Here is a 72089-nt window from a genome sequence, read left to right on the forward strand (position 1 = left end):
CAATGAAGAGGATAGAAGTGCTCTTTTGAGCTTTAAATCCTCTTTGAAAGACCCTTCAAATCGTTTATCATCATGGCAACAAGGAAGTCAACAGGAAAACTGTTGCAACTGGCATGGCATTGGATGTTCAAATGATTCGTTTCGGGTCGTCTCTATCGACCTTCGGAACAGAGTTCTTGAAAATTATTACGTCAAAGAAATTGATCAGTATATTTCTGATGGCTCTAATCCACCAAACACTTCGTTGGCTGGTAAATTCTCTGCTTCCCTTTTAAAACTTACTCAGCTAAGGTACCTTGATCTTGCCTTTAATAATTTCCAGGAATCACAAATCCCGTGTCAGTTTTATGATCTAACAACACTAGCTCATCTCGATCTGTCCTTATCCAACTTTTCATCATCAATTTCGACACAATTCACCAACATATCCTCACTACAATTCCTCGATTTATCTTGCACTTATTATGATTCAATCACCAGTACTTCTTGCTTGCAAATATCATCTATAAAATGGCTGAGAGGTTTAGTGAATCTCCAGGTATTAAGATTGAGTGGTATTGATCTACATGAGGCCACATCTTTGCAAAATAATTTTGGTGAACATCTATCCCATATTTCAAATCTCAGGGATCTTGATCTCTCTCACTGCAATTTATATACCCCAATCCATGAGTTTCACAATCTTTCCCATTTAACATCTCTAAAAATGAACGACAACCATGATATCCTTTCTTCTTCATTTCCAGTTCAGCTGGCTAATTTGACCTCGCTCTCTATTCTTGAGTTATCTGACTGTTATCTACATGGTTCGGTTCCTTATCTTCCTCAACTTAGAGAGTTTGTTGTGAGTTACAATTCTCATCTTCATATTGATTCTACGGTAGTTTTCAAACATCCATGGCCTAAACTACAAAAGCTTGGGATATCAGGAAATGAAGTAAATGGATCAATACTGCAATTGATTTCAAACGCGCCGTTATTGGTCAGTCTTTCAGCTTCATCTTGTTCCATTCAAGGATATTTACCTTCTTCATTCTACAATCTTTCTCAGTTGCAGTATCTTGACCTCTCTTCCAATTCCATAACAGATGATATCCATTCCATAATCTCCAAACTAAAACACCTACACTTTGTCGACTTGTCTTTTAACAAATTCCATGGATCTTTACCTTCTTCATTCTATAATCTTTCTCAGTTGCAGTTTCTCGACCTCTCTTCCAATTCCATAACAGGTGATATCCCGTCTTCAATCTCCAATCTAGAATATCTACGTTATCTCGACTTGTCCAACAATAATTTTCATGGATCTTTACCATCTTCATTATACAATCTTTCTCGATTGTTGTATCTCGACCTCTCTTACAATTCCATAACAGGTGATATTCTTTCTTCAATCTCCAATCTAAAATACCTAAACATTCTTAACTTGTCAAGGAATAAATTCCATGGATCTTTACCTTCGTCATTCTATAATCTTCCTCTATTGCAGCTTCTCCTTCTCTCTTACAATTCCATAACAGGTGAGATCCTTTCTTCAATCTCCAATCTAAAATATCTAGACATTCTCGAGTTGAATAACAATGATATACAAGGAGTCATACCAAAATCAATCTGCAAGATTTTTTCTCTGAATATTGTTGATTTGAGTAATAATAATATAACAGGAACAATACCAAGTTGCATTGCAATGCTCCCAAATCTTGATATGTTTATTGCTTCTAACAACTCTATTGCAGGCAACGTTTCATTGAATAAAGAATCAAACCTAACAATGATAGATCTGAGCTCCAACATGCTGGCAGGATCCCCTGTTTTCATTTGTAATTTGACTCATCTTACAGACTTCAAATTGTCTCATAATAACTTGACAGGAGGTTTCCCTTCCTGTATATTCGAACTCAAGTATCTTGTTACCATTTATTTGTCAAACAACAAACTTGAAGGTGCTCTGCCTCCGCCACCTTTAGGTCTAAATACCCTTGTGTACATCAATCTATCTGGTAATAAACTTTCTGGTTCAATTCCATATTCTATATTTCCCACATACCCACAGATCTCAACTATTGTTTCCATTGATTTATCCAACAATTCACTATCCGGAATGATACCTACAAATATAGGGTATTGTGGTTCACTTCAAAATCTAAACCTTGGCACTAACAATCTCACTGGAAATTTTCCCAGAGGTCCTGAACTAGAAAAAAGTCTAATGTATTTACAATTGAGTAACAACCATCTCGATGGTACTATTCATTTCATCAATACACTTCACAGGTTGGAATTTCTAAACTTAGGGTATAACAACTTCGGCGGCAGCATACCAACTAGTCTTGGTTCACTCCAAGACATTAAGTACCTTTCTTTAAGGTCAAACAAGCTCATTGGCTCAATTCCTGAAGAGATTATTCATTTGCAGAAACTTCAAATATTAGACTTATCCCTAAACAATCTTTCAGGCTGCATTCCCCAGAAATTAGGGAACTGGAGTGCATTGATAAATAACCCTTACGCCTACAGTCGTTATCTTGATATTCAAATAGAAATGGTAACCAAAGGGATCACAATACAAGTCAAGGAATTATTCAACTACAGCACATTGATTGATCTATCATGCAACTCTCTTAAAGGAAGCGTTCCAAAAGAGATAGGCTTACTAAAGGTACTCTCTTCCCTCAATCTTTCCCACAATCAGTTGTCTGATGGTATCCCAGAAGGTTTAGGAAATTTGTCAGCACTAGAGTCTTTAGATTTAAGTGCCAATAGATTGATTGGACAAATTCCTCAATCCTTGACAACAGTTCACTCTCTTGGGGTTCTAAACTTATCTTACAATATGTTGAGTGGAAAAATTCCAAGAGAAAATCACTTTGATACACTGAGTTTAGATGGTTTTGCTTTTGTCGGAAACGAGTTATTGTGTGGATTCCCCATAGAGAAAGTTTGCAAGGGTGATGGCAATACTAGTACCAGCAATCCTACAGACGAAGATGATGAAGTCGATCGAGAAGACATAAAAGACAAGTTGTTGTTATATGCTATTGTTGCGTTGGGGTTTGCAGTTGGATTTTGGGGTCTGTTCTCTGTGTTGCTTATGAAGAAACAGAAATGGTGGTTTCCTTATTGGAGATTTGTTGATTCTAGTGCAGTGAGAATAGTAGAATATATTAAAAATAACTAATTGTAAATGATGTACTATTGTACTCTAGTTGTTTGTTGAAACTACAAGTCAGCTATCCATCCCCTAATAAATTGGTGGCCATGTTTAGATAGAATCTAGAGTTATCCATTGCATTCCCCGAACCACATTGTGATGACACAAAAGAACAAAGTTAGAAATTTTAATCTATCTGGTGCGTTTACTAAGTTCCATATTACCATATTAGTAAACATAATTTTTTATCAAATAAAAAGTGAACAAAAAGCAGCATAATTGATTAAAAGTATCTATTATGGAAAGACACAAACAACTGAATGATATCTCTTGGGATCACTACAATCAGAGTTACTAGAATTGTAACTGAAATACATACCTCAACTGCATCTGCAACAAAAGTAACCAAAAAGCGTAAAAGAAAATACAACGGTGATGAAAATGTACAAAAGCACTAGTTAAATGTTTAAGGCAGAATACATTATATCGAAAACCGAAAGTTAGTAAACAGTAATATTTCTCTGAGGCAATTATACAAACAGCCAATGTTCACAACCTCTGGTATTTCAATCGCGCCGTGGGTTTGAACGTACCCATCAATGTTCTAAGGAAAGGTGGTGTCTATGACGGATAAAAGACGGCTGAGATCAATTGTAGGATGCACAGCCAAGACTATGAAGCGGCCCAGTTAACTATTAAGTTAATCATAAGCTAACCGGATTTTGCCCCGTCAATACAGTAGGCCGTATATGTCTGGCTCGGCCCTACAAAACAGCAAAGCTATGCAAATTTTACTCTTCACAATAGTAGGGTTTGACGCGATTATTGGAGTCGGAGTTCTGACTCCATCCATCCATGGTGTGCTTAGTTACTGTGGATGTGGTCAGATATTTGTATCGGGATTTATTTATGCATAATGTTCATGTAACTGAAGAAAATTGAAATTATATATATCACAGTGCCTTCCGCAGCAGTCGGAAAAATCTCTAGATTTGCATTGGAAATCAAGTCTGTATCTTATATAATGAAATTGCATTGGGAATTCCGTAATATGCTAATGGAATGGCAAGACAGCATGGATATCTCTTGGCCGGGTTGTGATGTGCATTACAGGTACGTAAGGTTAATAATTTTTTATTTCTTTCATAAGATGCTTAATTACCTTTAACAACTTATTCGCCAAGTACGAATAAGCAGGGACTGAAGATTTGTTTTCTGATCTCGGTCACTTCTCCGTCCGAGCTATTCAAGTATGTTTTGGAAAATTTCCATGGTCTTTAAAGAATCTCCAAAAAAAAAAACTTAAAAAGGTCAGACAATGAGTTAAAAATTACTTTTTTTTTCCATGGAATTGTTATTGTTTTTAGGCAAGCTGCATGCCTCTCCATATTCCCGTTAGATGTTCATGATAATTTTTGCAAGTCAATTCCAAGTAAGCCAATCTAAACTGCAGTTATGATATTAATCCTTGCACACAGTCTTAGAAACAATAGGCTAAGCTGGAATCTCAATGTGAATTCACTTATCACAAAAGATTCAATTTTTAATGAACTCCAGAAATCTAATTACATACTTCTTTCTTAATCAAGATCTTTAATTCCTAAATTTGGACTAATGATATGCTTATATAAAAGTCCTAATTCTGCAGGAGCAACTTTTAATGCCGACGATGACAATGGCTACAGCTACGGCTGTAAGAGCAGCAATGCTTTATCAAAATAAGAACACATGATGATTGGTTGAGAATGAAAATGATATTATGACCGTGAGACATACCGGGAGAATTCCCATGGCACTAATAGGGGTGGACCGCCGTTAACTCCTAAGGTGGGGTGGGGCCCACCTTCCATTCGTGTCACTAGGATTCTTCCGGTATTTTTCAATCCATTGAGAATCGGTTGAGAAAGCAATGAATGTAGCCAGGAGTGTACAAAAAGGCTGATAGACCTACACCTATATGATCCTGTTTCCAATTTAGGTCCGGAAGAAATGGAAAAAAGATAGCATTCCTGAATGACTTTATAAAGGAAAATATTTTGATCCTCACATAGAAACTAGAAAAGAAAACAAAACAAGAGTGAAATATAATGATCAATTCAATACCTAAAGAATGAGTAGGTAAAGTCTTAGTTAACTTCAGTTTGATTCATTTAGAAAAATGTAATCACATTTTCCTTTTTATAAAGCTTAGTCCTGATAACTCAAAAACCGACTATCCAAAGGTTGAGCCCGGCCGCAGGCAGGGGTGATACCTAGTATCCCGGCTAAGAGAACCTGCAACTAGGCACTAAGTAACTAGTGAATTATTGGATCTAGTACCTTGTTCTCTCGCAGAAACAGAAATGGTGGTTTCCTTATTGCAGAATAGTTGATTTTATTGCAGTGAGAATAATAGAATATGTTAAACAATACTAATTGTAAATAATGAACACTGGTTGTTTCTTGAAACTATAAGTTCAGCTATCCAAAACAGCCATGCATTATCATCCATCCCCTAACAAATTGGTGGCCATGTTTGGATAGCATGTAGTGTTATCCAGTGCATTCCCCGTACCACATTGCGACGACTCATATGAACAAAGCTAGAAATTTTAATCTATCCAATGCGATCATCTAAATGAATATGCTATATGAGATCTTTAAACACGATGAGTTTGCTGCGTTCGATATTACAATATTAGTAAACATAAATTTTTATCAAATAAAAAGTGAACAAAAAGCAGAATAATTGATTAAAAATATCTATTATCGCAACACACAAACAACTGAGTGATACATCATGGGATCACTACAATCAGCATTACTGGAATTGTAAGTGAAACACATACCTCAACTGCAGTCAAACCAAGAGTCCTGGTATAGCCAAAAAGGCGAGATGACCAACGTCTAGGTACTGTTAGAATTTGAAATATTTTGAAGCTCTGATAACATGTTAGAAATTGTTATAATTTTAACTTTGAATTATATTTGCGGAGGTATACGAGCATAGCATAGTGATGTAGCTCGTATAGAGCTCATAGAATTTTAATGGCGAAGGTTGTGAAGCAAGACTTGATTTCTTGTAATTTCTCTTATATTGAATTGATTTTCCTTGCTTGAATACAAATGGTATACAACATGCCTATTTATAGGCTTCATATAAACGACTGTACTTCACTAGAGTTTTCTAAACGTAAACTAATTTGACCTACTTGACTTTCTCTAAAATAATCTAGTGGACGTTTAGACTAGGACAACTTTTGATTGACATTCTTAACTTAGTAAAGTCTTGAACGACTTTGGCACCTCTAGTACAATCTAGAGTGCATGTTTCCACATTTTTATATACTCGCCTGGAGCATTCTAGGCTATTACAAATTACGTGTTCCAACAGCTACTTTACCAAACCTCCCTTGCTAGGTTTTTTTATCATTTCACCTGCCAGCATCTGCAACAAAAGGAACCAAAAGCGTGAAGGGAAATACAACGGTGATGAAAATGTACATAAGGCATTGTTAAATGTTTAAGGAAAAATACATTATATCGAAAACCCAAAGTTAGTAAACAGTAATATTTCTCTTAGGCAATCACACAAACAGCCAATGTGCACAACCTCAGGTATTTCAATTTGGCGTGGAATATTGGAGAATGTGCAATTAGGCAGCAAGTAACTAGTGAATTATTGGAGCTAGTATACCTTGTCCTCTTCGCCATCAGCTTTGTGACAACTCGAAAATAAAGCTTCTAACCCAATCGTAGATTTTGCAGGTTAACTCATGCCATAAATAACATTACCCTGGAGAAAACTGTAGTACTTACACCCAGTTATATAATTTTATCTCTTTATTCGGATTTTCGCGACCAGAAGGATCTGGAGGGGTTCCATTTCTATTGCAGCTGCAACCCATTCTCTACTTGATTTAGTAGCTGTTGCCTGGTGGGGAAAGTATGTGAATTTTTAACAATCCCTTTAGAATGATTGCACCTTCCCGTGTGGTTTGGTTAAGTCAGTCCATCCGAAGATTCCGAACAGATAATAATGAACATGTATTCCCCGAAATCTCCTTACATTACATCTCTGATATAAAAGAGGTGTAAGTAACAGCTGCATATACATATAGTTAAGTCTTAAACCTGGTTAACCATCATGGGTTAATCCAGTTGATGGGGAGCCTGACTGTCAAATAGGAAGTTAATGGATCGAGTCTTCACTCACGAGTTTAGATATAGGTGTAAATTTTGCCCGGCAGCCAGAGGCGCAGTACCGTCCGCCCTGTCCCATGACAGTCCATGGGTGACCGTGGCCCTTTACGGGCTGGCCCGACCTAGCCCATTTAAATAAGAGGGCGGGCACAGGCCACAATTCAAATTTTCTTGTTCGGCCCAATACCCTCCCTATTATCCCGTCAATACTACCCGCCATGTTAGCCCGCCATTGTTATCCATTTACCTAGCCTAAGTGACTGTTCTCATTTGTTTTATCCTAAAATATACTTGGTACATATACTTAATACAGTCAACCCTCATAGTTTTCATATGTATATCTTAACTTTTATTCCATTGGAGTCTAATTTTGTTAACTATATAGAGAAAATACTGAGCAAAATCTAAGGAAGTTTCCTTTTCTGATGATTCAATTCAGGAAAAATTATAGGAAGTTTGGTTTATCTTATTCCCATCTCAATTCTCGTATTTGATTATTAATTTTAAGTAAAACTTGTGTATTATTACTACTTTCTTTTTATTTTTAACAATATATATGTATAATATATATATATTTGTTTGTAATATTCAAGGCCCTCCCGCCCCTACCCGCTCGAGCCCAAATTACAAAACAGGCTTGGGTAGGCCATGGGTACTAACTGTAAATAAATAACCTTGTCCGCCCGGCCCTTTTAATTTCATGAATAAGAAATGTTTCGGCCCGTCCTATACCGTCCCATTTAATAAATAGGTCGGACTGCCGGCCCGGCCCAATTTACACCCCTGGATGGGGAGAAAATAGAGTTGAATAGCCCGTTAACAGTTGATTTACTGCCAGCTGGCCTTCTTTGTAACAAATTTGTTTACTTGGGTTTTTTTGTGGATAGTGACCTCGACAGTTTAAACTCATTTTTAACAGTTCAGTTAACAATTATTTTGAGTTACGATTTGTAACAGTTGACGTGTAACGGGTTAAATAGCGTCTTTCAAATGTAAACAATCTCTTAAACTTTGACCTCACAATACCATTTATTTTCAAACCTGTACTGCAATTCATTTTTGAATACGGACATATCACCCAAGGTCCATGTTTTCTACGCGGTTATGACAAACAGCGAGACCTATTCAGGTGTGTCCACGCATCCAAGCTATTTACCAGGTCAACATTAATTCATGTGATATTCATAACGTGTTGAGCCTGGTTACAACGATCCGAACCAATAGAATAATTGCTAATCATCGTCATTAATCGGCAACAGTAATGTATAAGGTGATTAGTTTAGACTTCTGACCAAGTTACCCAGCATATAGCTTCCTAGAAGTCGCGATGATCAGGAATGGTTGACATTAATTTGTATAAACATATAATTGTTGAGCTATATATCTATGCTGTTTTCGACTCTAAATGTACATCGATCATAGTATTTGATCTCTTGCTAACAAGGAAATTACCTCCTCCTATCACTCTTTTATTCGAGACAAAACTTGATTTTTCTTGTTCAGTTAAGGTCTTTCTCAATTAGTAACTATGTCGTGGTACACAGATCCTGAGTTGTTTGTAAGTTATTATGCTCCGAATTATGAGTATTACATAGACAGGATAGTGAAAAATTATAACATCCCTCTTATCTATGGAGATATCAGTGGTGTAGAAGAATTGAATTTCTCCAAACATCTTTCTTTGGGACATAACAAAGAGAGCGATTATGATGATCTCAAATCTAGCTTAGCCACCAACTATGTTGATAAGAGAATTAAGTTCGTAAATTGTCAAGGATTGGTGGTCGATTGGGATGAAACCAGAAGAGTAGGTACCTGGTCACGAGTAGAGGAGCATGACTGGATTGACTGCATTTTCTATAGTTTACCTGGTTTTGAAGAGCAGATGAACCTGGAGGAGGACGATAGGCAAGCTCTCCAAACACAAGTTTCGGATTTAACAGCAATACTTGAAGAGTCTCGTGGTGCTGGAAGTGGGTCCAACAATGTGCAACCATGGACGAGTGGTGATGCAGTTCCTAGTCATTGGGTTCCTTTCGAGGACCTTGATGTGCTAAGTTTCCCACGGAATACTCCTCCTCTGGAGATCACCAAAGGACCAAGTATGCCAACCTTTGTTGAAGATGTGACAACCAACGTTCAAATTAGCCATATTCACCGAGGAGCTTTTATAGTGGTTATCAATGTTTCAGAGTTGACTCCAGACAATTATGAACAAGCGAGATTCGATCCAGAGTTTTGGGGTTTATATATTAATGCAGAAATTTCTTATGCAGCTCGAAAGCTATTTGAGTCGGAGATGTCTGTATAGCCATACAAGACCTGTTAATACGATTAATCAGTGGATCGAAGTTATTGTTTGAGGGAATTCAGGCTCATCATTTCACTTATATCAGTCTTTGTTATGTTTCTTTGATTTTGCATTTAATTTGCATTTGTCTATTGCATTTGGTGTGGCTAGAGCCTTAGATGTCATAAAGCCTTTTCCGATATGCATCATCTGTTGTTATTTCAATTATGTTTGTCTGCTTGACTTTTAAATTTCATCCCATTTCTATCAAATATTAAGCCAATAGACCATTTTTCTTCAAAATATATATGAAAGGACTGACAGTCCTAATTGTTGTTAAATCGAAAAATGGGTCATTTGTCCAAATATTTTTAAATCAACGGTTTAAATGGATGAATAAAAATTAATATGGGTGAAATGGACAAAAAAATAGTAAAGATGAAACTGGATTCACCCTGACTTAAACTTAAAAAATAGCAGGATGAAACTGGATACATCCTGGTGTATTTTTAAATTTTTGGCCATTTAAACAGTTTCAAAATCTAATTGTCCTTTTCACCAGAAATTGTTGATTTTGGTCTTTTTAACCAATTTTGTGTTGTTAACTAACATCAATTTTAACTAAACAGGTCGAATTTCTTTTAAATTTTCAATTAAAAACGAATATAAAAATGAGCTGTGGTGTAAAACAAAACTGTTAGGAAGGGTTATATCAGACTCGGAATGATAAATGTCGAAAAAAAAAAACGATTATATTTGTTCAGAAAGAATATTTTTCTTGCACCATTTACCTGAATACCCTCACCACCGGAGATGCATTGCTGGGTGTTCTACAGTTTCTGTGGTAGTCATGAGAACAGGCACAAGAGACTATTGTTCAGGTCAAGTTTTAATTGATTTTCATTCATAACGTGTTGAATTTGGTTGCCAGAAGATCTATCACAATAAAAGAATTACTTAGAACCGCGTCATTAATCAAGAACTGATCATGTCTAAGGTGTTTAGTGGATTTCTGACCAAGCTACCCAGCATATACGTTTACCTTCCTAGAAGGCGTGTTATCAGAATCTAGAGAAGCCAAATCAACCAACTTAGCATGCCATAACATATATCAAGTTGTCTATGTGCATATGTAAGTATAGTTGACATTTGTTTAAACATTTCATTTATTTAGTTTGTTGAGCTGTATATCATTGTTCATTGACTCTAAATATACATCGATCATAGTATTTGGTTTCTTGCATATATCAAGTTGTGTATGTGCATATACAAGGCCATTCTCATATCTATCTTCATCATCGGTCTTTTATTTCACAAAGCTTGGTTTTTCTTGTTCAAGTTAGTTGTCTTCTTGTTTAAACTATGTCGTGGTATACAAATCCTAAGTTGTTTTTATATTGCCATGGTTCCAGACGTAGGTATCACATCTACAGGATAGTACAAAAGTATAACGTCCCCCTTTTAGCAGCAGATTTCGTAAATGGAGAGAAACTAGATTTCTCGGGGTTTCTCTCTAAAAATTTGATAATCCCATTTCCATAGATTTTAGAAAAGTAGTGAATTTGTTTATATAATTGACAAATACAACTTAAGTATAAAAACTCTCCGATTTGGGACTAAAAGGTTTATATAGTCTCTTACAACTACTAAAAATTGGAAACTCCACAATGTGGGACTAATAAGTTTCATTCACAAACAAAACAATATATTAATTTTATTTAGTTAAAAAACCTTAAAATAATAAGTTATAAATATTGTTTCCAACAATCCCCCGTATGAATGAAAACTCAATAAAACACGAAAACACAGATAGATCTTGGTAAATCAACAACCCAGTCTCATGACCCGAACAGACTGAAAAGACAGACAGATTGTGCATGTTAAAATCATACTAGTCATTCCAACGTCATCTCCCTCACACAACAATGTGTTGACCCCAGGTTCATACTATGGATTGCAGAAATCATATGGTATGGAGAGCTTTAATCATTAGTTCCTCACAAGTGAGACTAAAAGTTCCTTTCACTAAACTGAAAAAGCATGAACTTGTGAACCCTTAGTGACCCTTAGGTCCTAAGTTTCAGTAATACCAAAACCATCAAAACGAAAATCACATAAAAAGCGAAGGAAATACAATTTTAGGCAGAGGTGTCCATGAGGTCTTGAACCTTTGCTTAGTGAGATATTACCTGAATTACTTGTTAGAGACAGTGAACTATGTCTTGAACTGCTAGGGTTTGATGCAATTCGCGATAACGACCACAGATGATACCTCCAAGGTTGTTGCCAAGCTCGTGCCCTTTTGTCCAATTTGGCCCTGGACATATCATGTTTCTTAGAATGCTCTAGAGAATCAAAGCTCATATTCTCATAGGAAGCGGCCCCACTTCCTCATTCATATAGGTGAGTTTCCATAAAGAGTGTTACGGCTACACCCCACTTCAATCATAAATTGAAATTATATAACTCATTAAGACTTCTTTAAAAGTCATCCTTCACATGCAGTCACACTATCACGTCTACACCACAGGGAAGGGACAGAGAATGAAATTATCTGATAGTGTTTACCTTTAGCCACCACAAATTAGTTATATCATTCGAAACCTTGATCTTTGGATCTCCAGTCAGCAAGTTTGAGTATCCTTCATGGCAAGTTTAATTTATGAGCTTAAGCACCACTCCCCTCGATGCAATTTTAACAATCTCTTTGTAAAATCCTTTCTTCAAAGGTTGTGCACTATTCTCCTTGGACTTTATCCAATCAATGAAAGTAACGCTGGTTGAGATTAGTTGTTTTTAGCTTTATCTATTATACCTTGGCTAACACAATGTATAGATATTGCGGGCACAGGCCAATGCCAGAAAGGAATGTCTTCTAAAATGCATCTTAGTCACTTGGCCCCCTCTCGTGCTTTATCTAGCACAATACCCTTAGATTCCATAATGAATTGACAAATACATGTCTGTTTGGAAATATTCCAAAAACAAACCCTCTTGCTATAGTGAAAACATATCCACTCGTAGACTTAGACTCATGTGAGTCAGATATCCAGTTTTCATCACAAAGTTCCTTAAGGACAAGAAGATGCCCTTCATAAATCAAACAAAAGGTAATAGAATATTTTAGGTACCATAATACTCTACTAGGTGCATCCCAATGCTCTTGCTCTGGATTACAAGTATATCAACTTAACTTACTCACAATATAGGCAATGTTTGGACTCTTATAGTCCATTAAATTCGTCAGACATCCTATAAATCTTGAGTATTCAAGTTAAGATACTCCATTACCCTTATTTTTCTCGAGTCTACAAGAAGAATCGTATGGAGTACACGCAGGCTTACAATCAGACTGATTGTATCTCATAAGAACAAATTCAATATAATGAGAACGACTAAGACTATAAATGTTATATTATCTTCTAATCATCATCCCTAAGATTACATCAAAAGAGCCTAAGTATTTCTAGTCAACGTTCCCATTCAGTGTATGTTTTTTAGTGGAATTAATCAGATCTCTGTTTGTATCAAGTATAAGCGTATCATCAACATACAAGCATACAATCACACAAGCATCCTTAACAAGTTACTTTATATACACTTGCAAGATTCATTAACTTAAATCAACTACACATTATAACATGATCAAATTTTCCATGTAATTGTTTGTGTGCTTATTTGAAAACCATACAAATATTCGTTCAATTTACAAACTTTGTCTTCATAAACTTTCACTACAAAGTCCTCAGGTTGGTCTATGTAAATTTCTTTATCTAATTCACGGTTTTAGAAAAGCTTTCTTAACATCCATCTGATGTATCTCCAAGTTGTTTATGGCAGCAATATCAATTAGCATCTCAACAGAAGTAATTTTCGTCACAAGTGAATAAGAATCAAGGAAATATACACCTTCTTTTAGTTTATAGCCTTTAGATACCAAGTTAGCTTAATATTTTTCCACAGTTCCATCTACCTATCGGTTCCTCTTAAAGACTCATTTACATCCCATGGTCTTACTCCCTGGAAGTAAACTAGCAAGCTCCCAAGTCTGGTTCCTATGGACTGAGTCCATCTCATTAAATGAAGCTTCTTACCAGAATGGGGTTTCAGTAGATATCAAGTCTTCTTTATAAGTCTGGGTCTCAGACTAAGCTAGGCATGTTATGAAGCCGGTTTCATAAGAAGTTTCAAGTCTAATTGTTTTACTTCTCTTAGGCTCAACATCAACTTCATCTTACTTTAAAATAAGTTCTAAATATTTGAAAATAAATCTAAAGGATCAACAATACATCTCTAATGAGGTACATGTTTAGAATAAACATGTTCAAAGAACTCAGTATCCCTAGATTCCGTAATAATATTCACACAAAAGTCAGAAAAAATCAGAACACACAACCAAAAATCTATATGTAGAAGTATACTAAGCATACCCTATATGAAGAGACAATCAACATTTTTTGTTTCATTCTAGTTCTTTTAAGAAAAGGAATTACAATCTCAGTCAAACACCCCCACACTTTGACGCATTCATAAGAATGTCAACTACCTTTCCATTAACCATATGGAGTTTTATATGATCCTTAAAAAGGTACTCTATTCAGGATATACTAGTTAAGAAGACTGTCTCTCCCCACAAGGCCGCAGGTAATCCTGAACTAATCAACCTGGCAATTATCATCTCCTTAAGGATACGGTTGTTATGTTCAAGGCTTCTAATTGGTTTCCAAATTCAAGTTTGTACATACTAAGTCTTCTAAGGCATCATCCTTATCCCTAAGCAAGTACACAAGATAGTACCTTATACAATCATCTACGGAAAAATGTTTTATAGCATATCTTGATTCTTCACATATATTACTTTTGTGTTCAAAATCTAAACTAAATTTGGGTATGCAACCTATGCTAGCCAGTTAAGCATAGACTTATAAGTTTACGGTTCCAAATCTACCACGTAAAACAATCAATCACACAAATAAGGCACAAGAATCAACTATGTTCACATCATCAATTTTTCCATTAAGTTTATATAGACCCAAATTCCTATAACTCTTGCTTAAAAAATCATTGCCTAGTTACAACAAGTTTTCCAGATTCAATTAAGATCTTAAATCTTTTTCCATCTACATCAGAACAAGATACAAGATTCACGCATATGCTCAGAACATGAAAACTTCATTCAATGTGAGAATATTACATATATGAGCTTCTGCTCGACCTTTTCCTTTTATGTAACCTCTATTGTGGATGAGTAACTCAAAAAGAGTTTCTTGACATCCCTTATCCTCTGATAAGAGGTGAACAGGTCTCTTTTTCAAAAAACATGCTTAGTGGCTCCAGAATCCACCCACAAATATCTCACATCGGTTACAAAAATAAATTCCAACATCATCCCACCGAACTCGTTCTATTTGTTTCAACTAAACTAGCATTAACTTTCTACTTATTAAGGTTTTTACGTTGTATACAATTTACTGCCATATGGCCAAGAATTTACAAACATAAAAAATCACCCTTAATTATAGTAATGCTAAATTCAGGTTTACGAAACATACTTTTCTTATGAAGACCATGCTTAGAGTTGCGCTCGATGTTTTCACCTTTGCCATCTTTGGAAGATTTTGTTTCCAACCACATGCGCCTATTAGCCATGTCCCTTGGAGATGACACCTTTATTCACAAACCACAATTCCGAATCGGAAAGTAAAATATGATTTTTGAAGATAACATTTATACATACAAACTTCGTCTGAATCACCATTTCAAAAAAACTCATGGTTACCCCACAAGAAACTACTTTAGTTAACAACAAATTTCAGCACGTCAGAATTTTTCAGGAACGTTTCTGTGTATTGTAAAATATCAAAAAAATACTTTTACAACTCGAAAAATTCTGAAATTATGCATGGATAACTATCAAGGTGTCTAATACATTATTTCCAAAAGGTTCGTCGAAATTCCTTATAAATTAAAAGATAACTTCGAAACTATACAGATGACCAAAAATTCGTTTTTTGTTTTTCACTCCACAATTAACATCCATGATTATTACAAACTATAATGTCTTAAGATTGTTCGGTGCAATAATCAAAAACAAGAAAAAATCAAATAAACAAAAGTTATTGATACTTAGGTCCTTTATAATGGAAGTGATCGATTTGATGAAGCAGACGAGCTCCCCAGATCTCAGTAACAGCAACAATGCAAAACTTTGGAAAAACAGAGTGAGTCACGTGTTCAACACGTTGCCTTAAGACATTAGCGTCCGGCTACACTCAAGAGTGATGCCATAGACCTCACAGGACGGATATCTCCAGGATAAAACACCCTACTGCACCTACTACTAGCATACGTAGTAGATGCTCAACTTGAGCTTGGCAATTCCGAAAAAACCATTAAGGAAAATCGCGAACGTTAAATAAATCACTATATAAATTATTTTTCCTCGGGGGTTTCTCTCTAAAAAATGGAGAATCCCCTTTCCCATAGATTTTATAAAAGTAGTGAATTTGTTTATATAATTGACAAATACAACTTAAGAAGAAAAACTCCCCGATGTGGGACTAAAAGGTTTATATAGTCTCTTAAAACTACTAAAAATTGGAAACTCCGCGATGTGGGACTAATAAGTTTCATTCACAAACAGAACAATAAATTATTTTTTTTAGTTAAAAAAACTTAAAATAATAATTTATAAATATTGTTTCCAACAAATAAGTCTTCTCTTTCTTGTATGTGAAATTGCATTGTTTTTGTGCTTGTTTATTACACCGAGCTCTAGTAACCAAGTATTTTGAAAATAAGAATAATTATTATGTTATATAGATAGTTGTAGAATCTCATTTTAATGGTGTGTGTAATAGCCTGCGACCCTGCAAAAATTTCTGAGTTAGTAGCACAAATTTCCAGTCTTAAAAATGTACAGCCGAACCTGTAGAAGAATGATAGGAAAGCTCATGTTTTGGATTTGGCGACAAAACTCCAAATGTGCCGTTGTGCTGGAGGTGAATCCGCTGATGTGGAACCATGGATGCCTGGTGATACAGTTCCTAACTTCCTAGTAACTGGGTCTCTTTTGAAGAACTTGATGTGCTAACTTTTCCAAAGAATGGAATTAAGGACCATAATAGAACATTCATACCTCTTCCAATGTACCCTAAATGTATCAACAAACTTCTTTGTTTCTGCTAACTTTTTCTTGAAAAGATTTGTGTGAATCTGATGGTAAGATGGCGCAAACATAGCTAACATCAAAAAAAAAAACACACAAAGTTGATACAATAAGAATTTAGCTCATAAAAAACTATAAGACAACAAAAAGGATCACAGTATGGTCAAGAAGTATGGTTAGCTAAAATGCTATCTATCCAGAAACTACATACCTATCTCATATTCACCAATTACATAGATCATTTATTGGAAACTTGGACAGCGCACAGTATTAAAAGATATTGAGTTATCAGTCATCCAAGCTGAAATGCTTTTCCATGCATCCTTTTTTAACTTCTCTTTCACTGAGCAGTTTCTGTCAAGAGTGGCTTGCTGAGTTTTCTGATGGTCTGTCTGCATGAGTAAATCCATTGGACCCCTAGAATTACTTTGGCTCTGGAATTTTCTCTTTTTTTGACTCTAAACATCTACTTGACTACCACTACCACTTCCCACATTAGAAGGCTTTTCAACTTCTTGTACCTCATGGTCCTCGTCATCAGTATCAGCATCAGACTTGTCATCAGATTGTGTGCGAAGATACATAGCATCAACATTATACCTGTGAGCTTCATTTAACTTATTTATACTATCATTTTGTATAATTTCATTTATTATTTCAACTTTTGCTTTCATACATGATGAAGCATTCCCTTTGACTTGTGTGATATGCTGCTTAAGCCTAGTAATTCCACCACCACGCACTTCTTTGTCACGAAGCGTACAACTTAGTTTCCTCGGAAATGCAGGATCTTTGCATATAGCCAATTTCCATGCTGGATCTCTAGTTTGAGCCTGATTAGAAGAATCCATAATCACAACCTGAATTAATGTCAAATTTAAATTATGAGAACAGTTCTTCCATCAATGAAAGATTAGAGAAAACTCAAAGACAACAATAAGCAAACTCTATTACCCAACTGAGTTTGGTTACAATTGGGAGCAAACTGAACCTGGTTACAATTGAACTTAAGAGCAACTGAACTTGGCTAAAATAAAACTGAACTTAAGAGCAACTGAACTTGGTTACAAACTTACAATTGGGAGCCTTTTTATTTATACACCACTAGTTAATAAAGACAATTATTAGCACGAAATTACCACTGGCTAATAAAACTCTACTTAAAAACATGGTCTATAAATTGATATCAGATAATGACACAAACATCACCTCAACAACATTCTTACTTGAGAGCAGCATAGAATGGATGCCTACCTCGAATTTGAATCAAGCTGAAAGAAGACTATTACTTGAGCCACCCAAAGAAAAATTGAACACTTCTTGAGCTTAAACAACATTTAATACTGCCACCTGAGGAAATCGAACACCCAATTCTTCATTACTAAAGAGATCAATAATAGTTAAACCTTCAATTACTATAACCCTAACATGCATCAGACACTTGGACTCAATATTTAATGACCTCACCAGCAAATCAACAAGAACCCACGACAAATCAACAAGAACCCATGAAAAACAAATTCAGTAATTAAACAAGGAAGACTTCAGTTGAAATTCAAAAACCTAATCTCAGATTAACATCACAAAAGCATAGAAAAGTTCTCAAAATATACAAATCTAGCTTCTATTAACACCACAAACCGTAATCCTGCTTCGATTTACATACCTTGCTTCGATTATGTGATACAGTGAGAGAGAGTCTGGGACTGAAGAAGCAAACGAAGTGAAGAAGAAGAGTGATTGCGATAGGGGTTATAGAATTTTTAGGTTAAATTTACTTAAATACCCTATCTCGGTAGGGAAAAATCGGTCGATATGCCCGAAATTTCCGGTCACTTTCCGTCTCTCCGAAATTTCGTGTTTCGCTAAACTATGAGCCGAAAAGGGAAAAATCGACGGAATTTCGGCCGAGATGCCCGAAATTGATCACATAGACCAAGAATAACAAAGAACAACGTTCATAATCTCATCTATATCTCAATTTCACATTTTATAATCATTTAGAGCATCCACAGTGGGCGAGTATAACCAAAAATTTGGGATGAGATCGTAACACAGTGGGACGGAGTAAAGATCAAATCCCAACCAAAGATCAAATTTCAGACCAAATATGGTCGCGACCAAATCCCAAATTCTAGTATAGTCGGGCGTAAATTTAAAGTACGCTTGTTGCTGGGCGTAAATTTAAAGTACGCTTGTTAACGGGCGGAGATTTAAATTACGCCCGATGAAAATTGAAATTAAATAAAAAAGAAAAAGAATGAGCGGACTTTTAAAGTCCGCCTGATGGAATTTTACAAAAAATGGGCGGACTTTTAAAGTCCGCCTGATGGAATATAAATGGGGCGGACTTTTAAGGTCCGCCTGATGAAAAAAAAAATGGGGCGGACTTTTAAAGTCCGCCTGACGAAATTTTAATCATGTACCGTTGCGTCACAACACGGACTAAACCCAAAATTTGATCTTTTTTTTGATCTTTGATCTTTGGTTTTGATCGCACCACTGCAGTTGCTCTCATAGTTAAGTTATTATCATCACCATTAAAAACAACTATACACAACAACGTCATTACCACAACAACTATCCACACAAGCTGGCGTACTTTTCTGAGTTCCGAGACAGTACGGATTCTTTATCTCATGGAGATGACAGATAATTGCAGAGATGCAGAGTATTATATTTAGGAATGGAAATCAAATATTCGTATACGAACAAGTCAAATACTCAGTGATTAACCAGAGTTAACTCGATGGTAGATGATGTCACATCTTGTAGATCCAGCGGACAAAAAGCTGCTAATTAAAATAGGCTTTTTCCTATATCAAGTTGTCCATGTAAACAGAAATCGTTGTGGAAATGTAAGTATATAGTTGAAATTTGTTTGTATGACCATATAGTTCAGTTTTCGATCTTCCCAAAGAGATAAGGAAATTTTCATAACCTCAATATCCTCATCACTCATTTCTTTCACGAAGCTAGAATTCTTGTTGAGTAAGTACGTAATTATGTCATTGTATAGAGATCCACAATTCTTTATAGCAGACAGAATAGTGAAAAAGTATATGCAACGCTCCTCCCATCTCCTCTTCTATGCAAGATGTCTTATATGTCCAAATTTTTGATTTCTCAAGACATCTTCCTTTGTGGAATAACATATTATGACGCTCTCAAATCTAGCTTATCAAAAAAAATTTAAAGATACTTTGTAAAACTGTCGTATGTTTTTATCTATATTAGGATCTGGGCCGTAGAATATGCGGTTGATGTGTTTGGGTTGTTGACAAACAGAAGACTGTTAAAATCTGTTACTTTTGACTTTTTGTCTTCAGTCAAATATTTAGACTTTTTAAAAAAGTAACTTTGTTCGTCACTGTTTGGGTCCTTTCTTCTCCACCATATTCTTCTACGAACAGGCTGCAACTGTGCAAGGGTATCCGACTTTTCATTATTTTTTTTGAAATATACCCAAATCAAATCTTCAAAACAAAAATCAATTTCAAATAATTTCGGTATCTTCATTTACATTTTAATTTTCTGAACATTCTACTTTAGTTCAAGAATAATATAGCAATAAAATTTATTGGATTTGTTGTTACTGATACGCCTTACTAATTGCGATGATTATCAAATCTATAGATACAAATAGAAAAAAAAGAAGGTGTTATCTGATTTGGGAAATTGGGTCCTCACTGGTATGAAGTTATGTTTATGATGTGATTCAGTACCCTAGGATTAGTTATTTAATTTAAGAAACAGGGATGGATCCCATTTGAGATGTAGAAGATGGTAGTGTTCTAGCCACTATTGTTGCTCGATGTTGGAGGTATCTCTATTAATGGCTGACTTCCCAATCTAATCAGCATCAAAAGATAATTTTCTTTTCCATATATAGTTATACCCTATTCGTGTAAAAATATGAAGTCATTTAACTAGCTTATAAGGGCATTTTAGTCACAAATCACACGGTCTAAGTTAGTTGACGATCCAAACACATCAACCGCATGTTTTAGGACCCATATCCTAATATAATCAAAAACACAAGACCCTTATATAAAATATCTCAAAAATTTAATACAACTATTCATGAGGATGTTAAGTTTGTAAATTTCAAAGTTTGGTTGTCCACTGGGATCAAAGGAATTAAACTCGATTATCAATAGCCTGTGACCCTGCAAAAATTCTGAGTTAGTGGCAGAAAGTTCCAGTCTGAAAGATACGTATAACTTTTCCGAAGAATGGAATTAAGGACCAAGTAAGTGAAAGTTTGTTGAGGATGTCACTAGAAATGTAATTGACCAGAAATATACTAGTCTTGTTGATTTGGTCAGATTCAAATGTTGGATGGTTAATCACAAAGGAATTGATTAGAAAGTGAAGAGGTGATTGTACAGGCACAAAAGACAATTGACCAAGTCAAAGTTAGTTTCATTTGTCATCCATAACGCGTTGAGCCTAGTTAAAATGATCTGTCCCAGTAGAATAGTTACTTATATTTATCATCGTCACTAATCAGGAAAAGATCATGTATAAGGTTTTAAGTTTAGACTTCTGACCAAGCTAGCCCGCATATACCTTGCTAGAAGCCGTGTTGATCAGAATTTAGACAAAGCTAATTACAAATGTATATCAAGTTGTCTATGTGCATATATCACATATACACGATAGAGAAAAAGTATAACGTCCCTCTTTTCTCGCACGATTTTAAGATATCAACACTTGTAGATTTCACTAGACATCTTTCTTTGGGCAATAACCAAGAAAGCGACTATCACGCTCTCAAAACTTGGTTTCGTGAATTTGGCTTGCATGAGTATGTAAATTGTCAAGGTTTGGTGATTTACAGGAATTATGGTGATTGTCCAAGTATCTGGTCACGAGTAGAGGAACATGACTCCATTTTCTATAGTCTACCTGGTATTATTAATCCTTATGAAATAAAATTGGCTGAGAAACAGGATGATGAGAAAAAGATTTCCACAGAAATTTCCAGACTTAAAAGATAAAGTAACATGTTTACAAGCTCAAGTTTCGGATTTGACAGCTAAATTCAAATAGTTTCGTGGTGCTGGAGGTGGTATATACAGTCAGAGTAATTATAAGTGAGGTGTAATAATATTTAACAGTGTGTATTAAGTGTTTTCTGTTACCTGATATAATTATAAGTGTCTGCGATGTGTTTGTCTCATACGCGACAATTGGTGTATAAATAAATATTGGGAACTCACGTTAGTCTGTCTTAATGAGATTGTTGTTCTTCGATTTCATTGTCTTCCTCCGGATCGACTGTTGATGGAAACACTTTGCAACAACTCTGGCCTTAGATTTTCCGAGAGATCCATCAGCTTTTTGTATAAACCTATAAACCCATTTACACCCAACAATATTCCGAGTAGAGTTACATGGAACTACGAATCAATGCCTGTGCACAAGGAACCAATAAATTCTTCTGCCATAGCTTGTCTCCAGTTTGCATTCTCGTTGGCCCGAGAGAAACAAGATGTTGGAAGTTAAACCAAGATATGGTGATTTGGTTCGTGGATCAACATCATATGTTGATCCAGTCCAAGTGGATCAACTGCTGCAGTTGACGCAGTCAAGTTGGATCAACACAATGACGGACTTACATCTGGGCTAAAGGGGGCTTTAGCCCGGGTAGGCTTCTCAGTCCACAAGCCAATTTTTTTTTTTTTTGCTCGACCAAGCTTCTAGCCCGGGTCTTAAAAGAAAATTTATCTTTCCTGGGTCCGTCCCTGGATCAACATATGTTGTTGACACACTGTGCGATATTTGGTAGTTGGAATTAACTAGAAGAGCAAGTTGTGTCGGCTGATGCGTTTAGAGTTTTATTATATTTAGAGTTTCGTTGTGGACCCCCCCCCTCCATCCAATCATCTAAAAATGAATATAGATGCATCTTTTGGTTACTTTACCTGGGAAATATGAATTGGTTTAGAGATTCTGTAGGTACAGCTAGAGGCATCAGGGAAAAACACTACAGTGGAGGATTAGACCCATAGCAAGTGGAGTGCTTGGCCTTGAAACATGCTATACTTTTGGCCAAGGAACTGAATCTTCACAACATCATCTATGAATCATATTGTAAAAATGTAATTAGCTCCATCAGAAATGCAAGTCCAATCATCCACCGGATGAATCAGGGGTATGTAGAAGAAATAAGACATTTGCTTAGTTCTTTGTTGTAGTTTGGTGTTAGTCATGTAAAAAGAACATCTAATAATATAGTCCATGTAATAACTAACAGATAAAAAATCTTCCTTTGAATTTTGGTGTAACATCCGAGAAAATTTTGAAATCTTAGTAAGGTATAAAAGGAAGGTTAGCAAAAAGTTACGTAATTTTATGGCTTAACGAAGTAGTTCTGTTGCATAAAAAAAAAGATTGAATATTCAATAGTACAGTACATATCATCTAAGAAACAATAAGCATATATGTGTCGTAATGGTGTAACAAAATCACTTTGTTGATACATATTTAATATTTTACCATAAATATGTTGATACTTGTCTTAACGATGAAAAGATCTTCTAGTGGCCGACAGTAGTGTGGGGTGATTCATCCTTGGGAATGAATAACCAAGGCATTCATGCACTAGTTTAGTTCACAACAGAGGCAATTGTCGATGCGATTGGTCGTGCGACGTTAACGTGGTCAACTTGGAAAATTCCTTCATCGTTTTTTTGATTTTAGTTTTTTAATTAATGTTCTTCTGATATCTTTGTTCTAGGAAAGATCTATTGCTCTTTTTTTAATAATTTAATTCGTCTTCTTGTTTTTATAAATTGGTTTTGTTTTTTGACCTAATTCCTTAAAATATTCCCTAATTTTGTACTCGTCTTCATGATTCTAGTTAATTGAATCTCTTCTCTCGCTTGTTTTTCTTACTTTTCTTAGCTCTTATCATGTTTGGTTTATATTCACTGATTTGATTGAAGTTTAGTTTAAAATTTTATACATTTAGCTAACAAGTTTTAATCTTTTTTTCCCTGTTTTCTCCATTAGGTCATAGGCTGTTGAGGGTGGCAGACATAGGGACTTAGAGAAATCATCATGAGATTCAGCTAAACAAATAAGGGATTTGGTCTTTTAGTATCTTCTCTCACGGGTATGGTTCTTGATTACTTCAAATTATTCATGTCTGCTTCGGGGTCAAAGTCAATTTGAGAAGTTTGGCTTTTAGGTATGCTTTTGGCATTATGAGATCCTACTTTGAGTAGGGATTTTTATCAGCAGAATGGATGTTTTGGGGGTTATAGGTAATCATGGTTTTGTTATCAGTGAAATAAAAAATCTATGGAAATTTTATATGATGATTTTCTGATCTTTATCCTCAATAGATGGGAATTGATTTTTATTATTACTGAGAAGGAATAAGAATTCTCATTATCTGATTATTGAAGTTTGTCTGATTTTTTGATCTTTAAGGGTTATTCTGAAATATTTATCTGGTTTTATTTTATAATAGTGGTTACTTTCTCAGTTCTTTTTCTATACTTGGGAAATCTACTACATGTTAGTGTTCAATTTCTAAGATCCTTCCTTTTTTTTATCAAAGAGTTCTGTATATTCTAAAGTGAATGTTTATCTGTTGAGTGTCAAAGTTTCTTTCTGATTCTCTCGTTAAAGTAAATGAAATGTCTTCTCTTGGTATTTTTTATCATTAAGGAAGGCAAGGAATTTGGAAAAGGGTGTGGTGTATTTTTATAGTTTTCTCTATTCATATAGAGGGTATTTGGTTTGATTGGTTTCTAGTGTGTGAATTATCAGAGTTCTTTTTCAGATCTTAAAATGGAAATACCTGTTGATCTAGTAAGCGTACTAGTTTTAGATGAAGATGTAGAGCAATTTCCCTTTAGGTTTACTGCTTTGCTATGTGATAAGTTTAAAAATTATTATAAAACTCCTGCCAAGCATCATCTTAATAAAACTTGGACTATTAATTCTCCTGATTTCAAGTTAGTAAAGCCTTATATTCAACGGGTGCAAGTTTTTCAGAATCTTTTTGTTGTGATGTTTAACAAGGAAAAAGTGTGGGTTATGTAAGGAGCGGACAAGCCTGCGTAAAATCTATGTCCTATATTTATGAGATTTTTTCTCTAATCGACCCGGTACTTGCTACTTGAAAAGACTTCGGTTTCGGTTTAAGAAGGAAAAAGTGTTACTAGGTATGCTTCTTGTACCTCAGTGTCTCAGACTGTATTCACTTCTTCTGGTGTAGTTTTTAATTCTTCCACATAGATGAGCTATTCTTCTGACCTTTATGTTAATCAGAACATTGATAATGTTCCTTTAAGCAACTCAGTTAATGTTGAATGTTTTGAAGATGTTGTTATTCTTGATCCTATACCTATTGCTACTCTACCACCTGAACCTGTGGTTACTGATGAAGATTTTGAAAAAGAAGTTAATCTCATAATGATAGACTCTGTGGTACCTATGGATGCTGAGCCTTCGTCAGCGCATGATCTTGTAAGTCTTTTAATCTCCCTTTAATCTTTTTTACCTTAACTATATTTTTATAGTTATCTTTATTGTAAGACATGAAGTTCCTTTGTTGGAATATGAATGGTTGTTGTTCTGATAAAAAATGGTTGCATTTTATGAATCTTTTTAGAAAATACAAGCCTGATGATATTTGTCTTATTGAAACTTTGGTGGATAATGAAACAGTAAACAAATTTACTCATCATCTACGTTTTGATTCTTGGTGTATTTTACCTGCTATTGGAAAATCGGGTGGAATGGCCTTAGGTTTTTTTTTTGCTAAATCTAGTATTGAAGTCTTAAGTAGTTCTCACAATATGATTCATGTTATTTGTGATATTACTCCGTCTATTAGGAACTGTTAGGTTTCATTTATATATAGTGCTCTGAACATATATCGTATGAGAAATCAATGGAACTTTCTTAGTGATATGCATGAAACTAACAATAAGCCATGGTTACTTCTTGGTGATTTTAATTTTATCATGCTTGAGTTTGAGAAACAAGGTGGTAATTATGTTAACTCCTATCCACCTAATTTCATTAATACTAAATTGATCGATATGAAAATGAATGAAGTTTTTTCTTTTGGAAATCCTTTTACATGGTGTAATAGGAGGTTCAGCAATCCGTCTGAGTTGATTTTTGAGAAGTCAAATCGAGGTTTTATGAATGATGCTTGGTTTTCTATATTTCCTGATACTCGTGTTACTAACTTAGAAAGAATCTATTAGGATCATTGTCCAATTCTTCCGAAGTGTTTTCATCAAGAACAATTATAAATATTCCTTATAAGTTCTTCAAGTGTTAGTGGTTGAATCCATACTTTAAAAATTTTCTTCATAATTCTTGGGTTAAGAAGGTGAATGGTTCTCCAAGTTTTGTTTTGGTAGGTAAACTGAAAAATTTAAAGCATGATCTGAGACAGTGGAATATTAAATCGTATGGTCACATTATAACTACGATCAGTAAGTTGAGCGTTGAAATTGAAAAAATTACAATCTATGCCTTACACTCCTGAAATCGGTGGTTACATTTTGAACTATTCTAAACAGTTGGATTATTGGTATGAAATTAAAATAGCTTCTATAAACAAAAATATTGGATATATTACTTTACGCGGTATGATAAAAACACATAAAAATTTCATGACAAGGTAAAACTCATAAATATGTATAATACAATACATAAAATAAAAGAAGATCAAGGAAACTGGTTGGAGAATAGGGAACAAGTTGTTTCTCAGTTAACTAAACATTTCAAAAACATTTACACTACATCTAATCCTTCTTGTATCGACATTGAGGAAGCTTTGAGAGATATTAATCCGATAATTACTGATGATTTGAATGATTCCTTAACTGTTATTCCTTCGGCTGAAGAAATTCTTAATACTGTTAGAAATATGCCCCAATGGAATTCACCAGGACCTGATGGATATCCTGCTGGCTTCTTTAAAGACAATTGGGACAAAACTTCTCATGAAGTTATTTCACATGTTCAAACTTTTTTCAGATCAAATTTTTTGCTTAAACAAATGAATCATTCGTTTATTTCTCTGATTACCAAGGTAAATAATCCTTCTTCTCCAAATGATTTTAGACCCATTAGTCTCTCTAATACGGTGTATAATATCATTTCTAAGATATTAGCTAATCGTCCCAAACCTCTCATGGATGTTTTTATATCTCCTTTTCAGTCTGCTTTTATAGCAAATAGAAAAATACATGATAACATTATTATTAGTCATGAAATTCTTCATTCTTTCAAAAAGAAAAAGTCTAAAAATGGTTTTACGACAATCAAATTGGATCTTTCTAAAGCTTTTGATAGATTAGAATGGTCTTTTATCATTGTTGTTTTTAAAAAGCTCGATTTCTCGGATGATTAGTATCAGTTAATCTATCAGTGTATTAGTACCGTTTCTTTCTCAGTGTTAGTTAATGGTGCTCCAGGGGAAGTTTTCTATCCATCTAGAGGCATTAGAAAAGGTGACTATCTATCGCCTTATATTTTTATTTTGTGCATGGAAGTGTTTTCTCAGTTACTTCTTAGGGATGAATCTGAGAAGCATATTCAAGGTTTTAAAATTAGGAAAGATAGTCCTTCTATTTCGCATTTGTTTTTTGCTGATGATTGTATGCTTTTTTCTAAAGCTTCCTTGGTTTATGCTTAAAATCTTATGAATACTATTAATATATTTTCTAAAGCGTCGGGTCAGGCTATAAATTTTGAAAAATCGGGTTTTATTACTATTTCTAAAATGCATCATAAACATATAAAAATGCTTTCAAAATCTCTTAAAATATTTTTTTTGAGTAACTCTGAAAAATATCTAGGTACTCCTCTTTATCAATAGGGATAAAACGAAAACTTTTCAATTTTTAATTGATAGATTTTATTCTAGATTGAACTCTTATAAAAAACACAAACTTAAATGTTGTTGGTAGAACTGTTGTAACTAAACATGTGCCGTCGAGTCTTGTGTATCATATGGCTTGTTTTCCGCTTCCTAAGAAGTTAACTTTTAAGATTGATTCTATTCAAAGGACTTATTGGTGGTCTAAAAAAGATCCTAGGCATGCTGCATATTTTAGATCTTGGGGAAATATAGGGAATTAGGAATACTTATGCTACTAGTAGAGTTTTTGTTGCTAAATTGGGATGGAGACTTCTGCAATATCTAGATCTTTTACAACTAGTTTTCTGATAAACAAATACCATCTGAATCAGAATTTGTTTGAAATTGACAAGGCAGCTGATTCCTCCTCATGGATCTGGAAAGGTATAGTAAGTAGTTTAGTTTCCATTAAATCTAATATAGTTATAAAAATTAATAATGGCTCGTGTACTAATATTTGGCTTTCAAACTGGATTCCCTTTGAACCTTCTCCTCATATTTCTGTTAATCCTTGCCATAAGGATTTTGTTATGGTTAGTGATCTTATTGATGCTGGAAGTAAGTGATGGAATGTGGGTTTATTAAATGATTTATTTTCTCAGTATCAAATCAAGAAAATTTGTGCTATTATATTAACTTCAGAGAAAAATGATAGGATAACGTGGGCTCATACTAGGGATGGTAATTATTCTATAAGATCTGCTTATAAAGCTTTTACAAACGAAAGAGCTTCTCAGAATGAAGCTATCTTTTGGAGAAAAGTGTGGAATTTAGACTGTCTTCCGAAGATTAAATTATTTATGTGGAAAATTTTTGCTCACATGTTACCTGTAAATGTCATGTTGAAGTGTTATAATCCTTATGCAGATGATGTGTCCTTTGTGCAATGTTAATGACGAGTCAGACTTTCACTTGTTCTTTAAATGTCATATTGCTTTGAACATTTGGTTTGGTTTATCTCTGCATCATTTAGTTTCAGTGGATTCATATTGTTCAGATGATATTTTTCTGTCATGGTTTGATAAAGTTTAGGAGTTTCTCCTTTTGCTATGAACTGGCCTCGTATTGGTGCTATAGTTATATGGTGCATATGGAAGCTGCGATGTGATATTGTTTTTAAAAAAGTAAGAATTAACATGGTTAAAACTATTTTGGATATAATAAGAATGATCAACACTTATGTGTTCTCTCCTATGGTTACTAAATTTTTTAGAAAAGAGTTGAAGATTTCTTGTCAAGATGTGAATCATTTTATTTTGGTTGATGGTTCTTTCAAAGATCTTAATATGGGTAAGAGATTCATTTGGTGTGATTTTGCAGGAAGGATAAAAGGTTCTGGTTCAGACTTTGGATTGATTCAAGATGCGATTGGTGTTGAAGCAACTGCACTTTTTTGGGCTATCTCTTGGACGCAAAAGAAGAAGCCGTCTCAAGTGATTTTCGTTAGTGACTGTCTCCAATTAGTAGATTTTGTTAATGAGGATAGTAATAGTATCATATGGAGAAGTAGTGATAATATGATAGATTGTTAGTCTTTGCTTTCTAGTAGTAGTACTTTCAAAGTTATGTATACTAAGCGCGTTAAAAATCGTCTAGTAGACCGGCTGTACGTGGGGCTAGAAAATATTGTACTAAAGACTATTAAGTTCCTATTCCTTCTTTTTTGGACACCCTAGATAGAAAGGAACCTCCCGTAAAAGTCTGTAACTCTTCTTTTTTTTTGTAATATATGGTGGTAAATCCAATATTAGACTATTTCAAAGTACATGAGAAGAGAATACCAAAGGTTAAAAGATGTCAGTACTAGACTACACCATCCAGTTATATGATTATAGGAAAAGAAACTCATATAAAATATTAAACAAATAGTAAGATTGCAAAGTTTTGTTTCATGTTGCCATGTTCCTGATTAAAAAAAAAAAGACAAAAGAAATCCAGAATAGCCGATGCATAAATAAATGGCATAGTGGCAGTTGCGTTACGGGGACTTTAAAATTAATACTCCCTCCGTTCTTTTTTAATAGGCCAGTTTTGTTTTTAGCGAAATTTAAGGAAATTAAGAGAACTAATCATTGAAAGTAGTCCTCATGACACTTGTCAATAAAAGAAGTGAAGTGAAATGGTCCCCATGACACTTGTTAGCAAAAGAAGTAAAGTGAAGTGGTCCACATGACACTTGTCATCAAAAGAAGTTAAGAGAAAAGTGGTCCCCAAAAATTAAAATAACATTTGACTTTCCCAATTAAGAAACTGGCCTATTTTTTTGAAACTTTTATTTATAGAAACTGGCCTATTAAAAAAGAACAGAGGGAGTAAAAGATTAGTATCTGATGGTAAAGGTGTAAACTGGATTCTGCCAGCACGAGCATAGCCCGACCCAACACGTGAAATTCTGAGTCCAGCTCAGCCCAATACGTGATTTAGCACAGCACAGCCTAGCACGTTAGTTTCCTGGATTGGGTTGGGTTAGCCTAATCGGCACAGTAGTACAACAAGCGGAACGGATAAGCACGTGGCCCAGCCCTGCACAACATGTTACGAAAGCACTTCATAGCATGCACAAGTATACCATATAACAAGGCATAATACATCACATTTTGTGTATATTTTACAAAAGAGTCTTTATTCTAGCTAGTTTTTGAGATTTTATCATTGTTATGCTGACTTATTTTTATAACAACATATATAATATCTAAATATTTGGAAAATATATTTCTATATTGTTGTTATAATGTCTTCACCTATATTTGACTAGAACATTTACTTTACATGTCAATGATCCAACTTTATATTTGATGGGTTGTTTCTTTTTGAATAAACTTGTTAATTTTACTTCAAATATTTTCAAATGATATGTTATCTATTTAGATTCTTGTGATAATGTCCGACTTAATGTATACCATTAAGTGACTTCAAATTGTTTATAGCAAGTGTGCCAGCGCGACACAACACGTTTATTCGTGGGTTGTGCCCGTGCGCTATGATGTGCCTAGCTTTTGACTAGTAAAGCACAATACGACACAACACGTTTAAATCGTTGGAACATCACAACACCACACATGGCACATGAAACACGCGACTTCGTGTATCGGGCTGTGTCGGGCCAGCACGTTTAATACCTCTATCTGATAGGTATGATATTTACGAGTTCGGACCATAAAATAAATAATCTATATCATCAAATTAAAGAATAAGGAAGATGAGTGTGACTTTGTGCACTACCGTTAACCTGGGGTGCACATTCCTCTCGTTGGTATTGGTTATACTTCTAATCTTGGTTAATTATATTTTTTATAGTTTTATGGATATTAACAGATTGGAAATTGTAGAAATTTGAGAAACCAAAAAACAGCCCGAATCCCGAGTTGTTACCGACCTTCCTCCTCATCTATATTCTCTCTCGCACTTTCTTATTTGTCTCTTTGTCATTAGGGATGGCAGTTTGCCCCATCCAAACCCCGCTCCTATTGGGTAGGGTCTTATCCGAATAAATGCGGAACAGGGCGGGATATGGATAATCCCCGTTATTTGGGGATGGGGTGGGGATGAGATTTAAGGTCCCCACCCATACCGCCCCATACCTTTTCTATCTAGGATTTAGTTATTAATTCATATAATTTTTATAGAGTTTTATTTGGGATACAATGTTTACAAGGTATTTGTATAACTCATTCTTACCGGTTATCTTATTAATGATCGGTCTTACAATTATATTGTCTTAAGTCCACATTTCTAATCAAGTTTATTGGATTGTAACTAAGAATAATTAGAAGAAAACACCTTCGTACTTGATAGCTTCATTATCGTAATAACTTTTTTGCACTTTTTACTTCACCGTGGATATACTTGATGACAATATATGAGATTGTGATATAGAGTCTTACATATATTTTCTAATATTATGAGTAACCCGTAAAAAATCCATCCCCTACGGGTATTCCTCATACCCGTCTCCGCCCCAATATTATACAGGTAACGGGCAGGGGATGGGTTTTTGTTTTTTGAACGGGGAGGGGACGGGATTCAAGATCCCTGTTCCATACCTGCTCTATTGCCATCCCTATTTGTCATGCTCAGTGACGACAAAGACTCAGCTATCAAGTTATAATTGGGACCGGTGATGATCATTCACCCTTTGATTTGAGATTCAAACGAGACGAAAAGAATTCAAAAATAAAAAGAAAAAACCACCGACTGTAAAAGTAATCGAGGTCAGGAATTTTATAATTAACGATAAGGATCTTAATGAAAACTATCATACAGTTTTTATTTTCATTGATCAATTGTATGTGGTCCGTATGAAATAAACTGAAACCAAACGAATTACCCTGTCTCCTTTAGGTTCAAAATACCAATCATGGGTACGATATTATCACAATGACCTCAACTGCGTAATCACATGATTTTTCATGGATAAGAAATTAAATCATATTTTTCGTTCATCTATCTAGTTACGTATAGTTACATCTAAAACTAGGGATAATCTTATGAAATCAACTTTTGCTTCTTGTTTATCATCAAAAAATATCATCGAGAAAATGAAGAAGAAGCTTCTGCTTAGTCATAATGCAGTTTAATAAGAAGATTATGTTGGAATATTTTCAACACCGCTTACCAAAGGGGGGTCCTGGGGGCATCGCCCCCCAGGCTGTGGTCGACCTGTTGATTTCAACGATGATGCTTAGTCTCAATTGTGCTTGAACTACGTTGGCTTGATCCCACTCGGGTACGTAGGCAGTCACTTCGGTGATGCAGTCACTCTGATTTAAAAGTTTTAACTTTGTTTTATGGTTTTTGAAAATAGGGGGAGAATGTTGGAATATTTTCAACACCGCTTACCAAAGGGGGGTCCTGGGGGCATCGCCCCCCAGGCTGTGGTCGACCTGACGGTTTTATTTGGCCGATAAAAGCCTGTTCGAAAATTTCGAATCCAAAAGACACCATTGATGTCTGTTGATGAAGGAACCCGACGTTTCGTGAATAGAAACCTGTTGGCGAATAAAAACCTATTCCCAACAGGTGCAAAACCCTTTATAAATAGCTTCTCCCAGTTTCGTTTAAACATATAAGAAAAATCAATCTGTTTTCTCTGTTTCAAAAAGCATCATCAGAAATCAGAAATCTCTTTGTGTGTTCTTGATTGAATCAAGGGGTACAAACCTTGAATTCAGTTTTCGTTGCAGGGATTTCATTGTATCCTGAAGGCAATATTTCGCATACCTGTTGTAATCGCCAATTGTTATTGGGAGGGTAGAAATATTTGTCTAAAAGAAATTTATACAAGCCTTGAAAGTTTTGGAGTGCAACACTTTCTTCTCTGATTCATTCATCCTTTGTGAAACCCAATTTTTTCCAACAGATTAGGAGGGGAGAAATAAAAATGAGAGAGATGTATAAATAACAAGTTAGATAATTTTGGGTCTCGTATCCAAAATGCAGTCTCCGGACCTTAGTTAGTAAGTTCGCGAATGATTCGCGAATCATTCACAATTTTTTCCGTATCACGAATTTTACCGTTTTATTCACGTACGTTTGCAATTCCGAACCCAAAACACGTATTATGTGGCATTCCCGGATTATTCGCGAATCGTTCACGAACTTTACGTATCCCGAATGATACGTCCGCTTAGATCGCCAGAAACTCTTTAGCTTTTACGTTTTCAAAGGCCCTATTTTTGGGGCTTTACTGCCTCACAAGCATACACGGCCTAATATTAGACGTTGTTGTAATTTTTATGAAACAAAAATGACAGAAGAGATTTGAAGGTGAAGATGAAGGTGAGAGAGATCTAAAACTCGCTAACCAAGCATAACCCACTATACCACATCCTCTTTGATGACTAATATTGTATATATTATTAATATCATCGTATTAAGTTTATTTTTTCTTTAAATAACTCACACATATGCATAAAAATTAGTCTATGACCTTATAAATACTAATTATTTATTATATATAGATACTGAATTTTCAGAGCCGAACTCATATTTATAAATCGAATTATACACGTATGCCGTTCCAAATTACTGACGAATCACGTTCCGTTGACCGAATTTGGGTTTTAAAAAACCGTATAATACTCGTACGTTTGTCGTTCCGTACGTTTGCCAAATCCCGAATTGCTAACTAGGCTCTGGACTCTCTCCGAATTCCCATGTAATTTCCTCATTTTATATTAAAAGATAACTTGGGTTAACCGCACAGCCCGTGACTGCGGGAGAAATGTGCACCCTTTAATGGGGATGCACAAAGTCGCACTTCGTTTAAGACTATATTCGATCACGAGATAAATATTTTTAGTTTATACTACTCGTGATACTGTTGTCGGAATGCGAAGACAACCCAACAATGAAAATAACAAAAAGAAACTAAACTCTTAATGACTCAAACGTTAGAGCTACGTTGCTGATAACGTTTTGTGAAAAGAAAAGGATACAAAAAATAAGGAGAACGAGTAGAGAAATATTTCTATTAATGTGTGTATAATTATAAGGATTTATATCTCTATTTATAGGAATAGAAGAAACCCTAATCTTAAATACAAAGACATCTTAGTAAAAGAAACATTAGTTTATAACAGTATTATGGTTAATAATATGATAAATACGGATAAAACATTAGTTGCTACATTCAGGTACATGTTTCTTGGAGACGCCTAGAAGGCAAGAAGCCATGTGATGAAAGAACAATTTCCAGAGTGGGGTTCGGAGAGTAAAGACTAAACGGAAATGAGTTGGATTCGATATGTAGTCTTCTGGTATGGACTTAGTATTAATAAGGGGAAAATTATTTCTAGTCCAAAATCTTTTTATTTTATATTACAAGCCCATCATTAAGGTTTCATATAAGAGGAATCCATAATTATTTACAATATAATATGATTACGAAAATAACCTTTTAAATTAAGAAAATAAATTCAGTTTTTATTAGGAAAACAAAAAAAAGTTGCCAAAAAAGTGACAAGATAATCCCTAAATAATTTTCTAGGATTACTCCCTAAAATAACTGGATTTGCCTCCTTAAATAACCTCTCTGAAATGACTATTTTTTACTTTCCTAAAATTACTCCTAAAATAAATTTTCCTTTTTATTTGTTACACCTATTTTCCACATGCAAAATAAAATTCTCGCAGCCGACAAAAAGAAAAAAAAAGATCAGAATTACCACTATTGAGATTTGGTAAAACCCAGTTCTCAATTATCACTCGAGAGATTTCGGAAAATCCAGTTTTCGCTGGCGAAAAACATCTCAATTATCACCTGAGGAATTTTTCATTGGCAAAAACATCACAATTATCACTTGAGGAATTTTTGAAAATCCTGATTTTCACCGGCGTAATTGGTGAAAATCATAATTTTTAGTGAAAATTCTAGTTTTCAAACTTAACTTTTCCGCGAAAATTCTAGTTTTCACGTTTGGCGCGATCGGAGAAAATCGTAATTTTTTTGTGTGAATTCCAGTTTTCATCGTATTACCTGATTGGTGAAAATCGTAGCTTTCACTTACAAAAGGATAGTCTTGAACGGTCATAATACCAAAAGAAACGAATCTACCAAAATTCCAAACCAAAAAGATATCAATACTAATATAAGCACAATATTTTGGATTCTACTCCACTACAAGAATGAGAGTACGAGGTGTTAGGTGTATAATCCCCGATTCAAAAATATAAAACTTCAAGAACCCAAACTAAAATATTAATCAAGAGTGGGAGAGTGAAACAACTATGGAACTATATATGAATAATCTTTTAAAGTGTTTGCCTCAAAACCTCTTTAGTGATTCGTATTCGCCTTTATCAGATAAACTCTAAATTAGACCTTCCATAATATATGATGAACTTAACTTTTAGATCTCTGTTTCTCTCTCTAGATCTCACAATGAAAAGCGAAATTAATCTCGTGAATATTGGTAAATAAAGGAGGAGTAACTTCCGGCACAAATCTTCTAAAACAGGGAACAATATATAGCTTGTTTACCTCATCTAGTTTTGGTATGCTAGATTAAGGGAACGTTGAGACAAAAGAGGAAACTGTCCACTAATGACGGTAACAAATTGACCACAATCCACGACAACGAATTTAGTTTTTAAAAGTAATATTATTAATAATAAGTAACAAATTAAAGTTAATTAAGTCCATCTCAAAATATCAATCTGGTGTGAGCATACCATTTTTAACCGTATGAATTTTTATGAAGAGAGAGGAATCAGACTCCGGTTTCTCAGAAATTTTCACTATTAATAATTCTCTAGATATACAAAAAAGAAAGATTTCGCAACACATTTAAAATCTTTACCATGTAGAAAAAGAAGATGATGGTGCTACTTCCGAAAAAAAATATGGATAGGGTTCGGATATTGTATGACTATATTACTTCGTTCATTTCCAAGTCTCCAAGAGAAGCATATGCTAATTATAGAGATCATGACTTGGGTCGTAACAGTATGAATGGCAGTGCTAGTTACTGACAAGTTAAAGTTTGGGGCAGCAACTATTTCATAAATAACTTTGGCAGATTAGTGTATGTCAAGAACAATGTTGATCCTGAGAATTTTCTCAGACACCAACAGAGTATTCCAAGTGTGTCAATTATATCGAGGAGCATAAAAAATGGAAGTCTGTATTACTAGAGAATTTCACTCCTTTCGATTATGTATACTATCAGTCAACATAGTTATGCTGTTGTTGGAAGGGAATTGGTGTATTGTTCTTACAAATTACGGAGAGATTAAACACCACAATATATGGCTATATGCGCATTTAAGAAAAATATTACCATAAGAAATACTAGTTATTACACAAAAGAATATGAAAGTACATGCTTAAGAAAAAAAGTATATGAAAGTACTATTACAAACCACATACACACCATACTAGTTTATTACAAACCACACACACATGGAGTTGGAGTAAGGAGTTCGGTATAACATGCGACTAGTACTGGTACACCTTAGGGACTGAAACTGAATTGTCTGTATACCATTGACTAAGCTTGTGAGGTTTAGGATTGGAACTAGTAGTCACACGAGCTGAAGGAATTAAGTGCAGTTCTTCTGACCAATTTTCCAGTCCAATAGCATTCATGAATAGCCCCTGCCATGAATGTTGTGCCTCCAACCTCCCAATAATTTCAAGTCCACAGCTTTTAAACATTTCTTGCAGTTCAAAATACGCAATGTAACCGGAGCATATAGTATCATCTGGATGCAGAAACAGATTGGGTATCCATGGTGATAAGCTTGTGAACAGATCTTCTGATTGTTGCATTTCTTGGTTACTTTGCAAGAAAACTGTGAGTCCTACTGTGATCGTGGTGCAAGCAACAAGGAGCCCATACCTCACTAACCTATTTCCTATAGGTTCGATAGGAGCTGCAATGAACGGTGGATTGAATAAATATGCTTCAAGGAAAACACCCTCCTTTGCCATGGTTTTTCCTGTACCCATTGCCATGGCAGCACCCAAAGAATGCCCTGCCAACCAGATATTACTAGCTCCATTTTCAGAAACCATTTTTCTGACAACTTTCATTGCCTTTGCAAAACGAGGCGTACTGTGAAGATTATTTAAAAGAATGTTCATGTTGCAACTCATATCCTCGAGGACAGTATCTTTATTCTTTGAAGTTCCTCTAAAAGCAATTACATATTTTGGAGCTCTTATAAGACCAAGGTAGTTGTTGGATTTGGGTTTGTATTCATATACTGCACCGAAGATGGAAGAATCCTCATCATCCGTGAGACCATGAAGTAGCTTAAAATGGAAGGATTCCCACCATAGTGGTGCCAGAGCTTCACTCCCTTGCCGGTGTTGTCGATGGTCATCCTTCAGCACATAGACACCCTTAACCAAGCTAGCCATTGTAGATCTTCGGTAACGTTCATCGTTCCTTCAGATTACCATAGAATTTATGATTAAATTAAGGATACACTGTCAGATATGTTTGCTTACAACTTAATGGCGCAGATTCCGCAATTATGCACAAGAGACTAAGGAATCTATTGTACAAAATTTTTTCGTTCTGACACAATCAAATGGAATAATCCAACAGAAGTACGAAGCTAATCTTACCAGTTCACCGTAGTCAAGTGTGAAGGTCCTGAAAGTGTAAAGTCATGCTCTATTTGACTTGTCTGCAAAGTAGATTACAAGAGAAGAGGTTAATTTACCTTTTTTTTTTATGATTAACTCGAAAACAAATACATCCAACAGCCATCATCGATATATTGGACCAAAGATAGCAACTGCTATCGCCCATTAAAGTGGCAAAACTAGTAAAGGGAGTGAGAGAGCCGTACCATTATGAACACACCAACGAAAAATTGTTGAAGTCGAAACTAATTTGTTGAACTTGAAAAATTATTGAAGCTGAAAAATGGTTAATTTGAGTCAATAGCTAAATCTGTGAATTTTGTTTAGAGAAGCAGAAATTCAACCACTGAGATGGTTCGTACTCAAATCCAAGATTGTAAGGGACTGTATCCTTCCTACATTTTGAGGGATGTTACCAGAAAGTTGGTTTTTAAAAAGGTGAAGAATGGCAAGGCTAGTTAAATTGGTTAAAGAATCAGGTATTGAACCAGTAAGATAGTTTGTGGACAACTCAAAATTAGTAAGAGACCTTAGTCTTCCGATTTCTCGAGGAATGGCACCAGAAAGTTGGTTTTGATAAAGGTAAAGAATGGCCAGGCTAGTCAAATTGGTTATAGAAACAGGGATTGAGCCAGTGAGATTGTTCTTGTACTAAGCAAGGCCAGTAAGAGAACTTAGCCTCCCTATTTCTCGAGGAACGGAACCTGAAAATTTATTTTAATGAAGGTAAAGAGTTTTTAGGCTAGTCAAATTGGTTAAAGAAGCAGGGATTGAACCAGTAAGATTGTTCGTGTACAAAGCTAAGATAGTAAGAGACTTAAGCTGCCCTATATCTTGAGGGATTGGACCAGAGAGTTCATTTACATGAAGGTATAGGCCGTTTAAGTTGGTCAGATTACATAAAGAGGTAGGAATTGAACCAGTGAAATTGTTTGCATACAAATTCGGATCAGTAAGAAAATGTAAATTGCCAATTTCTTGTAGAATGGATCCAGTAAATTGATTTTCAGAAAAGGCTAACATACGCAGACTTGTCAGGAAGCCAATTTCCGGTGGAATATGTCCAAAAACTTCATTCATGTAAAAGTCAAGGTATGTGAGTTTCAGAAGATTTTACCTATTTGGGAAGGAATGACTCCGTTAAGTTTGTTCATGCTGAAGTCAAGACGAACAAAGTTTGAGAAAGATGAGAAGTTGAAACTAAGGAGCGTACCTTGTAAACCCAAACCTGATACATTCAGTTCAGCAATGCTTCCCTCGATGTTGCAAGTGATTCCAAACCACTTGCATGGACTTATTGTATTATTATTAGAGTTTCTCTTCCAAGAAGGGAGGAGACAATGGGTTTGATTAACAACGGTTGATTTCCATTCCAAAATAGTATCAACTTCTTCTTCCACTGCTACCTGTAATTGTTTCCTGTGAGTTGAAGAAAAAGAAGAACCAGAAGCAAATACAACATCATTGAAGGATGAAACCACCGACAGTAATGCTAATACTAATAAAGGAGCAGTAGGAAACTTCACTGATAGCAGCATTTAAAAGAACTATGCTTTGCTGATCAAGGACAGGGTTAATTTCTGAGTGCTGATTTACCAAGTCCTAGAAGGGGTAATGTAGTAACCAGCAGTCTAGAAAAGAACATGAATGGAGATGGTCCCTCAATTGGACTAGGAGTTTCAGATGCATTTATCATAAGGGTATGTAGTTGGACATTCAGAATCGAACAAAATCAATGTAGATATTTTTGGAACCCCAACTAACCCAATTTGCGTTAGTGCCTGACCTTTGAAAAATATCATCAATTTGAAAAATATCATCAAGTGAATACGTTGAATGGTGTTGTTATGTAGAGTGGATATACTTGCAAGAGGAGTCGGTATCGGCATAATTAATACTGATGCCCCGCAACTATCAATGCACAGCATTATGAAGATGGTGCACCATCCCTGGTGTGAAGCATTCTGATCAGCTTCTAAAGGCTTAATATGATCAATTTTTACTGGGATTTATCGTAAAGTTTGTGTTGTTTTTACTGCCCATGACTTTGTTTCTGGCCTTTCAATCGCACCTTCTGACACAGCCTTCAATTGAAGACTAACGGTAAATAGACATGAAACAAAGAATCAAAAACACATTGTATGACAATAATGAGAACTCTGTATTACACTTGCTGATTTCAATATTGTGTCATCGATAATTATGCACAGAAAAATTACATATTTACAATGTGGTAGGTACATCAATTACAAAACAGAACAAAGGAATGGAGAAGCACAAACTTTTGAAAGAGATTTTCATAGAAGTGACTCTAACTGTTTCATTTCGGGGTCCAAGCTTTTGGGTTCCATATCTTCATCTGCAGCCAAATAAGCATTGGCGATTTCATTCCCCTTATCTAAAATAGAAGTTGGAACCGTCTCGAGGAACATTAAAAAAGTAATATCAATATATCATTAACTAAGAATCTATCAATATACCTTCATTTCTTAAGCTAGGCAATTTGATCTGAGTATTTCTGACATTGTACTTTCTGTATTTCATTTATAACTATATCAACCTATATGCCATATACCTTCTTCTCTTATGCTGCAGGATTTAGGATTTAGGAAAATGATTTGGGTTTTCCTGAAATCGTAGTTTCTGTATTTCACTTATAACTATATCAAACTATATGCAGAATATGAACTTTCTTAGCCTTTACCTATCCAAAGAAACTAAGCAATGCCAATCTTCTTTCTTATCGATTCAGTTGAAGCTCCCAGATCATTTCTTGATGCTCGTAGAAATAAAGAGTCCAGATCCTCCAAGGCTCTACAGATGAAAATCAGTCAGCACTCAGTAGTAGTAAAGAGTAAGTGTTACGAAATTCATGGATATAAGATGGTTTACCCATCAAAATAAAGTTCCAACTATCTCACATCAATATCAAGTCGAATTTTGTTGATTTGTTCTGTTGAACTTTCAAAGTTATTGAATTCACCCATCTGGCTACCAGTTTAATTTCAAGTGTGGGAAAACAAAAGGATAGTTGTTGACTTGGAAAATGTCACACATAACTATTTAATAAAAATAAATCATGTATGTAATAGAAGTGTATTAGTACCCTAGGCACTGATCAACATCATCGAGAGCAGCTTTACCTTGCCATCATCAGATGCATACTGTGCTACCTATAATTCCGAAGGTCATTTACAAACCTAGAATGCAAGTAGGAATTCAGGTACATGCATCAACTGCACAATTTGTACTCTACATTCTTTACAACAAGTAGGATAATGAGACCAGATTGATGTCCCATGCATACGATACAAGAAGCAACAATCGTTCTCTTCGTCTTTCAAGCGACGAAGCATGGATGAAGTTTCATGTGATCATCGAAGGTGCATTTATCTGGGGCGTGTGCGAGGACGGATCTGCTCGTCTGGGTCTCGAGGAGTCTCATCATCTGAAGCCTAATCTTCCCTGGGTGTTGAACTGGCCCGAGATGCCTAAAGATGTATTTTATCTTATCTTTAGTGCTATTATCTTACTTCTTGTTTTGTATTTTTATTTTCTTATATTCACTTTAATATACCCTTTTATTCTTCTCGTGCACTACCCAACTTTGAGTTCGCTTCCGAAGAAAAGAAGGTCTAGTAAGTGATCATCGTCGGAAGCCGATAAAGAGACTTTTATCCCTGCTTCTTCCAAAAAAACAGTGCTCTATTCTGAAGGTTAAAGCTCCGAGGCTAAATAAAAGGTCTACTTCTACTACTCTTCCTGATCAACCAACTGACCAGACTCTTCCATCCTCTCGTCCCAACGAGATTTCATTTACACTTCTTCTAGTTTTAATGAGATTTTATTTACTAGTTCTCGCGTAATCGAGAAGGGTCCTCTTTCTACTCTTCCACTCGGTGCCCCTATATCTACTGCGCCAGCTGTTCTCCTACTTGGCGCGATAATTAGTGAGAAAGGTTCTTCTTTTTGTGGGCCTGTTGTTGCTTCTCCAGCTCTTTTTAGCGCCCTCGTAAAGATTTTTGAGGAATCCGAGAAAGGGAGCTCAATTCCCTTCCAGGGTGCAGTTTGCTCTTCCTTGGCGAAGCTGAGTTCTCTTGAGTTTCTTTCATTGAGCCTTTCTGACAAGCACAATGCTTTCTCTGCTCTTTCAGAGGATCATCTTCTTGAGCTCAATACCCTGGAAAGCTCTTTTTAACTGAGCTCTCTCTTTTTGAAAACAAATTTACTGGTTCATTGCCAACAGAAGTTAGAAATTTAACACGATTGACACTATTATCTGTGGATAGGAACAAATTTGTTGGGCATATACCTCAAGATATATGTCTAAGTGGGACTCTTGAACAGTTTATGATTGATAATAATTACTTCATGGGTCCTATAGCAAAGAGCCTTAGAAATTGCACCAGCCTAACACTACTCGGGCTTTCAAATAATGAACTAGTTGATAATATAACGGAGGCATTTCACATATATCCAAATCTCGACAGGATTGGCTTGAAGTACAATATGTTTTATGGTGAGCTGTCTAAGAACTGGGGGGATTGTCAGAAGTTAACGGGCATGTATCCGGCAGGGAACAATATCACCGGTAGAATACCACCTGAACTTGGCAAATTGAAGATTTTAAGTGAACTGTATGCTTATTCAAATCATTTAGTAGGGGAAATTCCAGATGAGTTGCTGAAATTGTCTTCTTTAGTCCGGTTATATCTGTATAATAACGAACTTTCTGGTGGGTTATCATCTGCAGTTGGAATGTTGTTCAACTTACAATATCTCGACTTACCAGAAAATAAGCTTATTGGAACTATACCCAAACAACTTGGGGAATATTCAAAGCTATTATCCTTGAATTTAAGCAGTAACAATTTTAATGGAAGCATTCCAATCCAGATTGGAAGCTTGGACTCATTATCAATTCTGCTGGATTATAGTCAGAACGAGTTGAGTGGAGAGATACCGTCAGACTTCGGAAAACTAAAAAAACTAGAACAGTTAAATTTATCACATAACAAACTTTTCGGTTCAGTTCCATCTTCATTTGATAAAATGGTTAGCTTGACCAGTGTATATGTTTCATTCAATGAATTGAGTGGTCCTTTTCCAAACATCTAGGCCTTTGAGGATGCTCCAGGTGATGCATTGAAGAACAACCATGGTTTGTGTGGTAATTACTCTAGAGGCGTCTTACAACCATGTAAATCCTCTGATGTGGTTAGAAGGAAAGGGTCCAATAAGAAGCTTGTAGTGATGATCCTTGTTTCTTTGTTCGGTTCATTGTTCATGTTATTTTTGTTGTTGGCCATTCTGTTTCGCTACGAAAAAAAATTGTAAGGAATGTTGAGAATTCAGTCAAAATCGGGTCTACCAATGTTGGACGAAAGTTGTTTTCAGTATGGGATTTGAAGATCTATTTGAGGCAACTGAGAATTCTGTCAAACTTGTTGTTGGCCATTATACGAAACTTGTTTTCAGTATAATGGCAAATTAGTTTTTGAAGACCTATTTGAGGCAACTGAGAATTTTGACTTGAAATATTGCATTGGAAGGGGAGGATATGGAAGTGTTTACAGAGCAGAGCTATCAAATGGCCATGTTGTTGCTGTAAAGAAACTTCACTCATCAGATGAAGATTCCGAGTTAGTTGACATGAAATCTTTCAAAAGTGAAGTGAATGCATTGACAGAAATTCGTCACAGGAACATCGTGAAACTTTTTGGTTTCTGTTGTAATCCAGAACGACGGATCTTGTTTTTGGAATATGAGTTCATAGAGAGGGGAAGTTTGAAAAGTGTTTTATGTGATGGAGAACGAGCAGCGGAGTTCGATTGGATAAAGAGGATAAGGTTCATAAATGGAGCAGCTAATGCACTTGCTTAGATGCACCATGATTGCATACCTGCATTAGTTCATAGGGTCAATAACAAGCAACAATGTTTTGTTGGATTCCGAATATGAAGCTCATGTGTCTGATTTTGGGACTGCGAGAATTTTGAAGCCAGATTCATCCAATTGGACATCACTAGCAGGAACATATGGATATGTTGCTCCAGGTACAATTCAATTTAAACTTAAATACTATTTCTCTCGCGACCATATTCTGATGAATATGCTACAAACTTGACCTGCTTTTAATATATTATTGTTGTTGCAGAGCTTGCATATGCAATGAAGGTACTAATGGGGAGGCATCCATCTGAAGTCATCACACTACTTTCCAACTTTCGTCTTCAAGTCCAAGGGAGACGGATCAAAAGTTGATAGACATCCTGGACCAACGCATTAAAGCACCAATTAATGGTGTTCAGAAGGAAATAATGTACATTACCAAAGTTGGAATTTCATGCTTACATGGTGATCCAAGTACTCGGCCAACTATTCAAGAAGTATCGGTCGAGCTATCATTGTCAGCCAAGACTAGTGGGCCATCTCCGGCAAAGCCTTTTGAAACTATCACATTAGGAGACTTACTACTGATATTGCCCGAAGAAATCGTGTAAATAAACCTTCTTATTTTCATTTCAATTGTCAGTTATTATATATCAAGACCCGGTTTGTAAACTTTTCTGTAAATACCAGTAACAAAGTTCAATACTAGTAAAATATGATCATACTAAGCCTTTAAATGCTGATTGGTGATTGCTGTGCGTTGATTGCCATGACCCACCAATGTTATTTATGCCGATACAGACTACTCTTGCAAGTATGTCCACTCCAGCCCCAACAATAATATTCACGGAATCGGGTTAGTTGGGGACTTGGGGTTCCTAATATATCCACGTTGAGTTGTTGGATTCTCAATAGATTTCGACACCCAACTGCATACCGTTGTGATAAATGTCATCTGAAACCTCTTCGTACAATTGAGGGACCATCCCCATTTCATACCTCTTTCCTAGACTGCTGGTTGAGGTTTCGAAATTTTCTAGAATGTTAGTACATAACCCCTTCTAGGACTTGGTAAATCAATCACTTGGAAACTAAACCTCTCCCAGACGGGTGTTGAGATTATTAGTCCCACATTGTTGGGCAATTTAAGATTATGCGATTAATAATCTCTTAGGGCCTCTTCACTCATTGCCAATTGGTTTTGAGTTGGATGCCCGCAGACTTTAACATGGTATTAGAGCAGGCTATTTGCGTTGAGTCATTGACCGTGCCTTTCCTCCGCGTCACCCGATTTAATTGCCCACGTGAGGGGGCATGTTGAGATTATTAGTCCCACATTGTTGGGCAATCTATAATCTCTTAGGGCATCTCCACTCATTGCCAATTGGTTTTGAGTTGCATTCCCGCAGACTTTAACAATTAGCAAAGAATAAGTTATCTAAATGTTGCTTTCAGTCCGGGTTGCTGCCGCGACTTTACAAATGTTCGCAGTATTATCTGTTTCATCTACAAATGTTGCTGCATTTGCTTCAGGTAGTCGGATAAAAGAATTGCCGGTAGCGTCACCCGATTTAATTGTCCATGTGTTACACCCAACAAAGCTACACGTGAGGGGGCGTGTTGAGATTCTTAGTCCCACATTGTTGGACAATCTAAGGGCTCAATTCTTAAAAATGCCACTCTTGGAAATGTGTTTCCAAAAGTGCCACCCTAACCCCAAATCTACCAAAAGTGTCACTATATGACATTTCTGCCCCTGATATTAGAGGACCCTTATTGTTTGATATTATTTCCAACTTTCAAAACTTAAAGTAAGTGTTTTTCCGTGTGGTTTTCAGTGCAAAGGTCCTGATGAAAAGGTCAGGACACTCTACTGGACCTTAACATATTTTTAAAAAATCTTATTTTTTGTAATGAAAATTTGGAAATCACATTTTTTTAGTGGTATTTAAGTGTTTAGGGTCCCTAGACAGGGTCTGGACTACGTACAGGACCTTTTTGGACCCACTATAGTTTTTTAATAAAAAAAATAAGATAATTTTTGTTAATATTTTGTTGTCAAGTTCCATGACCCTTTAACTGGACCCTATACTGGATTCTTGGATTATTAATAAAATAATCTTGTTAATGGAATTAAATAAAATTTGAAAGGTTTGGACCCTTGGAAGTAGGTCAGGACCTTAGTTTAAGGACCTTTTAACTTGACCACCTAGGCGCCATGGAGGCGACATGTAGATGACAAGTAGAACGAACGAGGTGAGGACCTTTTCTACCAGGGTTAGGACCTTATAATTATAAGTCGGGACCCTACGCTAAAGACCTTTCTCAACTCGACCACGTAGGTGCCATGTAGGTGACAACGGGGATGAACAAAGTGATAACATTTTTACTAGGGTCAAGACCCTCTAAGTCGGGACCCTAACGCTTCACCTTCCTTACACCCCCGTTACATCCCTCTTTTCCTTACATAACCCATCCAAGTTCATTCTTTTTTTTTAGCGGTTCATCTTCTTCTTCTTCCATCTTTCTTTTCTTTTTCATGGCAGCTGCTACACGATGAAAGCAAATCATCCAACTGAGATAGAGAAGGAATGATCTATAGGTGAGCTTAACTTTTAGCTCTTTCAAATTCGATATTAAATTTGGGTTAATTTCAATTTCAAACTCAAAGTTAGGGTTCTTAAATATGTATTGGGGATTCGAATCCATGTTTATTTATATAGTTTACAGTGAAATGAGGTATGGATTATCTTTAATTTTGTGGTTTGGTTACTTAATTTATGTAGGGTTCATGATACAGGATGATCTTATAACTGATAGTATGTTATGTTTTGTGAAATGCAGTTGTTAATTTGTCGTCGCCATAATGATGAGCAAAGCTGTTCTCATCCACTACGATGGATAATAGGTGCACAAAGAAGGTAATGATAACTACAAAGGTATGACACATCTTGCAGGGGTACCTGATAAGTACACTTTTGAGGATGTGAAGAAGGCAGCAATGGATGTTCTAGGTTTCTTGCAACAACCTTGTTTTGATGTGTATGGCCTCATAGATGTCCCGGAAACCGCATTTAAGCAAAGGATTAAGATTGTTAGGAATTGATTGGTAATTCACTTTTTGTTTAAGAAGCTTATATTGTATATAATTGATAGTATGTTTTGTGAAATGCAGTTGCTTTTAAAATCCTAAATTGTCGTCGCCATAATGATAAGCAAAGCTGTTCTCATCCACTGCAATGGTGAATGGGTGCACAAAAAAGGTAATGATGACTATAAAGGTATGACACATCTTGCGGGGGTACCTGATAAGTACACTTTTGAGGATGTGAAGAAGAGAGCAATGGATGTTTTAGGTTTCGTGCACAAACCTTTTTTTGATGTGTATGGCCTCATAGATGTCCCGGGAACCTCATTTAAGCAAAGGATTAAGATTCTTAGTGAAGAAATGTTGATTTTTTATGTTGGCCAGACATGTGGAGTCCCAAGATTTTACACAATCAAATATGAAGAAGAAGTAAAAGTAGATATTCCTCCGGTGACTCCCAAAACAACTACTGAAGATTACAGCGGGTCCAAGATGCTTCCCCACACTCCCTTGACCCCTCTTAACAATCTCACGTCGTGTTCCAGTGAGGATTATCAGTCCAAAAATGAAACCATCAAGGGAGATGGTGGTGTTAAAGGTACGTTTATTTGTCCCTCTTATTATTGTACTTTTGTATTATGTTTTTCCTGACCAAATAGTCACACCAATGTTGAATGTTTTATTTTTTCAGCGAGTACTAGTGGTCCAAAGGCTAGGAGATGTCTTGAACCAGTAATGACTCCATCAGCCAAGAAACTCCGATGTCTTCATGATGCGAAAACAACTCCAGCGCCGGTTCTGGATATTCCTAAACCCCCGAAGGATATGAAGTACAATGATCTATGTGTGGTTAACACTTTCGAATGTAAGGGGGAGCTGAAACTTATACTTGCAATAGCCAAAGTAGAAATAAATTTTGAGTACAAAGCTTTTAAATGCGACAGCCAGAGGTTTATTTCCAAATGCAAAGACAAGACATGCGAGTGGCGTCTGCGAGCAGTTCCCTTAGATTCTTGTGGGTGGTGGAAACTCACAGTTGCAAACGATGTGCATACTTGTGAAAGCAACAAAAGGACTGACCCTGAATTAAGAACCAAAGCGGCCGCTACTGGAATTGCAGAGCTTTTCAAGCACAAATTCAAAGAACTAGATGCGGCATTTACGCCCAAACAACCGGTTAAGGACATAAAAAGGGATTATGGAGTGGTTATCAATTACCGGCAGGGATCATTCGCTTGCAAGCGTGGTATTGATCTGATCAAAGGTATCCCTGATGAATCGTACCAACACCTTGTTGGTTATAGTCACATGCTTGGTGCTCGTAACAAGGGTACTGTTACCGAGATTGTCACTGATTCAGATGATTCTTTTCTATATTATTTCTTTGCTTTTGGAGTATGTATTGAAGGATTCAAAAACTGTTTCAGACCCGCATTTGCGGTTGATGGTACACATTTTACAGAGCCACACCAAGGAGTTCTACTGTCAGCCGTTGGAATGGACCCCGACGAGTCGATCTATCCTATTGATTTTGATGTTGTTGATTCAGAGAATAATGAATCTTGGGAATGGTTTATGAGAAAGTTAGTCGGAGTACTTGGCGATAAGTATGCTATGAATGAAGATGTTGTTGTGGCAACAAACAAGCACCCATCGATCGCTAGAGCCATAAGGTTGGCATTTTCTTTTGCTAATCAAGTATACTGCATCCACCATCTTTCACGTATTTAACAAGACTTTATATACTATAAACAAACGAGTTTTGTGTTTAAATAGATTTGATGTTAGTTATCTGAATGGATACAACGTTAACCTTGATTTGTGTTTAGTATAACTTATCAGACTGTAGGTCTTTATGTGTGCGTATATAGATAAATTTATGAAGTCAATGACAATAGCATCATATTGCATATAATGTCCCAGCGGAGGTGGCAGAACAAGTTTTGTAGCATCAATAACATCATATTGCATATATGTACAGTCCAAACAAGTTTTGTTGTCCACCCTGTTGTATGATACATTTCAGACATATATATATATATATATATATGCATGCTTCATGTTGTACTTATAGGTCAATCCTGTAATGTTTGACCTTGCAGAAAATATCAAACAGACCTACCACAACGCCACGGCTTCGGTGGCATTTAAAAGAGCTGCAAAAGCGTTTAACAATGATGAGTATGAATTTTTATGAGAGACCTAGGTTTAGTGAGCCCCGCTGCTTCAAAATCTTTAGTGGATCTTGGACCGGAAATGTGGGCCAGGGTGAAGGCTAGAACATGTCGTTTTACTCTCATGACTACAAACGCCTGTGAAACTTTCAATTCAAGAATAGATGATGTTAAAGGTTTTCCAATCTGACATTTAGTCGATTACATTTGCAGGTTCCTAATGGAATGGTTCTGCGAACGTAGACAACTAGCTCGTGATCGGTAAGATCCTTTGAGTCAACATGCACGGGATATAATCAAAGAACGGTGGGTTGTGGCAAAAAGGTTTGTGGCTTGCCATGTCGATGGGGACGAATATGAAGTGGATGAGGGTGACTATGAAGAGGAGCACACCGTCTATCTTGACCGAAGGTCTTGCACGTGCAAAGTGTTTGACTATCATCATCTTCCGTGTCCCCACGTACTTGCAGCGTGTGAGACATATAAGATAAAAGAAGAAGTCCTTTGTGGGGAATATTATAAAACATCGGTTTGGAGATCTATGTATGAACCTAAAATCTATGGTGTGCTGAGCCCAGAAACTTGGGATGTCCCAGCGGAGGTGGCAGAACGGGTGGTGCTTCCTCCAAAAACTACACCGGAAGTTGGTCGTCGGAGCATCAAGGGGAAAAGCTCTGCCATTGAAAAACCTATAAAGAAAAGAGCTTGTTCAAGGTGTCACCATACAGGGCATTATGCTAACAGCAAACGTTGTCCCAAGGCTTAGAATTTGAGTGATTTTGGTTGCTGACATTGCTTACCTTGTTATGTTTGGTTGAAATAGTTTAGGCGGCATCATTAGTAGAGTGGATTTAGTCATATTTTCATCCTCAGGGTAAATTAGTTTTTCTCAGACTTGATATTAAACCTTAAATTTCGGAAAGTAGGTCTTTTGTAATTGAATTTGGGAATTACCTTTTGAAAAGGAATTCCTTAGTTATCTTATGTTTATTAATTGTAAGTTTTACTGGCATGTTTCATGTGAACTGATTACAAGAATCAAAAATCATTTACTACCATGTTGTTTTAGTGATTGGTAGCTAGGTGATGCACTCTTTTAAACGTGCTAATTTTCATTTACTTTTCCTCCTATCCCTTCCCTGACCTTTTTTTCCCCGTTGAGCTGTTACAAATGTTTTTTACCTACATATCCGACACAGTCAAAAAGTCATATCACGATAGTTTTGTGAAAAAAGCACAAAATATATACGTGCTAATGTAGCAACAAAACTATAAATTCAACAAATACTTACAACAGCTCGACTCACATCAACTTCCTTAGTTGGAGGATTGTACAGATATGGTGGATTTATTTCAATATTGTTGGATCCATTGCCAGGAGTCACATCTGGCTTCTACATTGCCGCACCATCAAAATCTCCTTCTTCGTTATGTCCTCCAGGTGGAGTCCCCTGTTCAAACAACATAAATATCAGTTCAATAAAACTTCAATATCAGAATAGATGTGACATTCTATCTATCTTAATACAATGAATTTCCAATTAACTCACCGTTTTTGTCTTTGACATTGCATTGTACGTCTTGGTTCCACCAATCTTATCCTTTATTGATTTGATCTCGGCAGTTAAACACTGCACATGATTCAACATTGTTTTATGGCTATTACTTACCTGGACACTTAACTCCTCAAACTGACCCTTCACTGCACTTTCAAATACCTCCATTTCACCAATCACCGTCATTTTCAAATCCTTCGTATGACCAATCATTGCATTTTTCACAAAAGACTCGAAAAAAGCAATGACTGAAGTTGATGTCCTAGAACAAAGAACATCAAGTTGGGAGCGAGGATGTGCCACACGTGCTTCTTCCTCATCCTTCTCAAACAGATCTTTTTCCTCCACCACATTTTCATTCCCTAACAGATCTTCTTCGTCCTCTTCATCATCCATGCTGCTCTCCTCTGGAACCTGTTCATCCACAAAAACATTTTTAGACTCTAACATATATTCTTCCTCACCCTTCTCAAACAAATCTTCATTCTCCACCACATTTTCATTCTTTAACGAAACTTCTTCTTCGTCATCTACCAAGGGACCTTCACATAACCCCAACATTACCAAACGCTTTGCATCTTCTTTATGCCACATAATGTCATCATCCACTTCACCCTGTAATTTTATAAAGTCACTCGACTAAATTAACAATGTAGCAAACAAAAAAATAAAGTAACTAAGGTAGTTATTACTTCATACCTTTGACTCCTCCAAAATCGTAAGTAGAGGCTCATGGTGTATTACTAAATCGCATGTAACACTATGCATATGGGGGCGTCAATTTGCAAAAATAGTCTTGCTTCCAAAATTATCAAGCACTTTCGGCAACACTTCCAGACCCCAAACCTTGGTGAAAAAAGGAAAACCTTTAAAACAACAATCACAAAAAATTAGACAACTAGAAAATATCAACCCAACTGATTCTTACCACCAGGACATGGGCCATTCCTTGACACTTGTAAGTCACCTCACTTCCAACAGGCTTGTTAGCGTTAATCTGATAATCTAAGGCAGAATTGCTATTATCAATAGTTCCGCTGAACGCTATTTCAGCCCAAGGATAAGAGTTGAAGTCGACGAGGTTATCCACCAGGTACCAGTGATCATGCTCAACTACTTTGTCATCTCCCTTTCCCAGGACATACCTGTGGACAACATATAGTAACGACAATTTCACCTTGTCATCAGATTCCAGTGGAACTTTGACAATTTCACATTCAACATTAGAGTTGCTTGGTTGGTGACATTCACGCGATATTTTTTCCTCCTCCTCCTTTTTGCTTGATCGGTGACATTTCCTCGATTTTTTTTGTCATCTTTTTTGCTACATTTCTTCGATTTTTTTTCGTCGTCGTCCTCCTCCTCCACTTTGCCAAAAAGTAATAATTTCAAACGTTTTCCAGTTACTGGTTTTCCTTCATCGGGGAAATGTTACTCCAGGTGGACTCAACTATACACAAGGGTGAACGCAGCTTGTCGTGACTGCACTAACTATTAGTGCACTCCGAAAATTTCGAACAAACTATTAGTGCACTCCAAAGATTGTGGTCACTGCACTAATTATATAGTCGTGTACGTCATCATTTCAGGGACATGAGCTAGATTTTTTTGGTCATATTTTGCCCCACTGGTCATGTGTGCCGGTTTTTAGAAGTTGGATGTATGTTCCGATTATCCACGGAATAGTACCATTTTTTAAGTCCCTTTACGGCAAAAATCTCTTGCTGTTGCCCCAGATAACATCAAGTGGTGAGTAACAACTTCAGCAGAGAAAGCATCCGTGAACTGGAGACGCCTGAAGTTTCTTTGGCGCCTGTTGGTTCACACCAGACTAATCCAGTATCTACGTCAGACTCTTCACAGGAAACATCCATAAAAATAAGAGGATATAGACGTCGGTGTAAATCAATGAAATATCGATCATTAATCAAATATTGCCGAGGTATGAATACACACCTATTGAACTTCGTGAGTATTTTAACAGGGACTTTCGGATCCCGATTAAGAAAATGCCACTCTAGTGAGTTAAGAAATTTTCTATTTACAGCACCCTTACTTATTAAATCAATTCCCACTAATTTTAGAACCAAGGTCATGTTGGCACATTTTGATGTTTTAGGACAAAGAATAATAAAATCATAAAAGTCTTTGTTCATTTCTCTCCTTTCTCCTCTCCACGACGAAAGGTGTGTTACCCAGTCAACTAAAACAGAACCTGAATGATTTGTTTCGGGCCAGCAGTGTCACTGGTGTTGAAGGACGGATGATAAATAGCATGTGTCCCGTCAACAATGTGACATCAGAAATAATTGAGTGCTGGTTCCAATGGATTAAAGTTTTCAAATACTGCTTTCTACCATATTCATCTTGAATATGTAGATGTTTATTCACTATTGTAGCAAAAAAGGACTGGATTGTGGGACAACACAGCTTATATTTTTATCTATTTTACTTTTGTTACATGACTGTTCGTTACAGAACATTTTTTTTGCAGCGGATTATCTTTGTTATCATGGAAAATGCATGTAGAAAAACTACATCTTATTTGCCGACATGCAACTCAGGGGCACTCCACTTGTATTTACAATGCGTAGTGGTATAGGTGAAGGGATCCAGTTTTCGGATATTAATTAATGTATCCTAGTCAAATTTTTCCGTAAGTATGAACCAGAATATATCCCTTTTACGAAATTCACTTCAACTTCGGCTGCCTCCTGAACCAGGCGCATCTGCGTAGCCGAGTGCTCTTTGGACCTCCAGTTGAAGATTTTCACTCCTTCCTTAAGTTGGGAGATCTCAACGAGTAATAATTCTTGCAGAGAATCACGCTTCTTCTCAATCTCTTTCAAAAGCTCTTCCAACCAAGAGATATTAAACTGAAGAAAGCGGGCATGATCGAGGGCACAACGCCAAGACGACATCTTTTCTTCCGAAGGAAAAGACTCTCCTAAGTTATTCATCTCGAAAGCAGCATCCAGAAGAACACGAGTCACAGTAAAAAGTGTATTCACCTCAGGAAGAACCGCCGGTGTAAAAAGTGTATTCACCTCAGGAAGAACCGCCGGTGTTCGAATGTGCCCAAAAGTATCCACTATGTGCGTGTAGAAGTCCTTGTGCTCTGAAGGAACCCAAAAGTTATAGACCAACTCGAAGTTGGCACAACCATACAAGGTTGAAACATCGGCAATTTTCTCGAACATAGTATAGCTTGTTCCAACAAAGGATGAGGTAGTAAATTGGGTTGTGCTAGCACGAGCAGAGCCCAGCACAGCTCGTTAAAATTTGAACACAACCCAACTCAACACGTGACTTAACCCAGCGCACATTAGTTTTATGGGATGGGTTGCATTTGACTAATCAATATAGTAACCCAGCACAACATGTCGCACGGATAAGCACGTTGCACGGCACAGTACAACAAACTAAGTATAAAAGACTACATAACATGGCACGATAAATCATATCTTGCGTACATTCCACAAAAAAAAAACTTCAATTTTAACAAATTACTGACATTTTATTGTCATTACGTTTACTTATTTTCATAATAACGCATATAATATCTAAATATTTGGAAAAAATTTATATTCGAAAATATAAAATAAATGTGTCCAGCACTGCATGGCACGTCACGTCATCATCTCCGCCATAACATGGCATGGCATATAGCACTCCAAACACGTGATTTCGTGGGATGGACTGTGCCGGATCGGGATGTTTTACACCTGTAGATGAGGATGACTGGTAGCGCTTTTCTAAGGATTGTTGGCCTGATTAGTGACAAGCTTTGGAGCTTCATAATTTGTAGCAGTGCACATTGAATACACCTTAGAGTCTGAAACTGATTCATCTGTAAACCATTGACTAAGAAGGTAGCAAGTGCAGTTCTTCTGAATAATCTTCCATTCCAAAAGCATACATGAATAGCCTCATAAATGAACTTTCTGACGCCAACCTCCCAACATCTCCAACCGCATAGTTTTCCATCGATTCTGGGACTTCAAAGTGCAGAATGAATCCCGCGCTTATAATGTCAGATTTATGCAGAAATAATTTTGGTTCCCACTTACATAATCCATAGAACAAATCTTCTGAATGTCGCCTCTCTTCGTTATCTTTTATGATGACTGTGAGTGCTGCTTTGAACCAGCTGCTAGCTACATATATCCGACGCTTCATTGGAGTTGCAAAGAATGGCGGATTAAAGAAGTATGATTGAATGAAATTACCCTTTTTTGCCATGTTTCTTCCTAGAAGCATTGCTATGGAAGCACCCAAAGAATGCCCTGCTAACCAGATATCTCTGACGCTAACTCCTTCCCCAGAAACTATGTTTTCAACAGGTTGCATTGCCTTATCGAAATGAGACCTATGGGAAAGTTTGTTTATCAAAATATTTATGTTCAACATCGTATCCCGTATGATAGTATCTTTTTTCAACATAGTTCCTCTAAAAGCAATTACATATTTTGGAGCTCCTTTGGGATAGTAGTTGTTGGATTTGGGTTTGAATTCGTATACAGCCCCAAAGGTGGAGGAATCTGCAAAGATAGAGGGACCAGCATCATCAATGAGCTCTTCCTGTAACTGAAAATCGAAGAATTTCCACCATGGTGGTGCGAGGGCGAGATTCCCTTGCCGTTTTTTTCGACGATCATCCTCCAGCACATAGACACCCTTAACCAGGCTGGCCATTATGGATCTTCGATGACGTTCATTTTTCCTTGAAATTTTCCATGAAATTTTTAATTGGAATAATTATAAAAATATAACCCTTTGTCCCGTAAAAAGTACACGGAATTGGTCAATTAACCCAATGACGAAAATTTCTTGGTGAAAAAGACATGTAAAATATGATACTGTTTAAATTGACGAGAATGTAAAAATAGTCAGGTTGTAAACAAATTCATTTTACCCATTTTCAAATATTTTTTCTTATTTTTAATTTATATCAGGATGCATACAGTTTCACCCTCACTATTTTTTAAGTTTAAGCCAGGATGAATCCAGATATATTCTTGCTAATTTTTTGGTGTCCATTTCACCCATACTAATTTTTATCCGTCCATTAGAATCATGTTTTAAAAATATTTGGACAATAAATCTAATTTCTCTAAAAAGTGAGATTTTTGGTATTTTTGCAAATTTAAGGAAAATATAAAGAATTTATCCTTATGCTTTAAACCGTCTAAATCTATTAGAAACAACTACGCAACCGGTATAAAAAAGACTATCGAATTCTTTATAAGTTTTGAAAGAATCCTAATATTTTTAAGCAACACTAATTATTTTTATGGATTTTTCCGCTAGAAAGCATACAAAAATTAGGAGAATATCGCTTATTTTGAAAGGGAAAGAATATATTCTAATTGTTTCCGGTTAGTTTATGGCTCATTTGCAGTAAAATATATACGACTTATCCGTACATAAACTTATGCCCCCGTTTACAAAATAACCGAAGAATATCGCAGAAACGAATGGAGTGATAAACAAGAGTAGGAAGGACAGTCAATCTTACCAGTCCACCGTAGATAAGAGCGAAAGTCCCGAACCTTGGAAATCATTGTCCGTTGGCTTCGATACCTGATCTCCCATGATATGAAAACCCAAAAGCTTGTTGTATTTAGTCAGTAAAAGTTGTGACTTTTTATATTTTTCTCTTTCGAAGAATCAAGCTGTAACTGTGAATTCTATTTTTGTTTAGAGGTTCACTATGTATATATATATATATACACATATTTTGGTAAGCCATAAACTGTAATCTTGGTCTTTGTCTCTTTTCAATACTCTGAAAAGTCAGGACGAAGAAGTACGTAGACGGATATGATCGTTGCATGACGAATAGGTGCGCATAACTTGGTCAGTCAGTCGGTCCTGACCCACTGACGAAAAATCCACCACCGAACAGCCGATAAGTTTATGGTTGGACTTGGTTCCCACTGAATTTAATAGGATGTCCATTGAATTTATGGTGAAAAGCTCCTAAGGTGAGGCATACGACAGACTTTGACTTCATAGTTATCCGATCATAACCAGTGAAAGATAGGTTTTTCAAAGTGGGAAATACTAATAGTTTCTAGAAATAATATATTAGGATGAGTTTGGTCCAGTTGACTGAATCAACTGTCTGTTTGGTCCTTTTATAAAATATAAATTATAGTTCAGTTCTAGAAATAATATTTTGGTCTTAGGGTAACTTCATGGTTGATTTAATTATCATCTTGTAGTGGCAGATATACCCTTTTGGGTCAATTACATTATCCATGACGTCATCCTAAAATATATATTGTAGTAGTCAAATCTTTTTTATTAAAATATTAGGGTGCGAGACCAATCCTTTTGGATTGGAAGACTAGAAGTAGCGCAATGTGGAGCGTAAAATCTAGTTGCCATAATGTTTCAGTTGAGAAACATTTGGATTTGCCTGAGAAACTATATTTATCTTTGCGTGAGCCTACCCGTAACGTGTACGAACGTTAATATAGTTTTTATAATCGAACTCGGGCCAGAATGACACATGCCAAGGATGTGTGTCTCATTTGGGTGCAAATAAGGACATTTAGGTCATTTCATTATCTCATAAGTTTTAACTACCAAAATCGGTTGATTACATCTCATTTTTTCCATCTGATTTCTCTTCCTCCCTGCATGAAACAAAAGAAATAAATATCGTCATAAAACTTGGAATTTGAAGCTTAATTAACATTGTTTGATTCTTAGGAAGCTTCAATTGCACAAAAGGTAGGGGGAATCCTTCTTTGAAACTGTTATGATTTTGAAATTCATTATTTTGAATCTCTGATTTCATGTTTAATGGAATTTGAAGCTTCTTCACACTCGTATGAAACTCTATATGATGGATTTATGACGTTTTAAACGAGTTCATGATTGTTGTTATTGGTTTTGATTCTAGCGTTCATGAAAATTTAGAGATTTCTTTTAATCTGATGTTTGAAATTTATTAATACTAAATATTAGCCATGGGTGCTTGTAATTTTTTGGGGTTGATCTCTACTTCTTCTTGAAAATCTGTTTTGAGCAATTCAGGGATTTCTGAAACAGTTTTGTGTCCTATTTTTGGGATAAATTATCATCCAGTTCGTTTAACTCTTATTTTCGATTGTATTTTTCATATTAAAGAGTGTCTTTTCATCTTTAACACTACCCAAGAATAAACGAATCCCGATAAGTAATGAAGTCTGGGTGAATTTTTGAGTAAAGACTTCCAAAACTGAAATTTCTGAAGAACTGCACATTTCTGTTTGGTTGAGATGGTTAAACATAGCTATGAACCTTATTACCTTTGTTTATCATTTTTATGTCAAAGTGTGGTTTCTTAGATTTCAAACGGTACCAAATTAACAGAATTTCATTTTGTAATGAATTTTACACGAATTTTTGAATGTAGATTGCCGAAACTGCAATTTTTGTAGATCGTGATTTCTGTCCTGTCTTGATGAAATACTTTGACACAGATTTAAAACTCACTGATTTTCTATATCATTTTTATCTGAGATCTTATGATTTCATTTAAATTGATCCAGGAACCAATGCATTTGGTTGAGCAATGAATTTTGTTTGAATTTTTACGTTTGGACTCTCAAAATTGTAGGTTTTCTGAAGCTATTGCACTGACAGGTTTTACTGAAGTGATTTCGACATGTTAATGAATTTATTGTTTTTGCTCATAATTTTTATATAACACCTTATTCTTTATTCTTTAAAATGAGATAATAATCACTAATTTTTGTTGTATAATGAAGTCTACACAAATTTTTGAACATAAGCTATGTCATCTGAATTTCAGAAACGTTCTATTGTTGTCTTATGCCTACATCTCTTTTTATTTGAGCTATTTGATTTTTGTATAAAAGGAAGTCTTTTCTTGTTTCCAAAATGCCAAGATTTTTCTAGTTTTTATTTGAAATGTAGCCCATGGTGAGTTTTGAAAACTAGAAAATTAAAATAGATTTGGTTTAGGACGGATTTTGTTGCACAAATTCATTGATTTGATGCATTTATCGATTCTGATTTTTTCCCAACTTTATGTTTTGATACATCCTTGGATTTTATGATCTTGTCTTATACATGGTAAGCCAAAATAAGTTTCTTTCATGGTTTATGAATCAATACTTGTTGATGTTTGTTTGATACTCTATTTAACGATGTTCGCGAACTGTTTACGAATTGTGTTGAGCATCCTTTTGGTTATGAACCATACTGATGAGTTTGTCGGGCCCACAAGGGGCAATCCATATTAACGGTGAACTGCGGAAGATCGTCCGATACGATAGGTTAGTTTTCTGATAAACTACGACAATTAGTTATTCGGACCCTCACAGTAGATTGCGAGCTCGCTGGTTTTAGGTGATTTCGATTGTGTATTTCCTTTGTAAGGCCTTTGGTAATTCGATTTGGACGTGCTCAACAAATTAACGCGTTATTTATGATTTATTCGATTTGATATCTTATCATTATCATATTTGGGCATTTTTTTAATATAATCATGTTATCGTATCGTTAACTCTCTACTGGATTGTGGCCTACCCTTTTGTTTTGTTTTGTTTTGTTTTCCACAGAGGTTGAGATTGGCTTGAGGCAGTAAGCTTGCTTAAGCTTGGTGCATTGAGCTTTGGGGATCAAGTGAGTACATCACTTTTTGTTCATATATATTCATATGTATCTGGGTTGGTTGTGAAAAAGGATGATGTATTTCCTATTGTTTTAGTTTATGAAATATGATATTGTAAAGAAGATGAATAGAGAAATAAACTGCTGATGTTGATTAAATGATGAAGAAAACAATGGAGAAAATGATTGATTAAGTTTCGTATCTCTCTTTGATTTTTTATCTTTTTCTTCTTGTTTAATTTTTTCATCTTTTTATTCTTGTTTGGTTTCGGATCTCTGATGAAGAAGACGTTTTCAGATCTCTGTTTCTACTCGTGCTGAAAGATGAAGATAAAGATGATGTTTTGCTGCTCGTGTTGAAGATGAAGATGATGTTTGGTGCTCGTGTTGGTGATGAAATCTTTTTATCTTGATGCTTGTGTTGAAATCTTTTTTTTTGTTTTACTGCTGCTATTAAAGATGATGAAAACGATAAATATGATGAAGACGATGAAGACGATGATGTTGTTGTTGAAGACGACGAAGATGATGAAGATGTTGTTGTTGCAGTTCATTCCAGAAATGAACTCTGTTTTATATAGGTCTTTATTAGGAGTTCTTTCCAGAAATGAACTCTGGTTTATATAGGTTTTTATCAGGAGTTCATTTTAGAAATGAACTCTGTTTTTTTTTTTTATCAGGAGTTCATTCCAGAAATGAAATTTGGTTTATACCGGTTTTTATCAGGAGTTCATTTCTGGAATGAACTCTGGTTTTATATAGGATTTAATCAGGAGTTCATTCCAGAAATGAACTCTGACTTTTTGTTCTTAATAATGAGTTTTTTGTAGAATTTAATGAAATGTAATGAAATTTATAGAATTGAATGAAGTGTACAATTTTCATGAAACATAATGGACTCAAATCTATAAAATGCATGATAGTTCATTACGCAGAATGAACTGCTACGAAAAATAAGTTGGAATTAACAAGGAAGGGTACTTTGGTCCATTTGATATTTATAAATAATTATAAACCAAATGGAAAAAGTGATTTCTGAAAAGACCTCACTGGCTTGGAACCACCCAAAAAAGGACCAAACGATATTTTTCCCTTTTTCAAACTACATGTCATTGCCAAAATCTTACTTTTTAGCACCAGTAGTGAACACCTAACTTTGAAAAACCCTCCTTATTTTGAATAATTTTAGCGCAAGGGTTAAGCGGGACGACCTTTGACGCTCGTCAACCATGCAAAATAAATATAGTTTTACCCATACAATAATTAAGAAATGGGGAATATGCACGATTACTGTCCTAGTAAAGGCGCCCAAAGCGCATGATTCGCAAAGTGGGCGCCTCTCCCAGGATGCCTAATGCGTTAGTGGGTCATACCGACAAATTTAGTGGGTCATCCCACAGTTTAATAAGGGTGGGTTTAGTGTGGGTCCCGCTCCACTGTATTTGTCGATACAATCCCACGGGATATAAATTATTTTCGCTTTTATAAGAGCATTTATAATAGAGTCATGACAGGTAGGATTTTAAACCCCAATTAACATAACTAAATTAAATTAGACGGTTAAAATCTTATCATATAAAATATTCTAAAAGTAAAACCTTTTATTATTGGAGATAAGCTTTGAAATCCTATATTTACTATGTAAATAAAAGTCTTAATAAGACTTCCAGGCGTAATTCTGCACACCCAATGTTGAGATGTTCTAAGAGAGATCCGGAACGTCTACCTGTCTACAACTACGCAAATCTATAATTCTTGACAAACCAAAAATGTAATCATCACAAAACCTATGTAGGGCCTTATGACATTAAGACCCGCGCAACGAAAAAGGGTTCTTCACTCTCCATCTCAGTTTTTTGTTTTGAAATATGTTACATCCATAGGCTCAGTCAGTCCTGACCCACCGACGAAAAATCCACCGCCCAAGTGCCGACAAGTTTATAATTGGAGTTTGTTTCCCACTGAATTTAATAGGATGTCCCATGAATTTATGGTTGGTACTAAGGGGAGGCATATGACAGACTTTGACTTTATATATATCCCAACTCCTCAGTCGAAACCAAAAACATCAAAAACATTGTGACTTGATGTTTAACCAGATCGAATCACTTCAGTTTTACATCCAAGTTTTCATGTAAGTTTAGTTTAATCTAAGAAAATCCTAGTTTCGATACTTCGACCAATCTAACCGGCATCAATCCTTAATTGGCATATCCTTTTTGATTCTAGAATCATTTAAATTCACAAACAGTAACAGGCATCTTTGAAAACCTAGAATTGATGATCAAATAATTCCCTTACCAAGGGTTTGTAACTGTAAAATCTCATACCTAAATATTTCTCAAAATTGCTAGCAGCAGTTGAAGTAAGTGATATTTGTAATGAAAAAAGATGAAAACTTAGACGATGATGAAATATTTGAAGACAAAAGAGAGATGATGTTTCATGATAATATTTTCTTTTAGATCGTGGTATATAGTGTAATGGTGGACCGATCGACAATAACCTACCAAAATCTCATAAACTGTTTCTCTACCTATGTGAGCCATGGGTAGAAAATGGGTCTCTTTAGATTCTCTCACTGAAACTCTAAAAACTCTAAATGGGACTACTCTATTACTCCATTACTCTGTCTCTGTTATTCTGGTTTTTCAAGTCTATTGAAAATATATAAACATAATATACTACTAATATTTAGATTAGATGATGATCTGAATCCAACGGTGGTAACCAATGAGTTCATTAATGCTGTCACTCGCACGACTCTTCAAACACCTTAAAAATGGAAATAATATTTTAAAATTACCGATAATAAGAGAGAAGCTGTTAATTACTTTAATAGCTTGGTAATTATCTTACAGCAGTGTGTTAGTCCCACATTTATGAGCGGTTATATTGTAGTATTCTCATTGACTTTCTTAGTTTACCATAGCTAGTAAAGTTTTAGTATTAGAATGAAAATGATTTTGATTAGGAGGCGCCTAGGTGGCCTTTTTGTTAACTAATCCTAATGAACCATATTTCCAAGTTCATCGTTGATTTTGATTTCAAAACCAACGGTTTTAGGTCTCTGGAGAACACAATCTACTATCAAGTTTTTTTTATCTATGAGATTTGAACTTGCAAACTAAATAGTAGGATGGAGTTAAGAGATCATTACTTAATCTTGTATTATAACTTAATGTTGTTTTAAGTTTTCTTATTTAATGATATGTGGTTGTTTTTCTTTTTTTTTGGACGTCTGCACAGGGCAGAGAACAACAAGAACAAAAACAAAGAAGAAAACAAGAAGCAAAATCAAGTTTGCTGAAATAGAGAGAACAGGAGTTGGGAAGATGTCCACCAAGTTTGGACATTGTGATGTTTCGCAAACGCAGCAAGATCATGAGCCAAGGTATTGACTCTCTTCCGAACAAAATTGAACTCCACTGAGCTCATATCTCTAGCCTTAGAACCAATTTCATTGATGAAATGATGAATTCTCCACGGGATGGAATTGCTCTTCCTTTGAAGAATGATATGTGGTGTTAGTTGTTATAATAAATTAATAATGTTAGAGGTTATACGTGTAATATCAGGTTGCAATCACAACTATGATACCTCTCTAAGGTAAGAATTGATCTCCCTCAAAGTCTGGCATCTCACAGCTAAATGGCTTCCAGCGAAATTTTTCGTAAGCCAAATCTGTTATGTTGGTCAATCTACATGACAAATCTTGCAGCCACTGCTTACAACCAAACCCAGAATATAACGGCCTGCCGTCATCTTCCTCCCATCTGCCATTGGCATAATTTCAAGTTTCTGGAACACAGAAAAGAAAATGAAGATAATATCAATATGAAAATGAACAACGTAGATAAATCTAACAATAAAAACCTGTTACTGCCAGTCAATCTCAAGTTTACATTAGTGAAATAGAAGTTTCATGATGCGAAAGCTTTTCACATCAGTAAGCATGGTTCATGCGCATTTTAATCATGATAGGAGGTGGTAAAAATAGTTACCAGCACTGGAAGTAGAACGAATCATAATGGTGATAAGAAGAAGAAGCGCCACAGAGAAAGTTTTGTGGATGAAACTCTTTCCCATTTCGGATGAACTCAGATTTTGACTAAGAACATTAGAATTCCTGGATTTCATTCCTTTAGAAAGAATTTGAATAATGAGACCTCTATGCAAGACATTGTTTTATTTACAGCACCATTACTTATTAAACTAAAATCAACTCCCACTAATTTTAGAAACAAGGTCATGTTGGCACATTGTAGATGTTTTAGAAGAAGAAATGATGAAGGTCTTTGAACATTTCTCTAAAGTGTGTTACCCGGTCAACTTAAAGAGAACCAAAAGACTAGTTTGGGTTGAAGGAAAGGTCATCGCCAAACCTAATATAGCTAAATGACAGTCGATTTGAATCAGTTTAGTATCGCAACCGACATGAAGATCATCTCTTATGCAACTAGGAAGTGAAATTTCTCGAAACTTTTCACTCGCAACATGAAATTCAACAATGCAAGGTTCATTGCATAATTTGCTAGTATAACCCAGCCAATAAATTGAACCATTTGCATAACTAGAAGACTTAAATCAGGTTTTCGGTGATCATCAATCAGTCTCCATGTTTCGCTGCCAACAGTCCAGACCTCGCAGATGCATTCATCACTTATGATGTAATCGTCCATATCCCATTTATACGCCTCAATAAGAATGGATAAAGGCATTGATGCTGTGTTTGATCGAGCGAAGTGTAAATCAATGAAGTATCGATCTTTTTTAATCAGGGATTGCCAAGGTTTGCATACACACTTGAACCTCATGAGTGATTTAACAGGGAGTCTATTCAGTATATCACAAACTAATGATTCATTACAGACTAGAGGATGACTTACTTTATCCATACTGACCAGCAGCCTTTCAGTCGGCAGATCCAGATAACCAAAAGGAAGAATAAGCAGCAGTAATTCCAGTTGCTTTCTCCGCAAAATTATGCTCCTTGATCACTTGTTGCAAAAAGAAAGACTATTGATTAGTTCAAAATTTTAACAACAATTGAACAGAAATTCATATTTTTGACAACACCTGAAATCAAACAAAGATAAGTTACCTGCCTAAAGAAACGTAATAGACAAGCTACCAATAAAATTACCACAAATTTCAAAGATTGGTTCAATTTTCAGAAAGAAACACATTTGATCATAAATTGTTAAAATTAGATACATAAAACTACTTTAATAAAAACAGATCTGATCACAAAGAAATAAAAATTGAATTAAAGAGTACTTACCAGAAGATGATGGAGATTGGATCTGCACAGCTTTTTGTGGCGGCCCCAAAGAAAATCCCACTATACTGGATCAAAAGATTACCAATCCTTCTACACAGTGACTAAAGCAAAAGATTAAAAGTAAAGTGAAGCCTAAAAGCATGACAATTTGACGGGTCAGAGCGGAGTTGGCCCCTGGTTGGACCGCTAGAAACACCAACCCTGACTGACACGGTCCGGATTAAGGTTAACCCGTGGGTTCGGACAGTCCTCCCCACCTCTTCCAAACAAAGTAACAAACCAAGAAGATGAAAGAAAATAACAGTTCCTCGAATTTCAAACAAAATCTTCTCTATTCTTTAACTGCGAGTCAATTCGCAGTAAATACATAATTATACATGTTGCGATCATTCTCAATATCATCTGTAACTGTAAACCGGAAAGCAAGAAACTCCGGAAAATAACTTCATTACAAAAAAATCACAATCTTATTATAAAGGAGAACAATACAACATTCTCTAATGATATAAATATGTTTCTCTCTAACAGTTATCCTAAAACTGTAAGCTGCTGAGGGTTAGCCTTCAGTCTCTGACAAATTGAAAATTTCAAGTGGAAACCACGTACACCACTAAACTAAACTCTTCTTTACTTACCTACATAAAAAAATTGTCGATTCTCCTTCAGTAGCAATCTACAAGATAGCACCAAGGAATCGTGCACGACAAAAAGGTTATCAATGAAACCCGACATTGGGATATATTCATGTCTGTATCTGCTGTGCAGAGTACATTTAACTTCGGGTTGCTCTGTTTTCTTCTTGTTTTTACATCACGTGAACTGTACTTGAACTCTGTTTGCAGACCGTCAATATAGTGATCTTTTTTTAATCTGTGACTTTGAGTTTCCGTCTTTTGACTGCAGAAATATTCTGTATACTGAATTCAATAAATCAAACCCCTACAATTGTGCGATCATTAGCTCATTCCATGTATCAGGGATACCAGGTAAACACCAGTGAAGACAATCTTGCATACCTGGTGTCGCTTTAATGCTGTACCGTGAAATATGACCTTCATCTCTCAACTGAGAAATTGCAGTTATATCCAAAAGCTTAACATTTGTACCTTTGACAGCCCCAGAAGCACTATGATCAAGAGACTCATCTTGGGTAACTTCTTTTCCTCCGGCAAGTGGGACTGTATTATCGCAACTTCCACCAGTATTCCAATCACCATGGAAGAAATGCCGAGGCGAGATGGTCCTGAAAAAGGCTTTTAGCCGTGGATGTGTTGGGAGCTGCTGATCAACCCACTTGACAATACTGTAAACTGTGAAATTTTTGGCACGCCCAATCTCTGCAAGCTTTCTATCGGTGTTGCGTACACCTCCTACATGCATAACCCATCGATTTGCATTAAGTTTCCCTCTATTCCAATGATGACCTGTATTGAGAACTAACACATCAAATCTGTCGAGATAACGGCGTAAGAATGCTGGGGGTCGATCCAAATGCATCGCCCAGTCTGTAGCTTTGTCACCCGGGTTGATAGGATCCAAATCACAAAGACTTGCAGACCAATAATAGAGAATTGTGGTATTGGTGCTTGGGAATCGATAAGCCCAGCCATCTGGGCGCGTAGCACCACGAGCTTTAACAAGTCCATATTCCCACCCAACATCTACAACATCTTCCCTAAACTCACCACCTGTAACCATACACATCAGAGATTGGAACTGCTGTCTCCCTAAGGAATCCCCAATAATTGCAATCGTTTTGTCCTTCATCCTGTAATGTGACGTCGTTAGAAAGTATAATATGCAAAATTGATACATGACATTAATATAACATATTATATGCATGACAGACACACTTATGGTACCTTTTTAAGAATGATTCTCCATCAAATTCTGGCATCTCACAGCTAAATGGCTTCCAGCGAAATTTTTCATAGGCAAAATCTGTCCGTTGAGTCAATCTACAAGCCCACATACCTGACAACCACTGCTTACAACCAAACCCAGAATATAACGGTTTGCCTTCCTCCCATCTGCCTTTGGCATAATCACAAGTTTCTGGTACACAAAAAATTGAAGATAATATCAATAAGAAAATAAACAACAATATCACTACCCATTAAATCCAGTTACTACCAATCATTCGCAAATGTTGTTTTTGTTTCTTTAGTGGGTAACTATCATACCAACCTACACTTACAAAGTGAACAAACACATACAATTCCCTTATGGACACAAAAACGGATAAAACATGGGTTCCTAATTTAGAATTCACAGCCACAGGGCACTCTTATTCCTGGATTGTACTTTGCAGCAATTAAATTCCTATGCAGGGAAGAAAATATACCTTTCTTTTTCATATTGGCAGCAGCTGAGTTATCATTTTCCGCCCCTTGAGAAAAAGTTTGGTTTGCAGAACTTACTGAGTTATCAAAAACCTTTGTCGCATCTGATTTTTTCTTTTCTTCAAGATCCTTTTTAGGACTTGTTTCAGTCTGCGAGACGACCATCGTGATATCTGCACAACCGCAAAAAATAGCCTCTGACAGTGAGCTTGGTTACTAGAACAAATTTGGCAATAAAAAAAAAAACAGAAAACAATTTTGAAAATTCAAAAACCAGTATGCGGCACCAGTCTACCTTTCTGCTCTGCAGTTTTATCGTTATCATCTATGCTTGCCTTGGTAGAGCTCTTTGTATCAGAACTAACTGATGGTACAATCTCAGAACTCTTTGCTGCTTGCTCAGTTCCCGATTCTCCATCTGAAACAGCTCATGAAGTAAGCCTAATAGTTACTATCCTCTTTGTCGAATTTTGTAAAATGATGGATATGTTAGGAAAAATTGCACAGATAAAACCCACCTGATGCCGCCACTCCACCTTTCTTCTCAGCCGAGGAAGTGATCTCGTTTAAATCATCTATAATTTTATCAGGAGTGGTTGTTGAAGAATCAGATAGAGTTACAACTTCAGATGTCTTTCCTGCTTCCTCTGCATCGTTTTCTCCTCCTGGAACAGCATAAAATGGTTAACGGAACAGAAAATTTTCGAAACATACGCATGGCATCACTCTATGTAATACTCTTCACTTTATACCTTTATTTTCAGTTGAGGAATCAATCTTGTCGCCATCATCCGTATTTGTGGGACTCTTAGTGGTAGAATCAGCATCTACATTTTTATCTGCTTGATCAGTCCTCGACTCTCCTTCAAGATCTAGGTTCGATATGTTCTCCTTCACACTATCATCTGTTTCAGTAGTAGTTTGTGTTGGGGAGTCAATTATCGTTGCCTCATTGGAACTCTTATCTTCTTGATCCGTCTTTAAATCTTCTTCTGTAACAGCAGGCAATATCTCTTCCTTCACACTAATTTCTGGTTTTGTAGATGTTACATCAGGTGCATCTGCAACAATCTCAACAAGCTTAAGTTGGACTCATACACTGGTATCATAATGTTTCGACTATTTCTTTTATTTTCTAAGTGCGCCTAAATTATAATACGTAAAACTGGTAAGAAAACTGTTTGTATATTTACACTTAACTCATTGTCACATGATTTAGTGATAGATAGCCCGTAAGTTAAACCGCTAGTCACTATATATGATAGATAAAACCAAACTCAACAATCTACAGAAGGAAAAAATAGTACAAGTGAGCACAATGCAAACCTGGAGAAGGCACCAATAACTGGTCCTCTGATGGCACGAATGTTGTAAGAAACGAGGATCTGTCCCATGCCCAAACGAAAATTGTTGTGCATACGAGAGCGATAAGTATAAGAGAGATTTGTTTACCCCTCAATCCATGTAACAATCCTCCTCCTTTCATATCCCTATGCATCCTCTCAAAATTTACTGGAATATTCAAATGTCATCAGCGCTGAGCTCCTACTACCTTATCCAAAGAAGAAAACAAGAATAGACTCAACATAAACACCAATTCTTCACAAATCCAAATTTCTACGCACCAAATTTGCATGCAAGACGTTAACTTGTGAACAAAAAGTGATTCCAACGATCACCGACTGCGTTGGTTGTGGATTCTGCTAGAAAGATCATTCTCACAAAATAATTGCAAAAGAAAAGATCCTTACCAATATCTCGTGGAATATTCAAATGCTATCAGCGATAAACTCTTGGCTTCCCACTACCTTATCCACTGCTGAAAACAAGAATAGACTCAACATACACCTCACTCCTCCATAAATCCAAACCTCTAGCCCCCAGAAGTTGCAGGCAGAATACAAACACAAGAACCAAACAAAACAAAATAAACTAGAATAAAAAGATGATTCCAACGATAACAGGATGCGAGGTTCTCTTTCTAATTGACAAACAAATCAACCTCACAAGCTAATTGCAAAAGATCCATACTACCAATACTATTTAACTATTACACTAAAAATATATTTGCACAAATCTAAACACAATGTAACTTGTAATCTTGGTCAAAATCAAAAAATCCAATCCAAATTCATTCAGAAGCTTCTTCTTAATCATCAAAAAGACAATAATCAGGAAAGAAACAATGAATCTGAAATCCTGTATCCAAAAACATTAATCTATGGGGTTTCAAATGGATTCTCAAAATAATCAAATCCATCACTTATTATACCACATTACCCACAGAAATCCATCTACTCGTATTGGTAGTAGTTCTCACAAGAGCTGATTGTGAATTCTAATAGAACAAAGAAATTAATCTCCCCATCCTATCACAATAAAAACTGAATTTGCACTAAAATCTAAATCGAACCACAATGTAACTTGTAATCTCAGTCAAGCTACAAAACATTCAATGTGAATTCATTCAAATTACTAAATCAACAAAAAAAACACTCAGAAAAGAAACAAACAACAAATCTAAAAATCCTTAACCCAAAACACTTCACATACTAGTATGTTTCTCCGCAATCTAGGGCTTCAAATTCAGGTAATCCTCGTAACAACACAACCTAAAATTTGAATAAATTTTTCATAAAAGAAACACACAGACAAATTAATGAATCAATCAATCAGTGATGATGACGATAACTAACTAAGTAATAAATCCTAATTATAACTAAATTCAAACCATTAATAATCAAATACGTACCAAATCAGATTTCGAGAATGAACGAGGATGAAGAGCGAAATTTAAACGTTGAATTTAGAGATCAAACAGAATCACATCTGAGAACTTGGTTTCCGGAGAGAGAGCTTTTTGTCATATAATGGATTTGATTTGATTTGAAGAAGAAGATGAGAAAATGGTTAGAATTTTATTTTATTTATTTTTTTCGTGAGTCACTGGTTTTTTAATTGACGGTGTGAAGGGAATTTTAGATTAAAATGTAGTAGGTGGAAAAATCCAGAAATACAAAATATGTGCATTGGTTTGGGTTGACCGTATAAATATTTGTACATCGTACACGTATAATAAAAAGAAGCTTGGTATAGGGGAGGCAAGCAATGGTAGAGGAGCGGCAAGGAATAGTAAGACAAAAATGGTCATTAGGTGGTAATTCAAGTGCCCCTTATCAAATAAAATTTGGAAATGACCAATTAACCCTTATTGTTAATAATTAAGATTAGTGATTGGTAATCAAGTTTAGTGTGATAATCAAGATTAGTGTGATAACTAATTTTCACTTATAATAAATCTAAAATCAGATTTTTAGAGTTATGAAAATTAAAAAAATATTAGAGGAGAGAAAAAAAAACTTATGTGATATTTGTGAAACCCTAGATTTTGATTCACTCAACCAAAATAAGTGATTTCAGTGGCAACTTTGAGGTGGGTGAATATCTATATGATAGACAAAACAAGTACTACATACCTCTTGATGGAGATCCTGATATGGAGTATTTGTTAGATGGTGTAGATGTTTTAACCCAAAATGATGGTCAATCTCAACCAATTGAAGAAATTAGCCAACAAAGTGGAGAACCAAGCACTGAAAATGACAAGGTATACTTCTAAATTAGTTCCCATTAGTTTTTTGTTGCTCAAAATTCTCTAAAGTACGTAAAAATATCAAACTTTTAAAATTTTCAGAAGAACATACGGTTGGAATTGAGCTCATTACCAACCGTACCTAGTGGTTACGGTTCGTAACTTGATCAGTTACCAATCGTATGTTCTTCAATTTTGGGGAAAATACCAGTTACGGTTGGTTGAGAATTTTCGATACCAACCGTAACTGATCATCCTATGCATGGTGGTATTTACCGCACCTAGTACGGTTGGTGTTTAAGAATTAGTTACCAACCGTATATTACTCTGTATGTTTGTACGGTTGGTTAAAATTTTCGAATAACCAACCGTACCCAAGGTTCGGTTGCTAAGTTTTTATCGTTACCAACCGTACCTATAAAAATACATTTGTTTTGTTGCCTAGTTTAGACTAATGTTGGTATATTTTTGTCCAGCTCCTTGTTGTACCTCCTACAATGGATGACTAACCTTTAGCAAATCAACTTCTCACCAAAGATTCTAGCTCTCACTATTTAACCGAGGAGACATGGGAGGAGAAAGACGATGCAAAGAAGTGGGCTAGAGAACGAGGCAAGTTGATTAGGTGTATCATAGTTTGTAATGGTACCACTAATGATAGTGCCTTTCAAATGGTTTGCGAGTGTAGTGGAAAACATAAAAGTCACGCAAAAAAGGATACCTTGCAAGTAGCACAGACAAAGAGGAAGAATATTACTTTCAGTAAGAAGACAGAATGCCCCTTTAAGCTTCAGTTTAAAAGGAACAAGGAAAAGAGGTGGTTTTTGGAGAAAGTTGTATGTGGTAGTCATAACCACCCTATACCCGAGAGTTTGCTATCACACGCTTATGCTGAACGCCTTACCAAAGAATAAGAGAATATCGTAGAATCACTGACACAAATTCGTATGAATCCGATTGATATCCTCGCTCACTTAAAGGAAAGAAACCCTCAAAATGCTTCTAATTTGGATAACATCTACAATGCAAGAAAAAAAATACAAGGCTAAGAAATGGGAACAAAGGCACGAAATGCAACAATTAAAGCATTTTGGGGAGATACATAACTACTCCGTATTCCACGATGATAATGATGAGAAAGGACGAATAAGACATCTTTTGTTGGCTAATCCCGAGTTTGTGAAGTTGGCACGGTGCTCTCATCAAATCCTTCTAATGGATTGCACATACAGAACCAACAAGTTTAAGATGCCGTTGTTGAACTTTGTCGGGCAAATTTCTACCAATGTTCCTTTTAGTATTGGTTTTTGCTTCTTTAAAGATGAGCTCGAAGAGAGCTATGTGTGCGCATTAAACCAAGTGAAGCTATTCTACGTAGAGGGATATATTCCAAAGGTCATTATTACTGACAAGGGACAAGCTTTGTTGAATGCAATAAGAAGGGTTTTCCCGGAAGCTCATAACCTTCTTTGCACGTTCCACTTGTGGAAAAGTATTGAAACTAAGTGCATGCTCCTTGTCCGTCCAACCAAAAAAAGCGAAATGGATAGAATAAAGAAACTACCGTTACATAAACAAGATGAAGCCAAAGAGAAATTTAAGAAGGATGACAAGTTGGCGGAACTAAAATGGAAAAGTTTTAAAACAGAGTGGAAAGCCTTGACCTATTCTATCACCGTGGATGAATATGAGGATAGATCTCGTATGTTAGTGGGTCATTGGAAAAAAGATTATCCAAGT

General features: G+C 35.8%; 6 protein-coding genes and 1 long non-coding RNA gene across 18 annotated transcripts in view; 3 read left to right on the forward strand and 4 right to left on the reverse strand.

Annotated features, from left to right (window-relative positions):
- LOC113337256 (receptor-like protein 9DC3) overlaps positions 1–3346 on the forward strand; it is a 3532-nt gene extending 186 nt beyond the window's left edge. The window contains exons 1-2 of one of the 2 annotated variants that reach the window (XM_026582964.1): positions 1–1520; positions 1737–3346. The exon at positions 1–1520 is cut by the window's left edge and continues 186 nt beyond it. In XM_026582964.1, coding sequence (XP_026438749.1) covers positions 1–1520; positions 1737–3178 — 2962 coding nt within the window. In that variant the 3' untranslated portion in view covers positions 3179–3346. The remainder of the gene's footprint in view (positions 1521–1736) is intronic. The other variant, XM_026582965.1, reaches the window with a different exon arrangement.
- A 33124-nt stretch (positions 3347–36470) lies between these two features.
- Positions 36471–39332, reverse strand: LOC113337145 (GDSL esterase/lipase At4g10955-like). 2 transcript variants are annotated; one of them, XM_026582829.1, is made up of 4 exons: positions 39004–39330; positions 37997–38066; positions 37770–37831; positions 36471–37587 (listed from the first exon to the last, which is right to left on the reverse strand). In XM_026582829.1, exons 2-4 carry the CDS (start codon positions 37997–37999, stop codon positions 36633–36635), a joined length of 1020 nt encoding a protein of 339 aa, XP_026438614.1. In that variant the 5' UTR covers positions 38000–38066; positions 39004–39330; the 3' UTR covers positions 36471–36632. The 2 variants fall into 2 exon arrangements, with proteins under 2 accessions (XP_026438614.1, XP_026438613.1); XM_026582828.1 differs by lacking the exon at positions 37997–38066 and having other exon boundaries at positions 39004–39332.
- Positions 39333–42161: 2829 nt separating this feature from the next.
- On the forward strand, positions 42162–46788 carry LOC113337191 (MDIS1-interacting receptor like kinase 2-like). The gene is made up of 7 exons (XM_026582895.1): positions 42162–42845; positions 42909–43007; positions 43269–43639; positions 43722–43846; positions 43948–43967; positions 45521–45541; positions 46591–46788. Exons 1-7 carry the CDS (start codon positions 42162–42164, stop codon positions 46786–46788), a joined length of 1518 nt encoding a protein of 505 aa, XP_026438680.1.
- A 7166-nt stretch (positions 46789–53954) lies between these two features.
- LOC113337142 (GDSL esterase/lipase At4g10955-like) lies at positions 53955–56194 on the reverse strand. Its single transcript, XM_026582825.1, has 2 exons — positions 56019–56194; positions 53955–55223 (listed from the first exon to the last, which is right to left on the reverse strand). Exons 1-2 carry the CDS (start codon positions 56093–56095, stop codon positions 54365–54367), a joined length of 936 nt encoding a protein of 311 aa, XP_026438610.1. The 5' UTR covers positions 56096–56194; the 3' UTR covers positions 53955–54364.
- Positions 56195–57129: 935 nt separating this feature from the next.
- Positions 57130–59838, forward strand: LOC113337288. 2 transcript variants are annotated; one of them, XR_003354162.1, is made up of 3 exons: positions 57130–57241; positions 59080–59143; positions 59417–59838. It is a non-coding gene; the product is annotated as an uncharacterized LOC113337288 (long non-coding RNA). The 2 variants fall into 2 exon arrangements; XR_003354163.1 differs by having other exon boundaries at positions 59430–59838.
- A 2485-nt stretch (positions 59839–62323) lies between these two features.
- LOC113337192 lies at positions 62324–64794 on the reverse strand. Its single transcript, XM_026582896.1, has 4 exons — positions 64783–64794; positions 64416–64516; positions 64021–64123; positions 62324–62932 (listed from the first exon to the last, which is right to left on the reverse strand). The coding sequence occupies exons 1-4, from the start codon at positions 64792–64794 to the stop codon at positions 62828–62830; spliced, it is 321 nt and encodes a 106-aa protein (XP_026438681.1). The 3' UTR covers positions 62324–62827.
- On the reverse strand, positions 64726–69715 carry LOC113337159 (protein trichome birefringence-like 14). Of its 9 annotated transcripts, none has more exons than XM_026582853.1 (9): positions 69510–69715; positions 68509–68573; positions 68084–68305; positions 67510–67818; positions 67276–67422; positions 67053–67175; positions 66760–66930; positions 66278–66470; positions 64726–66183 (listed from the first exon to the last, which is right to left on the reverse strand). In XM_026582853.1, the coding sequence occupies exons 3-9, from the start codon at positions 68253–68255 to the stop codon at positions 65355–65357; spliced, it is 1944 nt and encodes a 647-aa protein (XP_026438638.1). In that variant the 5' UTR covers positions 68256–68305; positions 68509–68573; positions 69510–69715; the 3' UTR covers positions 64726–65354. The 9 variants fall into 9 exon arrangements, with proteins under 9 accessions (XP_026438638.1, XP_026438636.1, XP_026438637.1 ...); XM_026582851.1 differs by having other exon boundaries at positions 68509–68576; XM_026582852.1 differs by having other exon boundaries at positions 68509–68630.
- Positions 69716–72089: the final 2374 nt, after the last annotated feature.

This window comes from Papaver somniferum, unplaced genomic scaffold (genome assembly GCF_003573695.1).
Source record: "Papaver somniferum cultivar HN1 unplaced genomic scaffold, ASM357369v1 unplaced-scaffold_158, whole genome shotgun sequence".
Classification (NCBI taxonomy): domain Eukaryota; kingdom Viridiplantae; phylum Streptophyta; class Magnoliopsida; order Ranunculales; family Papaveraceae; genus Papaver; species Papaver somniferum.

Coding starts and splice junctions, on each gene's coding strand:
- LOC113337145 (XM_026582828.1), bottom strand. CDS start 39,027: ATGTATCAGGTTTGGGTTTACAAG. Junction 37,832..39,003: donor ATCAGGTTTGGGTTTACAAG/GTACGCTCCTTA, acceptor TCTACTTTGCAG/ACAAGTCAAATAGAGCATGA. Junction 37,588..37,769: donor CACTTGACTACGGTGAACTG/GTAAGATTAGCT, acceptor GGTAATCTGAAG/GAACGATGAACGTTACCGAA.
- LOC113337191 (XM_026582895.1), top strand. CDS start 42,162: ATGGGTCCTATAGCAAAGAGCCTTAGAAATTGCACCAGCCTAACACTA. Junction 43,847..43,947: donor ATATGGATATGTTGCTCCAG/GTACAATTCAAT, acceptor TTGTTGTTGCAG/AGCTTGCATATGCAATGAAG. Junction 45,542..46,590: donor GCAAAGGTCCTGATGAAAAG/GTCAGGACACTC, acceptor GATGGATAATAG/GTGCACAAAGAAGGTAATGA.
- LOC113337142 (XM_026582825.1), bottom strand. CDS start 56,095: ATGGGAGATCAGGTATCGAAGCCAACGGACAATGATTTCCAAGGTTCG. Junction 55,224..56,018: donor CTCTTATCTACGGTGGACTG/GTAAGATTGACT, acceptor GAAAATTTCAAG/GAAAAATGAACGTCATCGAA.
- LOC113337192 (XM_026582896.1), bottom strand. Junction 64,124..64,415: donor CCAATCTCCATCATCTTCTG/GTAAGTACTCTT, acceptor CAAGTGATCAAG/GAGCATAATTTTGCGGAGAA. Junction 62,933..64,020: donor TGCTGGTCAGTATGGATAAA/GTAAGTCATCCT, acceptor TCTGTGTTCCAG/AAACTTGAAATTATGCCAAT.
- LOC113337159 (XM_026582855.1), bottom strand. CDS start 68,255: ATGCATAGGGATATGAAAGGAGGAGGATTGTTACATGGATTGAGGGGT. Junction 67,176..67,275: donor AGGTGGAGTGGCGGCATCAG/GTGGGTTTTATC, acceptor GAGCTGTTTCAG/ATGGAGAATCGGGAACTGAG. Junction 66,184..66,277: donor GGAGAATCATTCTTAAAAAG/GTACCATAAGTG, acceptor GTCACATTACAG/GATGAAGGACAAAACGATTG.